Source organism: Natator depressus, chromosome 12, assembly GCF_965152275.1.
Source record: "Natator depressus isolate rNatDep1 chromosome 12, rNatDep2.hap1, whole genome shotgun sequence".
In the NCBI taxonomy this organism is placed as follows: domain Eukaryota; kingdom Metazoa; phylum Chordata; order Testudines; family Cheloniidae; genus Natator; species Natator depressus.
The window spans coordinates 719785-790589 of record NC_134245.1 but is presented as its reverse complement, the minus strand read 5'-3'; the positions used below and the strand labels follow the sequence as shown (position 1 = coordinate 790589).

Below are 70805 nucleotides of genomic sequence, written 5' to 3'. Positions count from 1 at the left end.
CTCCTCCCAGTTTAGTGTCATCTGCAAACTTGCTGAGGGTGCAATCCACACCATCCTCCAGATCCTTAATGACGATATTGAACAAAAGCGGCCCCAGGAGCCACCCTTGGGGCACTCCGCTTGATACCGGCTGCCAACTAGACAGTGTAAGAAAAAGGAGGCCCAGTGCTAGCAGAAGAGGGTTTTGATTAATTGAGCTCTGTGTTATGGGTGCAGCACTTAGAGGCCCTGGCTCCCGGCTAGCACTTTGCAAGCTCTGGCACTGGCAGGAAGCGGTGCAGGCTGCTGGGCAGCGGCCCTGCCAAACCAGCTGCTGGTAGGTGTCAGTGTGGCATCATAGGTCAGTGCGTTCAGCTGTTAATCGAAAGGAGGGTGGTTTATGCTCCCCCAGGGATGCTGCTGAAGGCATGCTCCTCGTGGGCTCCTCAAGGTCTGCTGGGAGCCATTAAGTCACCCTTTTGCTGCCTCGAAGCCATCCCTCTTGGACACAGTGACTTCAGCTGGTGGCCTGAAGCTTGCGCTGGATGCAACACAAAAATCCATCTCCCAGCAGCCACACCGGGGGCTCGGGTTTAATCCTCAAGGCTGAGCAAAAACCTTCAGCCAGGCATGTTTCGCTCCCTTCCCGCCTCTGCCCAAGCGGCAAGGGAAAAATGGACAAGAGGTGCAGGCTCTAAGACTTCCTCCCTCTCACTTCCCTTTTGGCTGCGCAAAGCTCTTGGCCTGCCTCATGCCTCATCAGGGAAGCACGGCCATGCTACCCAAGCCTGAGTCACATCCGCAGCCTGGCCCGCCCCGGCTGACTGAGCACAGAGCCGCGCGAGTCAATGGCAGGTCGAGTCAGGAGCCTCAGCTCTTTCCCCTTACAGCCATACAGAGCTGCCTAGCAACACAAGAGCCTCCCTCGTGCGCTCCTGCAGCAGCTGCCTGAAGGTGTGGGTGGGAAAAGGGGACGAGGAAGCCTCAGGACAGGACACAAAAAGCATACAGGGGGTGGAAGATGGGAGGGATCAGCAAGGAAAGCTATCTTTCTGAGGTCAGAACATGTAGGGATAAAGTGAGAAAGGCTAAAAGTCAAGTAGAGTTGGACCTTGCAAAGGGAATTAAAACCAATAGCAAAAGGTTCTATAGCCATATAAATAAGAAGAAAACAAAGAAAGAAGAAGTGGGATCGCTAAGCACTGAGGATGGAGTGGAGGTCAAGGATAATCTAGGCATGGCCCAATATCTAAACAAATACTTTGCCTCAGTCTTTAATGAGGCTAATGAGGATCTTAGGGATAATGGTAGCATGACAAATGGGAATGAGTATATGGAGGTAGATATTACCATATCTGAGGTAGAAGAGAAACTCAAACAGCTTAATGGGACTAAATCAGGGGGCCCAGATAATCTTCATCCAAGAATATTAAAGGAATCGGCACATGAAATTGCAAGCCCATTAGCAAGAATTTTTAATGAATCTGTAAATTCAGAGGTTGTACCATGTGATTGGAGAATTGCGAACATAGTTCCTGTTTTTAAGAAAGGAAAAAAACGTGATCTGGGTAACTACAGGCCTGTTAGTTTGACATCTGTAGTATGCAAGGTCTTGGAAAAAATTTTGAAGGAGAAAGTAGTTAAGGACATTGAGGTCAATGGTAAATGGGACAAAATACAACATGGTTTTACAACAGGTAGATCGTGCCAAACCAACCTGATCTCCTTCTTTGAGAAAGTAACAGATTTTTTAGACAAAAGGAAACACAGTGGATCTAATTTACCTAGATTTCAGTAAGGCGTTTGATACGGTGCCACGTGGGGAATTATTAGTTAAATTGGAAAAGATGGGGATCAATATGAAAATTGAAAGGTGGAGAAGGAAATGGTTAACAGGGAGACTACAGTGGGTCCTACTGAAAGGTGAACTGTCAGGCTGGAGGGAGGTTACCAGTGGAGTTCCTCAGGGATCGATTTTGGGACCAATCTTATTTAACCTTTTTATTACTGACCTCGGCACAAAAGGTGGGAGTGTGCTAATAAAGTTTGCGGATGATACAAAGCTGGGAGGTATTGCCAATTTAGAGAAGGACCGGGATATCATACTGGATGACCTTGTAAACTGGAGTAATAGTAATAGGATGAAATTTAATAGTGAGAAGTGTAAGGTCATTCATTTAGGGATTAATAACAAGAATTTTAGTTATAACCTGGGGACGCACCAATTAGAAGTAACAGAGGAGGAGAAGGACCTTGGAGTATTGGTTGACCACAGGATGACTATGAACCACCAATGTGATATGGCCATGAAAAAAGCTAATGCGGTCTTGGGATGAATCAGGCGAGGTATTTCCAGTGGAAAAAAATAGCCACTGGGCTTTTCCACTTGCCACAGGGACAGGAGCTCGGATGGACAAAATGAACCTATCGCCCAGCTCTCAGCAGATGGAGACCCTCAGTTCATCATACTAGTAAAGAGATTGGGCTCTGGGCCCCAGTGCAGCAGCATTTTCATATTGTGACCCCAAATGGGCAGCCCTTTCTTTCTGCCCCCTGTTCCAGCTGCCAATGCACAGCTGCTTCCTCCTCTGACCTTGGCTCAGGACTGCCTGGCTGGGGTGTGCTGCACCTTGTCCCCGGTATAGTGCTTGGAAATGTATAGTGATGTCACTGAGCTGGGGGAGGCCTTGGCCAGAACCAATCCAATGAGTGTCAGCCCTTGGAGCAGTGGGGAGAGTGGCAGGGTCCAGAGCTGCAGGAGCTGGCACCAGGAGGGCAGCAGACTGCGCAGCAGCCCAGTGGGGGACCCAGCCAACATGAAAGTGTAGCGAGCAAACTGCAGTGTTCGTAGGGGTGGTGGATTCTGGTGGGGTGGCCAGCGTTGAATGGAAGTGAGAAAGCTGGCATAGTGTGTATGGTGGGGAGGGCGGCTGGGGCAGGCTCTCCCCCAGCCATTGGAACTGCGGCAGGTGTGCTGCAGGTGGGGCCCTCTGCACTGCTGGCACTAAGTGAAGGATTTGCCCATTTAAAGTAGTTCTCTTCCTTGGTTTGTGTCCCATTGCTGTCTCCTGCCCCCATGGCACCCCTGAGAAGAGACTCAACACAGGCTCTGATTCAGGGAGTGATTTTTATTCATCCATATTTATGACAGTTGCACAGAGAGGTGCCAGAGTGCTCAGCTCTGCTTGATTCTTTCACACCTCCACGCTGGGTTCTCACCAGGGCAGGGTGTTTCCTTCCCAGCTCATCAGGACGCCATGGTGTTTCTCAGAGAGGTCACAAATCACCTTCATGAGCCCGCTCACGCTCTCGTCCACCGTCAGGTCTGCCTGCAACATTCATGCCAGAGTGTGAGACAGAATACAGCTGCACTTTCCTCTCCAAGCACTGAGTATCCAGGGCTGGCTGGGGGTTCTCAACCTCTTCCATATAGTGACCCCATGTTCCAACAGAAAGAAATCCAGGGTATCTGGCCATCTAGCAAGGAAGGCAGTTGTGACCCTCTGAAACTGGGTTGGATCCCACTTGCCTGAAGGGGGTCTGAGAACTCCTGGCCTAAAGAATCTTCTTTTGCATATAAAACTAGTGCAGCTCAATCAAGTGTCCCTTCCCCCTAACCTGGAGTCTTCTGTGGGGGCCTGTCTAGCCCCTAAAGGTTTCCATTCAACAGGCCACTTACCACACCCTGCTCCCAGCAGTGATTCACCTTGACGGGGGGGGCTTCCCACCAGTCTCCGTGCTCCTGGCAGCTCTCTACCCCAACTGAGCCTCTTGCTGGCTTTTCTAATCACCTGGTCCCTAGCTGATCAGTCTCAGCTGGGGAGTAACTGATCTGCCATGGGTGAGGCTGCGCCCAACTCCCCTTAAAGAGCCAGCCACCCTGCGACACCATGGTTAACATTTCCCAAATCCTAGTGGCTATACAGACAGGGGGAGCTCTGGACTTACATAGAAATGGAATGAGTACATCATTGGAAAACACTGATTTCAAGACTGAGGATGGCTCAGAGGCTGCATCTACACAAACCCATTTTGGGACATGCACCATTGCACTAGGACCAGTTCAGCTTCCCCAGTGCTAACAAAGGTGAGCGCACCAGCATGCGCTGACAATTGGCCTTTTTAGCTTCCTGTCCTCTAACCCTGCCCAGAGCAGGCCTGCATATACCACAGCCATAGAAACAGCAGCAGCTGGGATACACTGGCCCTCATGCTGTTGTTGCTTAGCTCTGGTGGAGATGCGCTGGTCCTGTATTTCCTAACTATCATTGGGGTAGATGAGGCTCAGTAGTGTGTGCTGCAGAAGGCTTTCTCCACAGCCCGCTCTGTAGCATCAGAAGCCTGTTTTTGCTGAAAGTCCTTCATTTTATTTCATGAATGATGTGGCCTGAAGGCTGGTGGATCCTCTGTGACTGTTCCATTTTTCTCCTGAGTAAATGATTTAATTATGGCTGTATTAAGTATCTGGCGCAAGTTCGTTTTCCCTGCCAACACACATATCACAGTAGAGGCAGCAGAAGGATCTCTGAGTAAAAGGAAATGCTGGTGCAACCCCACCTTTCCCCAGACAATCTCTCTGCTGAGAGCCATCACTACCTGCACGTTAGGTTGAAAGTTTCCCAGCTCGGTTTTCACCCAGCCCGGGTGCAGCGCAGTGCACAGGAGCCCGTCTTGCTTGTATCCCATCGACTGGCACTTTGTGAGCATATTCAGCGCCGCCTGGAGGCAAAGCACATGGTGAGCCAAAGCAGAGCCACAACACCCCCCAGGCACAACCCACCAAACCCGGCTCATTCGCACTTGTGGGACGCTGCATCTGGGACTGATGAACATTCACTGCCTGACTAGCCAGGAACTGAGGGATTCAGCCAGGGTGGGGGGAGGGGGGAAGTGCTGCAGTGGCAGGGGGAAGAAGATCCCGGGGCAAGGGAAAGGCAGCAAAGGGAAGAAGAGAAGAAGGAGCCTTCTGTGAAGGAACTGTTGGCCCCTCACTGATATTCAGTGGGGTTTTGTGGTTGGCCATCTCCCAATACCAAAAGAAGGGGGAAGGGCCGATGAGAGATCAGGACCCTGAGACTGACTGACTGAGGCCAAGGCTCCAGCTCAGCCTGATTGACAGGTCATCCAGGCCGCTGAGGGAGTCATGAGGCAGGGGGTCCTATCCTCTATGTGTGCTGAAGCTGCTGGGCCTGAGTGGGGCCAAGCTAAGGAGAGCTGGAATCAGAGCTGTGCTGGAGGCAGAGTGGAGCTGGAGCTGGAGCTGGGGCTGGGGCTGGAGCTGTCTGGAGCCAGGTGCAGGGAGCAGCTGGGCAGACGGGGTCCCTGGGCATAGGGCCCAGCACAGGGAGACCCCACCAGTCAAGAGGCCTTGCGGGTCGCACTGGGAGGGAGATCGTAACCACCATGGGGGGTGACGCTGGGGGGAGGGGCCCTCCCACCTAGAACCCGAGGGCATGTGGCAACCGCCAGAGTGACTGTCTGACCTGCGGCATCCCTGCAGCACAGCCAGGGCCTGGCCAGGGACCTGGGATGTGTGAGGAGCAGACTGTGCACTTCCCTTACATTCCAGGCATAGCTGCTTGGGATTTCCGCAAGCCATAGAGTGGGGTGACGGCTTTTCTTTTCACCTTTCCCAGTTTCAGCTTATTTTTAAGGACTTGCTGTTTAATAAATCGTGTTTGCTTTGAACTATATGCGATAATCAGTGGGTCAGAGAAGCGTCCGGAGCAGAAAGGGTACCCCGGAGTGGAGACACTCGAGCCCTGTCCTAAGTACGACAACCAGATTGGGAGTCGAGCCCCAAGAATCCTGGGCCCAGCCTTGTCAGGGTTACAAGGACTCTGCCACAGACGAGAGTAGAAAGGGAGTCCCCGAGATCAGGCAGGCCTCTGAAGAGAGTGAGAGCGAGGACTCAGATCCTTTGACTAGCGAATTCCAATGGCATAGTGTATAAGCCAGGAAAGTTCCCCATTTACACTTCGATGGGAGGTGGGTCAGAGCAGGGAGAGAGAGGCCACAGTGGTAAGAGGGGCATTTCCATGGGCACTTGGAGGGAGTGGAATTCTAGCCATCTTCAGCAGAGCAGTGGAAATAAAGATCCTTTTGGTCAGTGAAGATGACCCTTGAAGGATCTCACAGTGCTGTACACACCAGCCATCTGCAGGCACCTGCGCTGGGCTGTCCGGGTGCCTAAGTCAGGCGCCTCAGCTTTTGTGTGCACCACTGCATGATGCAGAATTTTGCAGAATTCCCTGTTTCCCTCGCAAAATTGGGGCTGCAGAGCAGTGAGAGGAGCTGGAGCGCTGAAGCTGGCTGGGCTGGAGGCTGCATGCTCTGCTTGCTACTCAGTCTCCTGAGGACGGGAGAGGGCCTGGGAGACCCAGCCAGCTCTGGAAAAGGTCAAGGAAGGTCAGGACTGCACCACACCACACCCTGGCAGAACAGTAAAGAAGCTGGGGGGAATAAAGGCTCTGGGGGTGCTGGTGACTGGGACAGGGAATGCCCCCTGGCTGGGCTCTAGCAGGACGGGGGTATCTGGGCTGGGGGAGTTCCCCACAGCTGGGCTCTGGGGGGGATGTGAGTGCAAGTGTCTGGGCTCTGGGGGCCCCACACAGGCCCCTCCAACAGCCCCCAACTGGAACTGGATTGTCATAGGGGTTTCTTTAACTCTCTACTCCTGGGGGACTCTTTTTTGCTGTTGTCTATATTGTTGACATACTTGTTGACAGGTATTTTTAAATAAATTACAAAAACAATTGAAACTGGAGAATCTCCTTCCTTAGCGGTTTTTAAGGTCAGGCTTGACAAAGCCCTGGCTGGGATGATTTAACTGGGAATTGGTCCTGCTTCGAGCAGGGGGTTGGACTAGATGACCTTCTGGGGTCCCTTCCAACCCTGATATTCTATGATTCTATGATTCTATGATTATATTGTGTTATTTTCACAAATAAAATGCAGCATTTTGCAGAACTGTAAAATATTTTGTGCAGAATTTTAAAATTTCTGGCATAGACTTTTTATGTTTTTGGCGCAGAATTCCCCCAGGAGTAATAGATACTAAGGTCAGAAGGGACCATTATGATCATTTAGTCTGACCTCCTGCACAACGCAGGCCACGGACTCTCACCCACCCACTCCTGCGAAAAACCACTCACCTATGTCTGAGCTATCGAAGTCCTCAAATCGTGGTTTAAAGACTTCAAGGAGCAGATAATCCTCCAGCAAGTGACCCGTGCCCCATGCTACAGAGGAAGGCGAAAAACCTCCAGGGCCTCTTCTAATCTGCCCTGGAGGAAAATTCCTTCCCGACCCCAAATATGGCGATCAGCTAAACCCTGAGCATATGGGCAAGATTCACCAGCCAGATACCCAGGAAAGAATCTTCTGTAGTAACTCAGATCCCATCCCATCTAACATCCCATCACAGGCCATTGGGCCTATTTACCATGAATAGTTAAAGATCAATTAATTACCAAAATCATGTTATCCCATCATACCATCTCCTCCATAAACTTATCGAGTTTAATCTTAAAGCCAGATAGGTCTTTTGCCCCCACTGCTTCCCTTGGAAGGCTATTCCAAAACTTCACTCCTCTGATGGTTAGAAACCTTCATCTAATTTCAAGTCTAAACTTCCCAATGACCAGTTTATATCCATTTGTTCTTGTGTCCACATTGGTACTGAGCTTAAATAATTCCTCTCCCTCTCTGGTATTTATCCCTCTGATGTAGTTATAGAGAGCAATCATATCTCCCCTCAACCTTCTTTTAGTTAGGCTAACCAAGCCAAGCTCCTTCAGTCTCCTTTCATAAGACAGGTTTTCCATTGCAGGGTTTGCTCAGCACCTTGGGACCCTTCAGGTGAGCAACAGGGTGTCTGAAAAATATTGGTCTTAAAACAAAGCTTGGGCTGTTGGAGAGAGCAGCAGCATGCACATGCAGGAAGAAATTCCAAGAAGATGGCCACGGGACGCGTGGTGAGACCATGCCCCTTGGGAGCTCAACGCACATGGGCATTTACAAGCTGTGGGGTGGAGGCAATAGGAGATTGTAAGATCAAAAGACTTAGCAGCATTGGAGCCAAGTGTGGTGGAATTTGTGAGGGCAGCAAACTTCCCAGGGAGAGAGTATGAAGCTTCCAACACCTTTGTAGCGCCACATACATCTCGCTTCAGAAGGAGTCTGGCCAGTATGGTGGATTATAACTGGCCGAGGATGGTTCCTGTTATGCCGCCAAGGAAAAGGGGGCAATACTTTACATCCTGTCCCAGAGTGAAATCAATAACTATGCACTCACAGTCAGTGCTTATAGCAGTCTGACAAAAGTGTGTGGGAGGGTTATCATCACCCCCATCTCTGTAAAGCAGTTAATTCTGCCCCCCCAAGCTTGACATCAGTTCTGTTCCCCATCTCACCACTGCTCCATCTGCAACCCCTGGGGTTCTTCATGCCCCTGTCCCAGCACTGGAGCGGGAGAAGGTCCAGGAGTTCTTTTCCCCCCCTGCCTCTTCCCTCACTGGGTGCTACAGGGAAGGTTATTCATAGAATCATAGAATATCAGGGTTGGAAGGGACCTCAGGAGGTCATCTAGTCCAACCCCCTGCTCAAAGCAGGATCAATCCCCAACTAAATCATCCCAGCCAGGGCTTTGTCAAGCCGGGCCTTAAAAACCACTAAGGAAGGAGATTCCACCACCTCTCTAGGTAACCCATTCCCGTGCTCCACCACCCTGCTGGTGAAAAAGTTTTTCCTAATATCCAACCTAAACCTCCCCCACTGCAACTTGAGACCATTACTCCTTGTTCTGTCGTCTGCTACCACTGAGAACAGTCTCTTTGGAACCCCCTTTCAGGTCTTTGAAAGCAGCTATCAAATCCCCCCTCATTCTTCTCTTCTGCAGACTAAATAATCCCAGTTCCCTCAGCCTCTCCTCACAAGTCATGTGCTCCAGCCCCCTAATAATTTTTGTTGCCCTCCACCGGACTCTTTCCAATTTTTCCACATCCTTCTTGTAGTGCGGGGCCCAAAACTGGACACAGTACTCCAGATGAGGCCTCACCAATGCCGAATAGAGGGGAATGATCACATCCCTCGATTGGCTGGCAATGCTCCAACTTAAACAGCCCAAAATGCCGTTAGCCTTCTTGGCAACAAGGGCACACTGTTGACTCATATCCAGCTTCTCGCCCACTGTAACCCCTAGGTCCTTTTCTGCAGAACTGTTGCCTAGCTGCTCCATCCCTAGTCTGTAGCAGTTCATGGGATTCTTCCGTCCTAAGTGCAGGACTCTGCACTTGTCCTTGTTGAACCTCATCAGACTTCTGTTGGCCCAATCCTCTAATTTGTCTAGGTCCCTCTGTATCCTATCCCTAACCTCTAGCGTATCTACTGTGACGGGGCAAGGCCTGATGGCTATAGAAAAGTTGTGGGAGATAGATATATTAGCTCCAGGCTAAACAAATCCCTGGTGCCAGGATAAGTGAAATGGCAGCTGCTCCAGGTCAATTAAGACACCTGGGGCCAATTAAGAACTTTCCAGAAGGCAGGGAGAAGGCTAGGTTGATTGGGACACCTGAAGCCAATCAAGGGCTGGCTGAAACTAGTTAAAAGCCTCCCAGTCAGTCAGGTGGGTGTGCATGTCAGGAGCTGTGGGAGGAAGTTGCGCTGTTGGAGAGACTCAGTAGTACACACCATATCAGGCACAAGGAAGGAGGCCCTGAGGTAAGGGTGAAGTGGAGCTTGAGGAAATGAGGGCTGCTGTGGGGGAAGTAGCCCAGGGAATTGTACATGTCATGTTTCTAAAAGGTCAGCTACCATAGGATCCCTGGGCTGGAGCCCGGAGTAGAGGGTGGGCCCGGGCTCCCCCCACCCGCCAACCTTTGCCCCCGGATTAATCACTGAGAGTGGGAGACAACAGAGACTGTGCAAGGAAGGATAACTTCTCCTCACCTCCCTCGCTGGCTTATGATGAAAATGGCTCAGTAGACTGTGACCCTTGTCTCCAGAGAGAGAAGGGTTACGTGGAGAGTCACAGTGAGCCTCTGAGGCTAGCAAAAATCTGCCAGGAAACACGGGAACCACGGAGGCAAGGACAGAGCTTTGTCACACTACCATTCCTCCCAGTTTAGTGTCATCTGCAAACTAGCTGAGGGTGCAATCCACACCATCTTCCAGATCATTAAAATTAACAGACTTAATTAATTCTGTTATATGGACCAGTCACAAGAGATGGACAAAGACCTACCTTTCCTATTGGGGGTTAAATATGCTCCATTTTGGGCATCGTGGATGTAACTATTTCAGAATGGTCATCACCTTCACTCATTATCTTCAGGCTGAGAAATATGAGATTCAGTGACTACCCCATGACTGGTTAGCCTGGGGGAGCCATACCTTACTGCAGCGGTAGGAGACTACTGGCACGAAGGAGAACGTTTCAGGAGTTTTCTCAATGGATCCCAGAACAGTGGAGATGTTGACAATGGCCGCCTTGCTGCAGCTCATCCCTTTCTGGTTGCTGCCCTGGGCAGCCTTCTTCAGCAAGGGCAGGAACGCCTGGGGAGACACTGGGTCACTTTGTCCTTGATAACAAACTTACCAGCTTCTCAGACCTAAATCTGCCTGCACCTGAGTCCCACTTCCTGGGCTCCCCACGACCGGTTCCCCCCTTTGCTTCCTCCTCCCACTCCCCATTTCCCACCTGCCTTCACGGCACCCCTTTTGCTAGAACAGCTTCCTAATTAGCTATCCCTGAGCATCTCCGCCTTCAAGCTACTCCTCAACCACCACCTGTTCTGTTCCTTCTACCACCTAGAATGTCCCTAGAATGCCACTGTCTGTCCTGAACCTGTTTGTGTCTTCAGACTATAAATTCTTTAGAGTGAGAGCTGGATTCTATTCTGCTCTGCATGTTGCCAGCTGTAAAATGCCGGGTCCAATTACAGTGCTGTGTAAGCAATAATAATACTAATTGATAAATAATAATAAGCATCTAGATGAGGTTTGCAATGTCTGGATCACCAATGGCATAAAAAGTGGGTGCACTAAATTCTCTTCTCTGTTAGGCCTGTGTCACCCCATTATAGCGAACGGAGCGTGTCAGTGTTACCAGGGCAGCTGCACCTTTGACCCCTTCTCTGGTCTCTGAGAGCCCCTGATCAGGTGTTACACCTCGTGCCGTTACCTCCCCAGGGTGGAATCCTGAGATTCCCCAGCTCTCAGAGCGGGTCTGGTTTGGCACCTGCAAGCAGAGCTGAGCAAAAGTTTTTGACCAAAACTTTTTTCAGTGAAAAATGCGGATTCAGTGACACCGCAATATTTCACAAATTCACGTCGATTTCACAGACTTGTTCTTTTGGGGAAAGTTTCTGAAAAAATTGAAACATTTTAATTTTTCATTTCAAAATGACATTTTGGTTCAAACTTCCTTTCATTTGCTCTTGAAGAAATCCAAAAATATTTTAAAATGTTCAAAATTGAACTGTTTTGTTTGACCAAATGATGAAGAAGTAATAATAATAATCATCATCATTAGTATTAGTTTTTACTCTGTGATTTGCCAAAAATTATCATTTTGTTCTGATCCAGAATGACTTTTTTTAACTTTTCAAAATTGCCAACAAACCAAGAAATCCATAATTCATGCAGCTGTATCTGCAAGTCTTCCCTTCGGGAAGCAGTGGTGAATACAGTGACCCAAACGAACCTTCGGAAAAGGAAGGAGAGTTTAACATTTGCAGCAGGAACATGGCAAAGCATAACAGAGAGGGTGTTTAACACAACAGGTCTATGTGCAGGTCTGTATTACCTAAACATTCAGGGGAAGCCTTAGGAAGGCTCAACTGCTTCGGACCCTTCTGCAGGGTCTGTATCTGTCTGCTCCTCTGAACAGCTCGCTGTGACAACCGCCCCCCGACCTCTGTGTTTGTACACCATGGAACACAACAGAGCTCTGACCCTGATTGGAACCTCTGGGCTTTACCAGAACACAGAAAAATCTATTCTAATGCTAACAAATGGGCCACTTCCTTTTAAAGCAGGGTGGGGTGAAATACTAGATCTCTTCAGCTAATTATCTTGCTTTAAACCAAAAATCCTAAGTATTCTCACCCGAAGGTGGACTCTTACCTGGGCCCAACAACGTTTGTGTTATAGACGCTTAACATATCTTCAGGAGTGGCTGACTCAAGTGTGCTTGGTGGCATAACGCCAGCATTATTTATCAGCAAATTTAGGCCAGTTCCTCCCAGACGGGCCTCAGCTTTCTTTGCAGCGCTCTTGATGCTCGCTGAATCTGTAGCTTCTGGAGAGAGAATACAGGACTGGTTATGAGCACGGTTTGGTTCCATTCCTGATACTACATGAAATAAATACAGCCACAGTTCTGGTAGCCTGGTTAAAAGCCCATCTCTAGAGACAGCTGATAGAGAATTCAGTTAATATGTTGAGCAGAGCACTCCTAACTCTGATGGGTCGTTCACAACCCGCAGCCCAATTTTAAACACATCACTGTTAGAATGTGCGCTCCATTCCTGAGATCACGGCAGGGAGCACAAATCCAGTCAGGGATTTCCTGTTTCAGGCAAAAAGTTCATAAAGTATTTCCAGGCACTTTTAATTGAGAACAAGCCAGCCCAGACCTGTGCCTTCCTGGCAACATCTCTAGGTTACTGAACTGGAGACTTCAGTGCAATAAGAGTTTATTGAGTAGATCTTAAGTGCAAAGTTAGACTTATATAATGCCACTTACACTTAGATGTGTGGGTTTGGATGCAAACTAAGGAAGGATCTTCTGGAAAGGAAAGGGAAATTTTGGAATGACCGCTTTCATGGCTGCACCTACCCTCGTTAACGTTGTACTACGTAACTTGAAGACGCGACGGTGATTTGTGCAGTAGAGAGGTGAAAACGGTGTCTAATGACTCTTTTGGCCAACTTAAAGCTGTTTTATCAAAACTAGCTTGGTGCTAATTTACAAATTTACTCTAAGTTAATGAATGTCAATCATGGACAACCTTAGCTGAGAACTTCCAAGTGTTTTTGTGTTTCAGTTTTATGATAGAAATGGTCAAACTTGAGTGCCTAAAGTTAGGCTTCTACAGCCATATTTTGGCACCTGAATATTAGTAGCCTGATCGACCACTGAAAGCCAGTAGTTCATGTCTATTCAGGTGCCTAAATATGGATTTAAGAGCTTAGACTTTATGTCCTGTGCTTAAAACATGGGGTTAGGAACCAGGTGATCAGGATCCCAACTCTGCCGTAGACTTCCTGTGTGATCTTGGCCAGAAGTGTCCACTAATTTTGCGTGCCTGTCTTGATACACCATTGGGCCTGGTTTTCAGAGATGCTGAGAAGTCCGGTTGAAGTCACTGATAGATGCATGTGCTTAGCTCCTTTCATAATCAGGCTCTCAGTGACTCTAAATGGCCTCTTTGAAATTCAGACCAATTTAAACCAAAGACATTTTCTCAACTGAATTTGTTAAAACCAGGGTCATAATCTAAAGAAGAATCTGCATGCGTGTGAGGGTGAACAACAGACTGAAAACAAAACAAAACACAACAAACCACTTCTGTCTGGAGAATAATTTTGTGAATTTTCAGGCTAAGGGAGATTTATTTTTGAGAAAGTTAGAAGGGAGGGGGAAAAACTGTACTAAGACTGGAATGGATCTGGAAACTGTAATCACCTAATCTCTTCTGAACGATTCATTCAGCACCTTGGTATATTGTATGGTCATGCATTAGTAGATGAGGTCTCGTGCTGTGACAGCCTCACCCCCCCTTAGGGCATGTTGTATAAGGACCAGTCAGGCATATTCTACCTATTATTGTCAATCGAGACTGCTCCCGCCGACACTAGGCCTGGCTGAGATTTAGTTTGTCATCTTCTCTCACTGCAGTTCTCACAAAGGTGAGCATGATCCAGTCCTGCTCCCATGCTGGAATCAGCGGCAGAACAGAACCCCTCTTTGATTTAAAGGGAGCAGAACCAGGTGCAGTGTTTGGCACGGATTACCAGACAAGGCAGGCAGCCTCTGTGACTGCGCTTTCTGCATTATTCAGCGATGAGGAACTACGATCCACTGACACTGGCAGCGTACTAACAAGTTGTGGCCCGTTTAGCTGCACTAGTGATTACGATCTAGTCAGGTGCTAGGAAGCTGGAAAAGAATGGACGTGGAAAGGGTCAGAGCAGAGACTGCGAATCAGAAAGCAGCTAAAGGACAGCTGGCCATGCAGTGTCTGCAGCATGCTGGTTGGCAGGAGAGATGTGCCGAGGACGTACCTAGCTGCAGAATCATAACGTTTGGGTGCTTGGAAGCCAATTTTTTTAATTCCTGGAAGGAAAAAAAGAAGAAGAAGAATTAAAAAAAAAAAAGCATTATGGAACCTAAGTGAAAACACAGGCACAAATGCTGCATCGCCCCGTCAGACAGAGCCCTGGCACCGAGAACACCCACAGCCCTATGGCACAGATTCTGCTGTCACCCACATGCAATCCCATTCATTTGAATGGGGGTATGTGAGTTTAACAGAGAGCAGAAGCTGACCCTGTGGCTGGCCTGGGAACACCAGGGCACTGCTCTGGGTGAAGACCATGGGAACAACCTGGGTCATCATGCAACCAAAAAATCAGAGTGGGTGCATATGAAGTCCCAGCTTCTCCCCTGCCTAGGGCCTTTACCCCATGCTGTTCCCCAACCAGTCTGTCCTTCAGCTGGCTTTCCCTTTCCACACACCTTGCATGTTGTTCACTCTCTTTTTCTGTCTGTCACTCCTCTTCCCCCAACCATCCTCTCTTTTAACCTGCCTCCTGGTTCTTCTTCCTTCCCCATCCCCTCAACCTCTCTCCATCAGTTCTCCTCTTTCCCCCATTCTCCCAACTCTGCCCCAGCCATCACTCACCTGCTCCCCCATACCCATCACTCACTCCTGTTGACACATTTTTCTCTTGTTCCAGTTGCTGGGCAGGGGCCTCCTCTCCAGAGCCCGCAGGAGCAGGCACTGGGGATCAGCTCATGTTTTAGTAATTGCCCTGAGAAACAGCTAAGGAACCTCCCAGATCTCCTATGGGCTGCTGTGAAGTAGTCAAGGTGCATCTTTTAGCACCAGTGATAAAGTAGCAAGGTAGAAACCGTTTTTGCCCCATTGCTGTCATATGGGGATTGGGGGTCTGGTTGGGGATATCAGCAGAGCTGGGTGAGTAATTTTGGCCAAAACTCCTTTGAGCAAAAGTTGCAGATTCGATAACACCAAAAGAGCTTGTGAATTTGTGTTGGTTTCTAGAGAAACCTGAAAAAATCAAAATGTTTCAATATTTCTGTTCGAAACAACTTTTGTTAGGAAATTTCCTATAATTTAAAAAAAAAAACAACCTTCCAAACCATTTAAAATTGCTCAGAATCAGAATATTTTGTTTCAGATCGAAGCAAACATTTCATTTGATCCAAAATAGATTTTTTTTTTAATTTCTTACATTTTTGTAAAAATTGTTTTTGGTTTGAGCCAAAACAATATTTTTGTTTGTCTGCTTTTTTGGAATTGCCAGCAAACCAAAATATCCATTATTCACCCAGCTCTAGATATCGGTTTCTGGCCTGCCTCTCCATGACAAGCCATGGGCAGATACGGAGAGGCAGGGGCCACTGGGATCCTCCCTGAAGACAGTTGCTGGAGAGCAGTAGCCATTTAGTATCAATGTTCCCTCTAATTTTTTACATCCATGTGCAGAATGAATTTTGTTGTGTGCATCAATATGGAGGTGATGTGTGGCAGGGGTGGGGGCCGAGGGGTTCGGAGAGCAGAAGGGGGCTCAGGGCTGGGGCAGAGGGTTGGAGTGTGTGCGGGGGGTGCGGGCTCCGGCTGCGTGTGCGGGATCTGGGTTGGGGCCGGGGATGAGGGGTTTGGGATGTGGGAGGGGCTTCAGGGCTAGGACAGAGGGTTGGGATGCGGGAGGGTGAGGGCTTGGCTGGGGGTGCGGGCTCTGGGGTGGGGCTGGGGATGAGGGGTTTGGGGTTCAGGGTGTCCCGGGCCTGCGTTAGGGAGAGAGGACTCCCCCCAGATCTCTCTCGCCCCAGCAGCTCCAGGGCCAGGGGAGAGGTGCCTATCCCCGCTGGGGCAGCTCCTGGGCTGGGGCTATCTCAGAGGGAACTTAGTTTATTACCCTCGCAGGGTATGTCTACACTGCAATTAGATACCTTTGCCTGGCCCATTCCAGCAGACTCAGGCTCGCAGGGCTCAGGCTAAGGGGCTGCTTAATTGCAGTGTGGATGTTCATGCTCGGACAGGAGCCTAGACTGTAGGATCCTGAGAGGTGGGAGGGCCCCTAGCTCAGGTTGCAGCACTATAGACATTTGGGCTCGGGCAAGGAGGGCAGAGAGGAAGAAGCATCACAGGGAGAGCTCCCACTATAGGAAGGATTATGGGACAACAGGCAAACCTCACTTCCTCCACGGCGACATCAAGGGCTAATGGGTGGTCCCAGCACTGCTGGGGAAGGAGGGCTGGGGTCTCAGAGGCGGTGAGGTGGTCGGGCAGAAATCATGCACTTTTGGATTCAGATGTCTGAGCGTTTATTGAATAGCAGCATCCTTCCCCACGCCAAGCATGAACATCAGCCAGGTCTGCTTTGGACCCCTGGCATCCAGGCCTATGGATCTGTAACAAATTGGGTACCTGACTGGGCAACGTGCCAGGCTCCCTGCCGTCATTACAGGGTAACATATCTGTGATGTTCTAGCTGTGGCTCTGCGAGGAGCCAATACTTTACATGGTAATGGGGACAAGTGAGTGATACAGCGTGCACGAGAGCTGCGTATAGTTAACGTGCAGCAGTAGAGTTTCATTAGTGTCAAGGGGAGTGGAGGAGCAGCGTCTGAGCAGCAATGACTGGGGGTGATCTGTGTGCAGAGGGAGGGCAGAGGCGGACAGAATGTCTGTGTGTGTGTTGGGGGGAACTAACAGAATGGCAGCACCTCACACCCGCTCTGCATAAGGTGCAGGGCAGTGGAGAATCAGGCCCAGTAGTGTTAGGGTTGGGTAAAATTGGGGTCAGTCCAAATCAGGCCTCCTACTGCAACTTGCAAGGTTCCCTGTTTTAGCAGGGCAGGAGATTTCAGGGGTGGAGGGGAACATTCAGCTGGGAAACCTGTTACCGACTCACTCAGTCCTCATCTAAACCCATGCCTTTATCGCATGCCTTTTGGGGGAACATTTTCTAAAACAAAGTTCAGCTAAGCAAAAAAGCTGCTTCTCACCTGCGCTCGCGCTCCCTCTGGGTCCCGGCAGGTGGCAAAGATCACTTCGGGTGGGTTCGGTTTCCCTATAAAATGCTTGATCAGCTCCAGACCAATTCCTCGATTGGATCCAGTCACTAGGACACTACGGACATGAAACCCTGCCATGGTCTCTTTGCAGCTGCCTCTAGTCTCTGTCTCCGTCTCTTTGCAAGTTCAGTTAAATACGGGCTGTGTCATTTCCCCTGAGCTGATTTCACTCAGTCGAGTCCCCGCCTACCTTTTTTGTTAGTTTCATTGGAGGCATAAGTTTGTTTGAAAAGCTTATGCTATGTTTGAGCAAATGACTCCATTGATGAATATCCGGAATAAACAAGAGCTGAGTCAGTGGACATGAGGGTGAAACACGAGTTTGCTGTTTGAACAGCTGCAAGTCATTGGGACTGAAAAGCCCTGTTATTTTTCTTATCATTCTTAAGATCTTAGGCTACCCCAAAGCCTTTTCTTTCATCACTAACTTCTTTGTGGGGTTCTCTCTTGCTTTAGCTATATGCTCAGTTGGGTACATAGACACAGGTTCCCTGAAACTGCAGCTCCAGTGTGCTACATAGCTCAGCGGACTTGCACAGATCTAGAAAGGGTAGGAAGGGAAATGGAGCAAAGTTTGTTAAACAAAACAGTGATCAGAAAACTGGAAAGGAGAGTCAGTGCAAAAAACTGCCCTAGGGTAGTGTTAACTACAGAAGGGGCTAAAACACAAGAGTCAGATCCATTCTGAGTGCCCCAGAGTACAGGTCATGGCTGTGGTTTGGCCCATCGATAATTGTGATTGAAATGTGTAAAAGTCATGAAGCTCAAAGAGACGGGGTCTGATTCTGCTGTTACTTGTGCAGGTGTAAATTAGGAGCAACTCCATTAGCTTTGGAGAAGTGGCACCAGTTTAAATCTGGCATGGGTCAGAATCCACACCAGGGGTTCCACAGCAGATAGAAAGCTACCCTCTTTGCTCTGCTTTGTGAAGGTTAAAGGGCTTGTGCTGATGATCAATTGCACATGCCTGATTTGTAGCCTTTCCTGCTCAGTATTAAGCACCAGTGTGCTCCTTGTGGGAGACCTTAATGGATTGCTCAGTGAACATAAGAATGGCCACACTGGGTCAGACCAATGGTCCATCTAGCCCAGTGTCCTGTCTTCCAACAGTGGCCACTGCCAGATGCTTCAGAGGGAATGAACAGAACAGGGCAATTGATCTTGTCATTCAGTCCCAGCTTCTGGCAGTCAGAGGTTTAGGGACACCCAGAGCATGGGGTTGCATCCCTGACCATCTGGACTAATAGCCATTGATGGACCAAAGCTCCATGAACTTATCTAATTCCGTTTTTGAATCCAATTATACTTTTGGCCTTCACAGCATCCCCTGGCAACGAGTTCTACAGGGTGACTGTGCACTGCATGAAGAAGTACTTCCTTTCATGTGTTTTAAACCTGCTCCCTATTAATTTCATTGAGTGACCCCTGGTTCTGGTGTTACATGAAGGGGTAAATAACTCTTCCCTATTCATGTCTCCACACCACTCATGATTTTATAGACCTCTATCATCTCCCCCCTTAGTCATCTCTTTTCTAAGATGAACAGTCCCAGTCTCTCTAATCTCTCCTCATATGGAAGCACTTATCATTTTTGTTGCCCTTCTCTGTACCTTTTCCAATTCTAATATATCTCTTTTTGAGATGGGGCGACCAGAAGTGCACGCAGTACTCACAGTGTGGGCATACTAGGGTATAGCAGTACAGTGACAGTCTGAGCTCAGAAGAAAATTGGCTTTGTTAGAACATTCGTTTGTTTTCTCTACAATCCATTGTCCTGCAAGTCAGATCCTCTGCCAAGAATCTGCCACCCACTGCTATGTTTGTTTGGTGTGTTTCTACAGATTCCTAGAGTGTGCCTTTCTGTAGGATTAATCCAGAGGTGGGCAAACTACGGCCCGCGGGCCACATCCGTCCCGCGGGACCGTCCTGCCCAGTCCCTGAGTTCCCGGCCGGGAGAGCTAGCCCCCGGTCCCTCCCCCACTGTCCCTCTTCCCCTGCAGCCGCGCGGCTTGCGCCCACCCACCTCCCAGGCTTTCCAATAAGCCTGTTCTGCCGCTCTGAGCAGCATGGTAAGGGGGCGGGGGGAAGAGGGGTTGCATAAGGGGGTAGTCAGGGGGAGGTTGGATGGGGCGGAGGTTCGGGGGGGGGAGTCAGGAGACAGAGAGCAGGGGGGGTTGGATAGGGGGTGGGGTCCGGGGGGGCAGTTAGGGGCGGTCAGGGGACAAGGAGCAGGGGGGGTTGGAAGGGTTGGGGGTTCTGAGGGGGGCAGTCAGGGGGTGCGAAGTGGGAGGGGGCAGATAGGGGGCAGGGGCCAGGCTGTTTGCGGAGGCACAGCCTTCCTTACCCAGCCCTCCATACCGTTTCGCAACCCCGATGTAGCCCTGGGGCCAAAAAGTTTGCCCACCCCTGGATTAATCCCAATCCACAAAGTGCATGGGAAGGCTCTAACTGAGTCTAGTGGCCTTTGGATGAAGTCCAATACCTCTTCAGTCACATCTAGACTATGAACCTCCAACAGTACTCAGAGTGACAACCTGTCAAAAAGAATTGAAAGAGGATGCCCTAAAAGGCCTCTTGAATCCCAACTTCTTTCCCAGCCACCCACCGCCCCTAGGAGAAGAGCTGAGCAAGCCCTGACAGCTTCCTTCTCAACTCCCTGCACACCTGTCCCATTCCCATTCACAAATCTGGACGCTGATGGACCAGCTGGGGAAACTATGTCCAAAGCTGGGATCTCCCACTGAAGATTCCCTGTCCCCAGCCCCAGCCCTTTTAAAACAGGGTGTCTCCAGGACAGGTGTCTCTGATGACCACAACTGCAGCAGTAGGGCATGTGGAGAGAGGGGCTTCTACAGTAGGCAGGGCCCAAATGACTTAGGGCTTTAGGGGTTTATGACACAGAGGCTCCCTGGCGAAGGGTCCCCTGTTCTTTGCAAACAGCTCTCTCCTCAGACCTGACAAACTCACTGCTCCAAACACGGATTTGTCTTATTTCTCCATAAACAGTGTCATGTAATCTGTCTACAGAAAGCTTGTAACTTGTCAAGATTCATAATCATTGTGAGCTGTATGTAGGGGTAATATCTCAGGAATGATGTATTTATATTAAAAGTCTGCTTTCTGGGCTTGGAGTCAAAGTTAGTCACCCAGGGACGATGTGTCTCAGTGACGGCCCGTTCAGGCAGGAGGGAGTTGATGTGGACACAGCAGCAAAATGAAGACACATGCACTGAATTGAGCAGCAGGCTGCAACTTACACTGAACTTTAACACGGGGGCGGGGTGCTACCTGCCCATCTCCCATTCCAGGCATTGAATTAGTTCCAGTGGCGGGTTTACAGGGCTCCTTACCATATTTACCATAATTAGGGCCAGGATTAAAGGGCTCTGTAACACATAACCCATAACATGGGGTAGGCGCTCCTCAGCCTACCCCCCGCCACCCTCCCCCAGGACTCAGCTCTTTGAGTCCAACACCCTTCCCCCCCATGAGGGGGACAGAGAGTACAGCTGGGTGGGGACCTTGGCATCACCCAGGTTTGACCTTGGCCCATGAAGGCCACAAGGTCTCATCCTATCACATGAGCCCAAGGCCCATCAGAAGAAGTCCCCTTGCTGGATCACTGAATATCTTGGTGACCTACTTTCCTTCTAGCCCTGTCCATGCAGATTGAGTCTTCTCCCAGCCCTGGCCTGTCAGCAAGAGCAGAAGTGCAATGAGTTGATCCCACTGCATGCCTCTTCTGGATGTGAGATACTTCGGCCCTGAAGCCCAGCTGAGATCCAGCTGCCATCCTGCCTGCCCTCTTGTGGGCCCAGTGCACTATGGAGTGCCCACAAATCCACATGGTCCAGACGCTATGGGTAGCTCCTGAAACAAACAAGCGCACTGCATTAGTTACATTCTGGCATTCCCTGCCCTCTTTTCCTCGGTGCAGATGTGAGCCCTGTAACACCTTGATTGCTAGTGCCCTATGGCCTGCACTGCCATGGGCCAAACCCTCCTGCAGCTGCTCCAACCCTGAAAGAGTAAGTACCAAAGGCCCCAGTAGTGCACTAAATTGGTACCTCGTCACGAAGCTGCCATCGCCCTGTATGAACAGCAGGTCTGGCTGCAGGTCCCAGATTTTTAGTAAGGCTCTTATTGTCTTTACAGGGCACAATCACTCATCTGCGCATTCCTTCCACACCACCTCAGCCCCCTTTCCCTTCTGGTCAGCTTTCGAGTACTTCACGTGCAAGGACACTGCCCCTGCAGATAGTTGCACGTCTGCTAGGTTGAGTGCCCGCTGAGGCCTGTCCGCAGCTGCCTTAGGCACCAGCTCGCTGATTCTAAAAGCTCCAAAGATGGCAACAACAAATGCCACCTTAAATAAAATGGCCTCCCTCCCACAGCTGCAGACTGAGCCCTTGATACCTCTGTCAGGGTTTCCAGTGTTACGGGTAACCTGTCATGCCTCTGGTGCCCACCCCCTCTGGTCGCTTAGGAGCGGGCTTTTTAAAGCCCTGGTCTCCCTGAGTAGCCCCGTCCCCTCGTTAAGGGTTGATGGGTGCTAAAAGGCTTAGGGATCACAGCCTCGTTAAGAAGCTCTCAGCTCTCAGCCTTGCCTAGCAGGCCGCTACATAGCTATGAAGAAATACATAACTCAGAGTAAATGGAATAAGTGAAATTGCTATAAAGGTTAGGCATGTCTTTCATTAGGGTCTGTCTACCATTTTTTAAAGATGAATGCTAAAGGCATTATGTAGAAAGAAATGAGGAACACGTGTGAAAGCTTTATTTAATCATATTGTTCTAAGGCACACAATAGATATCAATGAAACCATTTAAAAATCTTTTTTTCCAAAATGGCCAACAGCACCAAAAATGCACATATCCAAAAATGAGACCTGGAGGTGAGCCATAAAGCAAAAAGGGGGCGTGGAAACATGTCAACACTTACATGAGAAAAGGTATAGAGATACAACTACTCTGGAGGGCCCTAATGGGCAGAAGCTGCTCTATTTGCTCTCTCTTCTGCCATTTTTCATCTATTTAAGATGATGGAAGCTCCTGCTGGATCAGTTGGACGGTGGGGGGACCCTGCATTCTTGAACACAGATGGTCCACAAGTTGTGGTGCAATCTAAGAAAGGCTTTAATATGAATACATAGTTTTTAGATAGCCAAGATTCGAACTGTATGTAACTGCTGTTCTGAACACCAGGTAGCTTGTTACTAAATAGTGGAACGTCTAAATGTATCCTACATGTGTTATGCTGCATCCACAGGGCTGCCATTATTATCCCTGCTCCCCTCTCTACTGGTGGCTCAGGCATGGATTATCTTGGCCACTACAGACTCCTTACCAAGAGTCTGAAGGGAAGAAAAGCAGTCTTAAATGAGCTATGTATAGTAACATAAGAAGAGCCATACTGGGTCAGACCAGTGATCCATCTAGCCCAGTATCCTGTCTTCTGGCAGTGGCCAATGCCAGGTGCCCAAAGGGACTGAACAGGACATTCATCAAGTGATCCAAGTGATTCATTCAAGTGATCCATCCCCTGTCACCCATTCCCAACTTCTGGCAAACAGAGGCTGGGGACACCATCCCTGTCCATCCTGGCTAATAGCCATTGATGGACCTATCCTCCATGAACGTATCTAGTTCTTTTTTGAACCCTGTTATAGTCTTGGCCTTCACAACATCCTCTGGCAGAATTCCACAGCGTGACTGTGCGTTGTGTGAAGAAATACTTCCTTTTGTTTGTTTTAAACCTGCTGCCTGTTAATTTCATTGGGTGACCCCTAGTTCTTGTGTTATGAGAAGGAGTAAATAACACTTCCTTGTTCACTTTCTCCACACCAGTCATGATTTTATAGACCTCTATCATATCCCCCCTTAGTCGTCTCTTTTCCAAGCTGAATAGTCCGAGTCTTATTAATCGCTCCTCGTTTGGAAGCTGTTCCATACCCCTAATAATTTTTGTTGCCCTTTTCTGAACCTTTTCCAACTCTAATATATCTTTTTTGAGATGGGCGACCACATCTGCAAGCTGTATTCAAGATGTGAGCGTACCATGGCTTTATTTAGAGGCAATATGATATTTTCTGTCATCTTATCTATCCCTTTCCTAATGATTTCCAACATTCTGTTAGCTTTTTTGACCGCCACTGCACATTGAGTGGCTGTTTTCAGAGAACTATGCACAGTGACTCCAAGAGCTCTTTCTTGAGTGGGAACAGCTCATTTAGACCCAATCATTTTATATGTATATTTGGGATTATGTTTTCCAATGTGCATCACTTTGCCTTTATCAACATTGAATTTCATCTGCCATTTTGTTGCCCAGGCACCCAATTTTGTGGGATCCCTTTGTAACACTTTGCAGTCTGCTTTGGACTTAACTATCTTGTAGCCACTCCCCAATCCCACTTATCTCCAATATCTGAACGGCACAGCCCATGTCCAAAACATGACTTGCTTGCATAGTTGATCTTGGATTTTGTGGGGTACAAAATTCCTTTGTCTAAAAAAGTCACTTGAGCCATGGGGCTTGGGTCAAGTACACTCAATATCTTTTCTTTATGGGGGTTCCTAGAAACTGGCATTCCAGACATCTGTGGTGCCCCCTGTGCTTGTGTTCCCACTCCTGTGTTTGGATTCCCTCACGACCAAGGATCATGCCCTGATGGGAGGGCTTAACAGAAAAGGCACCATGATATCCTGACATGAAAGAGCCGAGAATCTGCAGGTCTCACAGGAGGATAATCCAGAGGGGATATATGAAGCTGGAGAGCAGGTGCCCTCACCTATGCAGCAGGTTTTGTTGAACCAGAAGTCCCCAAATCCAGAGGGGTTGGAGAGGAAACTTTATTGTTCTGCTGCTCACTCTTCCTGTAGGGATGTGAAGGAAGCATGTGGGGGTGGGGGATGGGGGGGGAGATAGGAGATGGAGCCGAAAAGTTATAAAAGAGATCTTGGCTGACAGGTAGCACAGTGCTGCTTTCCATTGCCAGGAAATCTCTGTGCTTTTGACTGTTAATAATTGCTGTGGTTTGAACATGAATGAAACAAACTCTTAGTTAAGGGCTAGAACAAACATGAAGATAAAAGGGCTTAGAGCAACTGGAGGAGCTGGAAAACCTATGTTCTGCCTATTTAAGCTCTTCAAGTACCATTTTTTGTCTGTTTAGCTTGAATGGTTTGAATATGCATTTTCCGTATGGGTTGGGTGTTGAACGATTGTTATAGGTAGTATTTATCTGAATTTGCTCGGGCACTGAAGTTTTCAGGGAGCGGTCTTAGCATATAAAGGTGACCAGTCAGATACAAGCCTGATCAAATACTGAGTCCCATGGACAAGGCTGTTCATATCATGTTGGTGATAGAGCATTCGTATAGTTTCCCGCTGTCTTCAGTGTTCTCAGACCTTGTTCTCCACACCCTGTTGAAACAGGGGAGACACCATTCTATCGCTCCTCTCCCACATACTAAACCCAACCCAAAAGGAGCAGCTTTGAGCTGATGTAACAAATCCTTTATTAAAAACAATTTCTCTTTCTTGCTCTGTCTTTTCCCTCCCCACCCCCATCAAATCTGCTTACTCAGCTGCTTCTTAATGTCCCTTTAAAGTAACCTAAACCAGTAGAAGACTCTCACAGTTAATCTTCAGCTGGTGCAAACGGTCATAGTGTCATTGAAATGAATCATGCTAAGCTAATTTACACCATCTGAGAATTTGGCCCTCAGCCAGTATATAAAAACATTGGTGGTGGGCATGGAGATGGAGGGAGGCGGTGAGAGAGAGACGGAACTAATGGACCTAAACTCATGAGCAGCTGAGCCCCTGAACGCTTGACACCTTGCAGTATGCGACTCCATGTTTGCCAAGGCTCCAGGGGGTCTCACTGCCTTCCCTAGTTTGCTTCTGATTAATTTTTAAAAGGTTCCCAAGAGCCAGCGAAGACAGTGCAAGAACAGGTCATGCCTAGGAGAAAGTAGCTCGTTGTCACCAACCTTTTATCACAGGTCTGTGCAGCTGTTGCATGGGGCTGTTAAAATGGCACATGCTTGTTTTGGTGCAGTGCAATTCCCACTGCATCATGGGGCAAAATGACCAAAAACGTGAGAGGACAGGTGCCATCGACTGACTGTTGAGGGTGCATTTCACCCTAGTCCAGAGTACCTAATCAAAGGCCTAGGTGGAGCCTGGCAAAGAGCCTGGCAAGAGGCCTTCTTGCACTGGAGTTATTTCATGTCTGGAGCAGAGTTTCATGGTCCTGCTGTCCATGTATGTGCACATACTCTGTGCTGGTCTGATTCAAATCAGCCTCCCTTTGTATTTCACTAATTACTAGAGTCAATATGACAGGTTTCAGAGTAACAGCCGTGTTAGTCTGTATTCGTAAAAAGAAAAAAGAAAAGGAGTACTTGTGGCACCTTAGAGACTAACCAGTTTATTTGAGCATGAGCTTTCGTGAGCTACAGCTCACTTCATCAGATGCTTGTATAACGGACAACAATAATGTAAAGGTACATTTTATTTTTCTACCGACACTGCTAATGCTGGTGTTGCTGTTTACCAATAAACTCCTTAACGATCGCTGTGAAACAGCCTGTGTACATCCTCTTTGTGGAGGGATAGGAGGGTGGATACTGGTGCTTCACATTCGTGTGTTTCATGTTCCTTTTGTTTTCTTAGTGAGCTAATACAGATAGAGACTTAGACTAATTTCCTTGTTAAAGCCCAATTTCTGTTGTCTTGGAAAATCCACGCGACCTACTCCGTGCCTGGAGTCTGTTATTCAAGCAAGCTCAGCTGGATCATGCACAGTGAATTTGGTGTCTGTAACAGCTATTGTAATACTTTGCTTTTAATATGTCTCATCAGAGGCTCTCCAACCGCTACACAAGGGTCAGGCAGCATTAGGGGAAACTAAAACTAAGTGATGTGCCCAAGGGCCCAGCAAGACAGTGGCACAGCTGTCTGCCCTCTAACTACGAGGCAGTGCTTTCCTTTAAGGGAGGTGTCCTGAATCCATTACCCAAAAGAGTCCTGTGAGGAGGAAGACTCAATAACAGAGATGTTTATTCATGAGATGCAGATGGGTGCTGGGGTGTCCTGTGTACACTGCTGGTGAAATCATTCCTGTAGGCCAGGCTCTCACCAGGGCACAGTTCTTCCTGTCCAGTCCACTATGATCCCACTATGATCTCAGAGAAGGTGGAGAGCACCTTCAGAATCCCCCGCATGCTGTTCTCCACCATCAGCTCTGCCTGCAGCATGCACACGAAATGGGGAGAATGAAACTCCACTCATGTTTGAAGCACCCGCCCCAGGGAAGTGGGCTCCCAGCCTCGTTGGCAGCTGGCCCACACCTTCCTGTGCTCCCTTCTGGAACACAGCTAGCAAATCCAGGTTGTTGATGGGGGGGAGAGGGGGTTGGGCAGTAGTTGTCTTTCTGGAAAGAATCGGGAGCGCAGACCTTGTGAACCTGTGGGTGTGGGGGGGGGGGGGGGGGGAGATAGGGACTGGAGGAGAAGCTGCTGCTTCCCAAGGTTGGAAGCAGATTATGTTCTCCTGTCCAGATGGAGCCACAAATAAGAACAGCAGCTAGGTGGTGCAGGAATATCGGGGAGGGAAAGGGGGGAACAATAGGACCTGAGGTCGCAGATGGGGTGGGAGGTGAGATGCAGCTGGAGGACATGGGACCCAAGGCCACACGTGGGATAAGATAGAGAGGGTATATCTACCCTGCATTAGAACCCGCGGCTGGCTCGTGCCAGCAGACTCAAGCTAAGGGGCTCTGGCTAAGGGGCTGTTTAATTGTGGAGTAGACATTCAGGCTTGCGCTAGAGCCCGGGTTCTAGGACCCTGTGAAGTAGGAGGGTCCCAGAGCTTGAGTCCAAATGCCTACACTGCGATTAAACCACCCCTTAACCCAAGCTCTGTGAGCCTGAATCGGCTGGCGCGGCCAGCCGTGGGTGTCTAAATTGCAGTGTAGACATACCCAGACAGGGACACCGGAAGATGAGGAGAAAAGTAACAGGAGTGGGAGGAAGATTTAACCCCGTCCTACACAAACATACAAACAAACAAACCATATCCTCAGGTTGTCCCCCATCCCTCTGCAAGAGTGTGGGCTGGACCAGAGACAGGCCAGAGCGGGAGGTTGGGCACAATGGTCTGATGCCCACATGATCCTGGGGCCTACCAGGGAAGTGACTACAAATGCTGGTTTTACTGAGACACTTTCACAGTGTCCTGCAGCCCCGCGAACCTCTCAGGACTCCGGAAACATCCTGGCTTCTCACTTCATTCATCAAACCGTGTTTATTTTACAACTGCAAAATGTTTACTCAAAAGAGGGGCGTTTACTCTGTGTTTAGCAGGAGCAAACAGTGCAGTGGGTGCAGGAAGTGTTCAGCGCCAGCAGTGGCTGGAGTGCAGAGAAAAGCCAAATGAGCGGAGACGTTATCAGAGCTGTTCATGTGAGCAACACTTGGCCAAGGGGATTTGATCTGGATCATAATAAATGTCCGAGTCAATCCTGCTTTTAACTCGAGCAAACTTGTCTCGGTAGCAGCAGCAAAGCAATGACACTCTGGTCTGAGCGAATGGCAGTAGATGCAATGAGTGATAGTCCCTAACCCCAACCACCATCTCACCCTCTCGCCGCTGGGAGATGGAGCTCTGGGCACGTCTCCGGAAAGTCATTAGCTGCTGTACCTTGGCAGTTCCCACCCAACCTGGATCCAGTCTTCCTTGTATCTCACCGACTGGCACCTCGTGAGCATGTTCAGAGCAGTCTGGAGGTGAAGCACGTCCAGAGCAGAGGCAGAGTCACGGGGGAAGACAATTAACATGAATTTATGGCACTTTGACGCTCCTTCCAACTGCACATAACTGACTTGTGCTGCTGAGAAACCTGCATAACTTGTAGGCTGCACAGGCCAACTAGCTCTGCCCCTTTCCCTTTTTCCTCCCTTCATAAAACAGGGAAATTAAATGCAAACTAAGGTGAATTAAAGCACTAGATAAGGCACTGTACAGTGGGGACAGTCCCAAAGCTACAGGTTACTGCTACATTAACTCAGCTGGGTCTCCTCTGGGTTATAGTTTTTATTCCTCTCCTCCTTGTTAACTGTGATCATGTGCATATTCCACTCCTACGGGAAGCAATCTGTTTGATTCCTAAATTTTGGAGCCAGAGGCCTGAGGTCCCTGAAAGCCACATCCGTCTTCCCCCAGGGTCTGGTGCCAACGCTAGGCTTGTCTTCACTGCAGACTTAACTCGACACACTCACAGGCCCTTCACTCATGTGTGGGGGTGCTGTTAATGCTGGATGCCTGGCCCCTCATGAGGCACAGACCAAACCTCAAGTGAACACGACTCGCCAGCTGTTAACATGCCAGTAACTGCCACTCGAGTGCTGCTAAGCCACCAGTGCCTTCCCATAGTTTCCCCAGTGTGCCCAGCAAGGACAGACACCATCTCCCACAATCCCCTGGGCAAGTGCATAGTGCAGCATGTCTTACAGTAGCACAAGAACGCATGGGCTACGCCCTCAGACATCTTAGAGCAGAGGTCCCCAAACTGTGGGGAATGCCCCCCTAGGGAGGCATGGGGAAATGGCCCAGAGAATGTGGCGGAGCCCGGGCCAGCCACCCAGCCCTGCCCAGCCCCCAGTTCTGTTCCTGCCCCGCCCCCGCCCTGGGGAGGTGGTGACCTCACAGACAGATGCTGACATCACCCAGGCAGGTTGGGGAGGGGCCAGGGAAGTCTCCTTCTCGAGGTCTCTCTGTGAGGACTAAGAGGGGATCAGGGGTCACGTCCAGGAGCACCAGGAGGAACCTCTGTCGACTTTTCTCCTTCACTGTCAAGGTTCCTCCCCCACTCTGAACTCTAGGGTACAGGTGTGGGGACCTGCATGAAAAACCTCCTAAGCTTATCTTTACCAGCTTAGGTCAAAATTTCGCCAAGGTACAAAATATTCCACCCTTTGTCCTTGGATTGGCCGCTACCACCACCAAACTAATACTGGTTACTGGGGAAGAGCTGTTTGGACACGTCTTTCCCCCCAAAATACTTCCCAAAACCTTGCACCCCACTTCTTGGACAAGGTTTGGTAAAAAGCCTCACCAATTTGCCTAGTTTACTACAGACCCAGACCCTTGGATCTTAAGAACAATGAACAATCCTCCCAACACTTGCACCCCCCCTTTCCTGGGAAATGTTGGATAAAAAGCCTCACCAATTTGCATAGGTGACCACAGACCCAAACCCTTGGATCTGAGAACAATGAAAAAGCATTCAGTTTTCTTACAAGAAGACTTTTTAATAAAAATAGAAGTAAATAGAAATAAAGAAATCCCCCCTGTAAAATCAGGATGGTAGATACCTTACAGGGTAATTAGATTCAAAACATAGAGAACCCCTGTAGGCAAAACCTTAAGTTACAAAAAAGATACACAGACAGAAATAGTTATTCTATTCAGCACAGTTCTTTTCTCAGCCATTTAAAGAAATCATAATCTAACACATACCTAGCTAGATTACTTACTAAAAGTTCTAAGACTCCATTCCTGGTCTATCCCCGGCAAAGACAGAATATAGACAGACACACAGACCCTTTGTTTCTCTCCCTCCTCCCAGCTTTTGAAAGTATCTTGTCTCCTCATTGGTCATTTTGGTCAGGTGCCAGCGAGGTTACCTTTAGCTTCTTAACCCTTTACAGGTGAGAGGAGCTTTCCCCTGGCCAGGAGGGATTTCAAAGGGGTTTACCCTTCCCTTTATATTTATGACATTTCCTTTCATTGATTTGACGAGAAAACAGATGTCCCTGTTGAGAAGGTAAGAGCCTGCTCAGGGCTGAAACCTCTTCAGTCGGATCCGTCTGGTGACAGTTGAATTCTAGGCGTGGAAAACACAAGCTTAAGGAGGCAGAATTTTATTCCGCACCTAGAATTTTGTCCCTTAGAATCACTGGGGACATGAGGGTTTGTCTGTTTTATTTCACCTTTTCCTCCATCCCTCCCTCCTTTCTCTTCTTCTCTTGCATCTTTTGTCCTTTCTCCTCTTCCCCTCCCAACACCAGGAGGGGTGTGTGTGTGACGGGAGAGTGCTCTGCAGCTCATGTCGTGGGAGGTCCGCCCAAAAATGTGGGGCTGAAATAGTGCTCGGGCAGTGATCCCCACCAGTGACCTGGGCCATCCTTTGGGCTCTCTGGTGAGAACTCTCAGCCTCCAGTCCTCAGCCTCTACCCTGATTGGCTGAGCAGGGGGTTGTTGACAGGGAGGAGACTCAGGTCCTTGTTGTTCTCTTTTAAGACCAAGTAGGTTAGTAAGTCACAACCAGTCATATGGTTGACGAATTTTGCTGCTTCTCTGCATTAATTGTCTCTGAGCAGTTCATGATTCTCTTGAACATTCCAGTTCTCCTCAAATACTTGCTGAATAATTCCTGTGCACTCTTGTTGGTCTGGAGCTCATTTGAGAGCACTTTATTCAGGTCATTCAGTGTATGAAATTGAAGATCAGATGGTTAGTTTGAAAATCAGGGCTCTTTGGTCCTATTCCCAACTCTGCCACTGACTGGCTGTATAACCTAAGACAAGTCAATTCTCCTTTCTCAGTCTTAACTTCTCCCTCTTCCAAGTAGGGATAATAACGGTCCACTCCTACCTACCTCACGGTGGGTGGAGGATGCGGATCCATTGGAGAGTGTCATTAGGAGTAGTGCATAATATGATGTGTCCTATCACGTTTACTCAGATCAGATTATGACATAATAGAATAGCTGAAATAGTCTATTTTATTTGTATTTTCTTATCTAATTGTTGAGATCTAAGTATCTCCTCTTTGTGTGCGATGAGACAATTTAACACACTGTGACAAAGAGGAGATGCTTTTGTTTGGCAACAAAATCTTTTTGCAAAGAATCTCATCCCTCTTGTTATGATTTCCAGGAACAAACTGGTTTAGTCTGAATGGGATTTTCTGACAGAAACGGTTTCAATGAAATTTCCCACCATCTCGATTCCTGGGCTCTATCCCTGCCTCTTGGGGGTTTGTTGTCCGTTAGGAGTCAGGACTGGTGGCTTCTCTTTCTGGCTCTGCCACCGCCTTGCTGTGTAGGCCCTTGGGTAGGTCACTTCCCTTCTCTGTACCTCAAGCTCCTCCCCATCTGTTCAATGAGAACAGGGACAATTCTCCAACTCTGGTCAGTCGTGATCCTGAGTGAGCTAAAGGGTGTTAAAGCCCTCTGGGAAGGAGAAAGGGGAGTTTCACGGTGTTTAGCACCAAGGAATTCTAAAGTTTGCTAAAATGTCTAGTCTGTGGAAACAAGAAATGGTCAGGACCAAATTTTTTAACCACTGCCTTTTTTAAAGCCCATTCAGGGATGTGAGTCCCTGCCTTTTAGGTACCTGGGGTTCTTTGCCAGCAGGAGAGAAAAGGTTCCTGCCTCTAGTTTTGTGGCCTTAACGAACCAGGTGCTGTGCCCCAGTTCTCGTCTGAGATCCCTGAAAAAGAACATCTTCCCGTCCAGTAACAGGATAGGACCTATCTTTAAAAGGGGAACAAAGAGAACCCTGGGACTTACAGACTAGCTAGCTTCACTTCCATAGCTGGAAAGATCCTGGAATACATTCTTAAACAATCAGTTTGTCAGCACCTACTGGATAATTCGGTTCTTAGGACTAGTGAGCATAGATTTGTCAAGAACACATCATTCCAAACCAATCCTATTTCCTTCTTTAGTAGGGTTATGGGCCTAGTGGAGGTGGGTAAACCGTAGATGTGATCGATCTTGGTGTTACTAAGGCTTTTGACACAGTCCCATAGGACATTCTCACAAGCAAACTAGGGAAATGTGGTCTAGATGCAATTAGTGTAATGTGGGTGCAGAGCTGGTTGAAAGCCCATCCTCCAAGAGCCCTTCTCCATGTTTGGCTGTCCAACAGAGAAGGTGCACCTAGTGGGTCTGGCAGGGATCAGTCCTGGGTCTGGTACTATTCAATACTTTCATTAATGATTTGGAAAATGGAGTGGAAAGTATGCTTCTAAAATATGGAAATGACACCAAGCACTTTGGAGCACAGGACTGGAATTCAAAAAGCCCTTAGGAAATTGGAGACTTGGTCTTCTTGAGCCAAACTCCATGACTGGGCCCCTCTCTATAGACTGGGCTGAAGTGAAACCCCAGAGCCGAACACTCCTCCTCCTGGGCAGTGCGCTCCGACCTTTAATGGGCAGATGCTGCTTGGCACTGTCAGAGCAGCTTTTGCTGGGGGATTCTCCAGCACTGTCCAGTCGTGGAAAGTATTCAATCCCCATTTGACTGCTGGGGACAGAGCCATAGAGGGGGAGCAACTTGCCCAAAGTCCCACAGGAAAAGGAAAACAACCAGCAATGGAAGCAATAGGGAACCCAGCAATGGAACTCAGGAGTCCTGGCTCCCAATCCCTGGTCCAGTCACTCCCGCAGAGCACAGTCCCTCTCAAAGGCGGGGGAGCGGACACGAGGGCCTGGTTGTAATTGCCAGCTGTGGGAGGGAGTGTGCAGCAGTGGTTAGTGAAGGGGCCTGGAAATAAGGACTGCTGGGTCCCATCCCAGGCTCTGACACTTGGTGTGACCCTGAGCCAGTAGCTTCCCCTCCCCAGGCCTGTTTCTCATCAGTCGGGTTGGGGTCGCAGTCCCTACAGCCCGGGGGGGCTGGGAGGCTCCAGGAAGGTGTGTAAAGTGCTGGGATGTCAGGATCCGGGGGGCTCTGTTACCTCCACACTAGCGTGGTGTACTGCACCCCCTGCTGCAGGCCGAGTTTCTCTGTCCCTTGGCAATAAGACAGACTCTTGTTTTCACAGCCAGTCGATGGCCCAGTGTCATCACCCTGCCTGCTGGCTGGGCGGGGTAACTCCTCAGGTCACCACCACCCTCTCCAGCCTGCCTCGGGCTTGGAGAGTGAGGAGATGGGTGAGGGACGACACTGAACATCCTCCATCCATCGCTCCATCACCAGAGCAAGTGAGTGGCATTAGGGTTCCTCTGTGGCGTTCCCTGTCTGTCTGGGGAGAGGCAGAAAGAGGGGGAGAGAATCTCTCCCAAAGGATTTGCAAACAGCCCCCAGGAGTCCCTGGCTCTCAGACCAGGGAGGGAATTCTCCAGAGCCATCTCCAGTGTGTTTGGAAAGGTCCCAGCAATGGGGCTCCCAGCCCTTCCCTTGTGGGAGACTGTTCCCCAGGCTGAGAGTCTCTGAGCTGGGCCAGACCCTGTGAGCTGCTGAGCATGGAAATCAATGGGGGGAAACAACGAGACCCTGACCTTGCTATGCCGAGGGAAGTGGGGAATGGTTTGAAGTGGGGAATGGTTTCCCAGGAGAAGTCCGGACTCCTGGGTTCTGTTCCTGCTCTAGCCTGGGTGGGGCAGAGGGGGGAGATGGGAGTGTGGCCTGTGATGGCAGGAGGGAGCTGCTTGTCCAAAGTAACTGATGGTCTTTGTGACTGACCCCAGTGCTCGAGAGGAGGAGACTCCCCAGTTCTTGCAGCACCAGGGATGACGAGGGGGAAAGTTGGGAGCAGATCATGCAATGAACTGAACTTCTGCCAGTGTGTGTAGCTTGCACTCCCTGTATCCTTTTGGGGGGAGGGGGAGAAGGAGCTGCTCTGGCTGGGGCAGGGATAGGGAGGGACCAAAAAGGCTGGTTAGTGAGAGGCTGCCTTGAGCCCAGACTCACGACTGCTCCCCGCTCGGGTCCAGGGTGGCCCGGCTCCTGAGGGTGCTCAGGAAGAAGGCTCTGCAGGTGGCCCCAGAGCCTGAGGGAAGCAGCTGCCATCTTCCCCAGGAGCAGAGCGGCCCCTCCGTCCCCGCTGGCGGGGAACGAGCTCCCGGCCGGGCCAGGAGGTGGAAGTGCCCAGCCTTCTGGCAGAGGAAACCCGCTCCCGGCGCAGATGCTGAGGTGGGAGAGGCAGTGGCCAGGCCAAAATGGAGCTGGCCCAGGATGCGGCTGGGCAGGCAGGACCCAGCCCAGGAGCGGAGCCGGGCAGGGTGGCTCTGGGGCTTGTTGTGTGGGCAGCATCGGCCCCAGGAGCCCAGCCCTGATTTCCAGCACGAGGCATCGCCCTGCCCGGTCACTGAGGACCTTCCAGCCTCCCCAGGGCAGGAGGTGGAGGATCCCAGTCCCAGCACCAGCAGCTCGGCCCGCTCCCCATGGGACAGCAGCAGCGCCTGGGACTCGAGCAGCAGCCAGGCCGATGGACGCTTCTGCTTTGTTCCAGGTGAGGAGCCAGGCTGGGTGAAGAGGGGGCTGTGAACACTCTGGGCCCTGGCCCTTGACCAATGCTATGGGGGGCAGGTCCCCAGCCCAGGTGTCTGGTCTGAGCCACGTGAACCCCACTGACACAAGATGCTGCCACTTGGGTCCATGGTGCTCCATTGGGCGGGGCGGGGGGGGAGGCACCTCCCAGGGAGCCCAAGACAGTGGTTGGGGGGGGTCTCTTTGCTATGGAGTCTAGAAGGAGTTGGGGGCTGAAGGCATCATTGAGAAGGGGGAGTGTGGGCAGGGAGGTCCCTGGCTAACTGGCTCTCTCCTGCCTAACCCCACTCCTGGCGGGAGCAGGATGAGGCCCAGCAGCTCGCGTTCCTGCATGCCATCTGCCCCACGTGTCTCGCTGCACACCAGAGAGGGCAGGACACACTGGAGCCGCACTGCTGCAAGGTGGCTGTGGTGGAGAGGATTGTGGTGAGCGAGACACGGCGCCCGGCAGCTGGAGCCAGCTGGGGGATGGCTGGTGCTGGAGGGGCAGCGGAGGGCAGGGATTGCTGGGGTGAAGATAGGGGAGAAGAGAGGGGACAAATAGTGGGCAGGAATTGGAGGAATGGGAGGCAGGTGGGGGGATCCTGCTGGCTGGGTGGGGTGCTGGCTGTGTAATCTTCTCATTGGAAAGTGTCAGTGAGGCCCGAATCTCACACGCTCCTTTGTCTCCTTTGGGTTTCACAGGAGCTCATTGAGGAGCTTCCTGATGACTCTCCACCCGGCACCATCCTGGCCAACTGCCTGATTGCTGTGGGCAACCTCAGGTACCGAGACTCTGTTGCCAAGTTCCCCTCACCCCAGTGCTGCTCAGGTCCATGGCTGGGAGTCACTGTCCCTCCCACTCCCAGGTCACCTCCAGAGGGTGAGTCCTCTGGCAGAGGTGACAGGAAGGTTCACACGCTCCTGGCTGGGCTGTTCTTTTCATTCCAGTAACAGTGCAATGGCTTTTGGGAGAGGCTGACTCCCAGGATCAGATACAGGAGGGGCAGCAGGTCCAGGGAACAGGCGCTATTCCTGCCCTGCCACTGTCTGTCTGGGAAACCTTGGCCTTATCATTCCCTGGCTTGGTGCCTCAGTTTCCATTCTCGCCAGCCTCTGCCTATTTCCCTGCAGTTTCACGTCCGCGTTGGTGCCAGTCCCACCCCTGCACTACACAGTCTAATCCCGGCTCCTCTCTCTCTTGCCAGCACCATGACACCCGCCCTGGAGCCAGAGCTGGAGACCCACCTCCTTCGTGCTGCCCTTCATGCCGTGTTCACCCTGAGCATGGAGAAGGACCCCACCCAAGTCCAGGTAGATCATGCTAAAGTCATGGCTTGAAGAGCTAGTTGTCATCCTGCCACGAATCCTTGCTAATTGCCTGCAGTGGGATGTGAATGAGAGAGGCCAGGATATGTGTTTGGGGGTCTCACCACTGCTTCCCACAGACCCCTCTTCCTATCCTGTGGCAGGTGTAGCCCCAGTTTCCCTAACTCTGACCCATGACTCTCCCTTGCTTTGCAGGATCTGCATAGGGTCTTGCCAGACATCCTGGATGCCATGCTGGGGAATCTGCTGGCAGAGTCCCCAGGCACCAACAGGCTCCACTACATCTTGGAGGTGAGTGTGATGAGAGGGGTGGGGGCAATTTTACCTTAACTCTTAGATCCATTTTCCAGTCTGTCCTCCTAGCTGGGCCCGCAGTGGGCCATCCTTGGTCAGGGCAGTTAGTGCAATGCAGTGTCAGGCCCTTCCTCCTGGAAGGACAGAGGAAGGAGCTGGGACTTCAAGCCAGAGGTCTGCCTGGTTCTGTTCAGCACTAACCAAAGGGTCCCTGGCTGGCTTGGGGAGCGAGAGTCTGAACCCCTCCTGTGAGGTCCAGAAGACGGTCCTCAGAGAAGAGTCACAGGCTCGTTCCTAGAGAAACAGGAGGACCCCACACAATCAGCCCTTGTCTCCGAGGGGCCCTGAGATTCCTGGGGGGATTGTGCTCACACTCAGTCCCTTCACCCAACCAAGGACTTGAGAGCCAGGGAGGGGGAAGGGGTCTGTCTCTTTCCTGGTAAGCTGTTCAGGAATCAGGAGTTCAGGGAGGATGGGAGCAGCCCCAACACCGAGCATTGTCCCAATCTAGAGAGACAGTGACAAGTTGTGACCTGCAGGATACAACCATCATCCTGGGGCAACAATCCCCTTCGGAAGCTCTGCAATCAATGAATTAGATATTCCACCCCACACACAATGTCTCAGCCCCCTGGGGATGGGGAAGGGCTCATTAGCACAACACATGCACCTACCCATTGATCCTGAGCTGCCTCCTTTCCCCACAGCACATTAACTACTGGATCGTGTCCAGGGTGTCGCGAGAGAGAGCCAGGGCCATTAGGAGCAGCATGGCCCTGCTCAGATCCACCATCACCCTCCCTGCATTCGACGACAGTGGCCACTGACCCCAGGCTCCTGGCTCCAGGCGCAGGTGGGCTGGAGCAAGTCTGGCGAGTGAGGCAGCGGCACAGGAGCTAGCGAACAGAGCTGTAGACGAGGGGTTTGAGGGGGGGTTTGTCAGGGGAGTTTGTCTTGTGGTGCTTGTGTTTTGCTGTGGGGGGTGGGGTTTGTGTTTCCCAGATTAACAGGACTTAGGTGGGAAGGGTATGACTGATACAGAGGCAGCAGTGGGAGTGACCCATGTAGCGGAAGACACAAGGAGGATGACTGGATGTGGAAGCTGTGGTATGTCCATGATCCTGGAGGGGGGATCTGGTAAGAGTTTTGTCTGCGTGAAACGCTGTCTGCTCGAGCTGATGGAGGAAAAGATCCGAGGTTTGGAGATGCAGGTGGAAAGTCTGGTAGAGTTTAGGAAGGGGTTTGAGCAGATTATGGAGCAAAGACATGAGGTATCTGAAGGGAAAAGCTCAGACTTGCAGATGGAAGCAGGACTGGGGAATTCTGAGGGGAGACTTCTGGGTGAGGAAAGTGGTCAGTGGAAGCATGTGACTAAAAGAACCAGGCAGAGGAAAAGACGGGCTAGTGAAGGAGAAATAGAGCTTAAGAATAGGCATGCGAGTTGGAAAATGAAGAAGGGGCTCAGCAGGTAGTCACTGAAGGTGGAAGGGCAAGGAAGAAGAGAAGAGCGGCTAGTCCTATAGGAAAAGGGGAAGAGTTAATGGAGATTACACCAAATATGAGCCCCAGGAGGATACAGGGTGGGTTAAAGAGGATTACAAGGGAGAATAGGAATGGAAAGAACTTGCAGCCAGAGGGAACAGGAGATAGACTGGAGAATAGCACCGTCACTAGGAAAAGACAGGTCTATGTGATTGGGGACTCTTTACTGAGAAGAATAGATAGGCCTGTAACCAGAGCTGATCTGGAGAATAGGAGAGTGTGCTGTCTTCCAGGTGCTAAGATACGGGATGTAGACCTGAGGTTGAAAAGGATTCTAAAGGGAGCGGGAATGAATCCTCTAATTATCCTTCATGTGGGAACAAACGATACGGCTAGATTCTCGCTGGAAAGTATTAAAGGAGACTATGCTAGGCTGGGGAGGACGCTTAAGGAAATTGAGGCTCAGGTGATCTTTAGTGGGATTCTGCCTGTTCCTAGAGAAGGGCAACAAAGGTGTGACAAGATTATGACTATCAACAGATGGCTCAGGCAGTGGTGCTATAAGGAGGGCTTTGGGATGTATGGCCACTGGGAGGCATTCATGGATAGAGGACAGTTCTCTCAGGATGGACTTCATCTGAGTAGGGAAGGAAATAGACTTCTAGGATGGAGGCTGGCACAACTGATTAAGAGAGCTTTAAACTAGGAATTAGGGGGAGATGGTTGGGAGATGTCCAGGTAATCTCCACGCCAGAATTCAGCATTGAGAGGAAAGAAAATGAAGTAAGAGTGGATACAGCCATGGGTAGGAGGAAGGGCAGTGTAGATACAAGTCTTAAAGGTTATACTGGCTGTAGAATGACCGTGCCTCATTGGGTAAAGAACGTGAGCGAGGCCAAACAGCAAAAATGAAGATGTTTGTACACTAATGCGAGGAGCCTAGGTAACAAAATGGAGGAACTGGAGCTACTGGTGCAGGAAGTGAAACCAGATATTGTAGTGATAACAGAAACATGGTGGAATAGTAGTCATGACTGGACTACGGGTATTGAAGGGTATGTGCTGTTTAGGAAAGACCGAAATAAAGGTAAAGGTGGTGGAGTAGCACTGTATATCAATGATGAGATAGAAAGTAAAGAAATAAGAAGTGATGAAATGGATATGACAGAGTCTGTCTGGGCAAAAATTAAATTGGGGAAGAAAACTATTAGAGCCTCCCCTGGGATAGTGCTTGGGGTGTGCTATAGACCGCCGGGGTCTAATTTGGATATGGATAGAGCCCTTTTTAATGTTTTTAATAAAGTAAATACTCATGGAAACTGTGTGATCATGGGAGACTTTAACTTCCCAGATATAGACTGGAGGACGAGTGGTAGTAATAATAATAGGGCTCAGATGTTCCTAGATGCGATAGCTGATGGATTCCTTCATCAAGTAGTTGCTGAACCGACTAGAGGGGATGCCATTTTAGATTTGGTTTTGGTGAGTAGTGAGGACCTCATAGAAGAAATGGTTGTATGGGATAATCTTGGCTCAAGTGATCATGAGCTAATTCAATTCAAACTTAATGGAAGGATTAATAAAAATAAATCTGCAGCTAGGGTTTTTGATTTCAAAAGGGCTGACTTTCAAAAATTAAGGAAATTAGTTAGGGAAGTGGATTGGACTGAAGAATTTATGGATCTAAAGGTAGAAGAGGCCTGGGATTATTTTAAATCAAAGCTGCAGAAACTATCGGAAGCCTGCATCCCAAGTAAGGGGAAAAAAATCATAGGCAGGAGTTGTAGACCAAGCTGGATGAGCAAGCATCTCAGAGAGGTGATGAAGAAAAAGCAGAAAACATATAGGGAGTGGAAGAAGGGAGGGATCAGCAAAGAAAGCTACTTTATTGAGGTCAGAACATGTAGGGATAAAGTGAGACAGGCTAAAAGTCAAGTAGAGTTGGACCTTGCAAAGTGAATTAAAACCAATAGTAAAAGGGTCTATAGTCATATAAATAAGAAGAAAACAAAGAAAGAAGAAGTGGGACCGCTAAACACTGAGGATGGAGTGGAGGTCAAGGATAATCTAGGCATGGCTCAATATCTAAACAAATACTTTGCCTCCGTCTTTAATAAGACTAAAGACGATCTTAGGGACAATGGTAACATGACAAATGGGAATGAGGATATGGAGGTAGATATTACCATATCTGAGGTAGAAGCAAAACTCAAACAGCTTAATGGGACTAAATCGGGGGGCCCAGATAATCTTCATCCAAGAATATTAAAGGAATTGGCACAAGAAATTGCAAGCCCATTAGCAAATATTTTTAATGAATCTGTAAACTAAGGGGTTGTACCGTATGATTGGAGAATTGCTAACATAGTTCCTATTTTTAAGAAAGGGAAAAAAAGTGATCCGGGTAACTACAGGCCTGTTAGTTTGACATAGGTGGTATGCAAGGTCTTGGAAAAAATTTTGAAGGAGAAAGTAGTTAAGGACATTGAGGTCAATGGTAAATGGGACAAAATACAACATGGTTTTACAAAAGGTAGATCGTGCCAAACCAACCTGATCTCCTTCTTTGAGAAAGTAACAGATTTTTTAGACAAAGAAAACACAGTGGATCTAATTTACCTAGATTGTAGTAAAGCATTTGATGCTGTGCCACATGGGGAATTATTAATTAAATTGGATAAGATGGATTGGTGGCTAAGGAATTGGTTAAAGGGGAGACTACAACGGGTCCTACTGAAAGGTGAACTGTGAGGCTGGAGGGAGGTTACCAGTGGAGTTCCTCAAGGATCGGTTTTGGGACCAATTTTATTTAATCTTTTTATTACTGACCTTGGCACAAAAAGTGGGAGTGTGCTAATAAAGTTTGCGGATGATACAAAGCTGGGAGGTATTGCCAATTTAGAGAAGGACAGGGATACCCTACAGGAGGATCTGGATGACCTTGTAAACTGAAGTAATAGTAATAGGATGAAATTTAATAGTGAGAAGTGAAAGGTCATGCATTTAGGGATTAATAACAAGAATTTTAGCTATAAGCTAGGGACGCATCAATTAGACGTAACGGAGGAGGAAAAGGACCTTGGAGTATTGGTTGATCATAGGATGACTATGAGCTGCCAATGTGATATGGCTGTGAAAAAAGCTAATGCGGTCTTGGGATGCATCAGGAGAGGTATTTCCAGTAGGGATAAGGAGGTTTTAGTACCGTTATACAAGGCGCTGGTGAGACCTCACCTGGAATACTGTGTGCAGTTCTGGTCTCCCATGTTTAAGAAGGGTGAATTCAAACTGGAACAGGTACAGAGAAGGGCTACTAGGATGATCCGAGGAATGGAAAACTTGTCTTATGAAAGGAGACTCAGGGAGCTTGGCTTGTTTAGCCTAACTAAAAGAAGGTTGAGGGGAGATAGGATTGCTCTCTATAACTATATCAGAGGGATAAATACCAGAGAGGGAGAGGAATTATTTAAGCTCAGTACCAATGTGGACACAAGAACAAATGGATATAAACTGGCCACTAGGAAATTTAGACTAGAAATTAGACGATGGTTTTTAACCATCAGAGGAGTGAAGTTTTGGAATAGCCTTCCAAGGGAAGCAGTGGGGGTAACAGATCTATCTGGCTTTAAGATTAAACTCGATAAATTTATGGAGGAGATAGTATGATGGGATAACATGGTTTTGGTAATTAAATATTCATGGTAAATAGGCCCAATGGCCTGTGATGGGTTATTAGATGGGGTGAGATCCGAATTACTCAGGAAAGAATTTTCTGTAGAATCTGGCTGATGAATCTTGCCTAGAATTCAACTGTCACCAGATAGATCCGACTGAAGAGGTTTCAGACCTGAGGAGACTCTTACCTTCTCAAAAGGGACGTCTGTTTTCTATCAATAAATCTATGAAAGGAAAGGAGAAAACTCTACAGAGGTTCTCCCTGGTGCTCACGTACGTGACCCCTGATCCCCTCTCAGTCCTCATGGAGAGACTTCGAGAAGGAGACTCGCTGAAGTGAAGCCACAGGGGTCGCCGAGGTTTCCCTGGCCCCTCCCCGTCCTGCCTGGCTGATGTCAGCATCTGTCTGTGAGGTCACCACCTCCCCACCACCTTTGACCAATTGGCTGAGCTCCTGCAAAAGGCCTGTGTGATGTCACTGCCACCCCCCTCCCTTGCCGTGCTCATGTCCTGCCCCTGGCCAGGCACGCTGGAGGTTGGAGCTACTCCCTGGGGATCGCCCCACTCAATGGGTGTTCGTTCTAGGAACAGGGCAGGATTGACTTTTTGTGGGCCTGGCACCAAACATATTTGTGGGCCCCCCTGGGGAATGAAGAGGCCGGGGCAAGAGTACAGCGGGCAGGGTGGATTTGATTTAAATCACTCGTCAGGAAGATTCCATTTAATCATGGTTTTCTACATAAAAGTGCATTCTTGTTGGTTGTTATAACCTTAATACACATTCTTCACAACTCAGAGTTCGATGTAGGTTTCACTTTTAGAAGGGAAACACTGTACATTTTTAAACTGTGATTTATTTTGAAAACTTTTCAGATGAGTTTTACAGCTATATCACAACATGAATGCATGGGTTATTTCATTTACCAAAGGTAACTGACGCAGATATTTATGAAGTGATTGGGAGGTGAGCTCTCTCCAATTCAACAGGTTAATCATTAATATTTGGAGGATTTTCTTGCCAGGCTGTATTAGGAAGAGAACATCCCCAGATAGATATTTAAATTGCTTTATTTAACTAAAACAACAACGTGAAGTATTCTGGATATTATTCTTCAACAGCAAACATAATAGTTTAACAAAAAGCATATGTCCCTCTCTTCTCACATTTATCTCCAGACTTCTTTTCCTTGTCCAGATCTATTCTGCCCCCAACAATCTTCTATTCATTGAACTTTTTGAAACTTTTCACTTTTAAAGAGAGGTAAGGGGTTGACCCTGTGTCCACATATTTGCAGAGGGACAATAGAGTTGAGGTCTGTTATTTCTCACCTCTCTATATTATTTATTTATTTAAAACATTTTTGCTGTTAACAAGCACATTACCTCTGGAGACACAAATCCACAGTCTGAGAACTGCAAAACTAAGCATCTCTGATGTACCTTAATTAAAACAATCTTTAGATATTTTTTCCTCAAAAATCCAATTTAAATAAAAAAAATCAGATTATTTGATTTTTTTTAAAAAGTCATTGATTTTCATCCACCCTCAAAGTTGGGCATGGGGGGCGGGGGGAAGGATTGGTCCCCAGCTGGAGTGAGGCAGGGGACAGGGGCAAGATGAGCACAGTGGGACATGGGGGGAGGATTAGTCCCTGTTGACTGGAGCAAGGCAGGGGCTGAGGGCAAAAGCACAGTGGGGCAGGAGCTAGGATTGGTCCTTGAAGCAAGAAAGGGGCCAGGGGTAAACTGCAAGCACAGCAGGTCTGGGGAGGGGGTAAACAGGATCCCCCCCACTCCTGCCCACATAGAGTGTGTACCTACCTTCTCCCTGGTTCTAGCCCATTCTCTTCGTCTCACTCTGCACTGAGCTGAGGGTGGGGGTGCACTGAGCACAGGGCTGGGTGTGAAGGAGAAGGCTGGGGGTTGGGGTGCAGGGTCTGAACAGGAGGTAGAATGAAGGTTGGGGCAGGAGGTTGGGGGTGTGGAGCGCTTAAGTGGGGCAGCTCCCATTCGGTGCCAGGGGTGCGGGTTGGTATGTGAGGGGGAGGGTGCAAGAGCTCCAGTTTGGTGCTCAGGGTGGGGGTGGGGATGTGTGGGGGGTGCAGGAGTCTGAACTGGGGACTGGGTGTGTGTGAAGGCGGTGCAGGAATCAGGGCAGGGTGTGTGGGGGGGTGCAGGAGTCAGGGCAGAGGGCTGCGTGTGTGGGAGAGGGCTGCAGGGTCAGGGCTGGGGAGGTGCACTGGAGTTGTGGGGGTGCTCCCAGGCCCCTGCCCTGAGCAGTTCACAGGAGGGGGCTGGAGGGGTGCTGGAGGGGGGCTGGAGGGGGTATACCCCGATTCCACCCCCTACCTCAAGGCCCTGTCCCTGCCTCTTCTCCACGTCCCCCTCTCTCTGCCCGGCACACCGCGGACCGGGGGCAGGGGGCGGAGGTGGGGCGAGTCCGCAGCGAGCTGTGGGGCGAGGCGGGAGCTTGGCTGCCAGCGGCCTCGGAGCAGCAGGACTGAGCCCGGGGCGCAGCCCCACCAAGCTTCTCCCCTCCAGGGTAGAGTGGGGGTGGAGAAGAGTGGCTGGGCTGGGGCCCCCCTACCCCAGACTCCCCCGCCCCCCATCTCCAGCAGTCCGGCCGCCCCCCCCCCCTTTTTGGGGGGCTTGGGGCGACCCTGATTCGGGTGTGCCTGGGCCCACCCCATGCACACGCCTCTGAAGCTAGCATTAGTGTGTGATCCTTGAGAACCCCGGAGCTGTGCTGTCCCTGAGCAGTGTGAGCGGGAATTGTGCTTTTTCACACTGCTTGTGAACACACGGGGGTCCAGCTAGCCGGCTTTCAGCTCCCCCACTATAAAAAATGATCAAGCCCTTCCTGTACCACAAACCCAGGGCCTTGAAGGGACGGGTCAGCGCGGAGAATTCAGGGCTTGCCAACAGGGGGACACTCAGCAAAATGAATTTTGGTTAGTAGAAGGTGTGACTTGAAAGTGGATTAGTTAAATGGCATCGAACCCCTCACTAACCCCATCAAAGAACTGACCTTACATAGCGCATCAGAGCTCAAAGCTATTTCTTTATGTTTTTTGGGAGAAAGCTACATATTCCACAGTCCACACCCCTCTTCAAATGAGAGTTTTGGGGAGGTTGCAGAGAGGTTCCCTGTGCCTCTCTGGTGACTTGGCTTCTGGATTCTCCTGGTCTTTACCTTCTCCTGCTCCTGCAGTGTTGATTTTCTCTCCTTCACCATCCTGCAGCCTCCTCCTTCTCTTCCTGTTGAAATAGCAGCAGCAGTTGCTCTGGTACCTTAGACCTTGTCTACTTCCTGGAACAGTGGGGGCCGATCCCCATTGGCCTATATACAGCCCCACTGTGTAACCCAGATGTGGCTGCATCTTAGTACCAAGACACCAGGGGTCACGGCGCCAGTGGAGATGGTACACACAGGCCACTGCCCTATGTGGCCACCAGACGTCAGACTGTGCCCTGTTTAGCTGGCTACCACACTTTACTGCTCCAAGACGTGAGGTACACACAGGCTACACATGAGGTACACAAAACCTGTTCTCAAACTGGGCCCCAGGGGTCACTGCAGCACTGGCCGGGGGGACACATGCAGGGCACTGTCTCACGTGGCCACCAGGAGTCACTGCTGCAATGGTTGGGGGGGGATGATAAACAAGCCACGGCCTGAAGTGGCCACTACCACAACGGTGTGTGTCTGTCTGTTGTGGGAGGGAGATACCAAGAGGGCACTGCCACACCAGGCCACCACGGGGAGGTCACTGCTCCAATTAGTAGTGCCTCAATTGGCCAACAGGGGGCACTACCTCAGATGTGGGAGTGCAGGGAGAAGAGAAAATCAAAGACCTTTGCCTCACTTAGCCACCAGCAGTCACTACCCAAATAGGAGATGTCATAAAAATAAAGGGAAGGGTAAAATTCCTTTAAAATCCCTCCTGGCCAGAGGAAAAATCCTCTCACCTGTAAAGGGTTAAGAAGTTAAAGGTAACCTCACTGGCACCTGACCAAAATGACCAATGAGGAGACAAGAGACTCAAAAGCTGGGAGGAGGGGGAAAAAACAAAGGGTCTGTGTCTGTCTGTATGCTGCTTTTGCCAGGGACAGAACAGGAATGGAGTCTTAGAACTTTTAGTAAGTAATCTAGCTAGGTATGTGTTAGATTATGATTTCTTTAAATGACTGAGACAAGAACTGTTCTGAATAGAATGACTATTCCTGTCTGTGTGTCTTTTTTGTAACTTAAGCTTTTGCCTAGAGGGATTCTCTATGTTTTGAATCTAATTACCCTGTAAGGTACCTACCATCCTGATTTTAGAGAGGTGATTCCTTTACTTCTATTAAAAGTCTTCATGTAAGAAAACTGAATGCTTTTTCATTGCTCTAAGATCCAAGGGTTTGGGTCTGTGGTAACCTATGCAAATTGGTGAGGATTTTTACCAAATTTTCCCCAGGAAGTGTGGTGCAAGGGTTGGGAGGATTTTGGAGGAAAGACGTGTCCAAGCTATATTTACCAGTAAACACAGTTTAAGTTTGGTGGTGGCAGTGGAAATTCCAAGGGCAAAGGGTAAAATTAATTTGTACCTTGGGGAAGTTTTAACCTAAGCTAGTAAAAGTAAGCTTAGGAGGTTTTCATGCAGGTCCCCACATCCGTACCCTAGAGTTCAGAGTGGGGAAGGAACCTTGACATGGTGGCAGAGTGGTGGGATTAACCTGAAATCCTTTTGAGATCAATTTGAGATTTTTTGAACCAGAAAAAAAGATGTTAAAAAAGGAAATATTTTTTTTCCTTTGGGGCTGCTGGAAAGGAGGTCCAACTGAAAGCAGCTAGTTTTTTCTCTGCTTTGGGGACAGAGCAGAGACAAAACGGGATTATCTTTGTGAATTGCAGGTTTTCTTCGCCTCGAGGCAGAGTATTTAATCTCCTGCACGGAAATTCACAGTCTTCGCAAACCGGAGTTATTCTTTTCCCCCTAAAAGTAAACAGGGGGGTGTTCTACCCATTTGCCTGGAGACAAAAGTGGTAGGGGTTTTTTTTTAGGATTTTGATTTTTTTTTTACAAGGTGCACAGGTTTAAAAAGGAATTTTTGGGGGGGGGGGCTGCTGGTAAGCAGGTTTCCACGTAGTTGGAGGTTTTTTGCTTTGATTTGTGGAACAGAGCAGAGACAAAGGGAATTGTCTTTTTCTGTAGGCTGACAATCACTATCAGAGAATAGGTATCCTATTCCAGAACAGCAAAATTTTACAGCCAAGTTTTGTTTGTTTATTTCTAAACCTCGGGTGTAAAGTTAGTTAAAAACAGAGAGGTTAGGATGACAGAATCCACGGCTCAACAAAAGCTGGAATTAGCCAAATTTCAGGCTGAGGAAAAACAAAAAGAACATGAAAGACAAATAGAACTCATGCGGCTGGAGAAGGAGGTACAGGAGGCTGCCCACAGGAGAGAAATGGAGGCAAGGAAGCATGTGGAGGAGGAGAAGGAAAAAGAGAGGAAGCATGAACTGGAGATGGAGACGGTAAAGGCTCAGCAGAATATACCAACAAACCATAGCAATCCTTCCCCAGGTACCACTTCCCATCCCAGAAAGTTCCCCACCTACGAGGCAGGTGATGATACTGAGGCCTTCTTAGAAAATTTTGAAAGGGCATGCCTTGGGTACAGCATCTCTATCGACCAATACATGGTAGAGTTGAGGCCGAAGCTCAGGGGACCCTTAGCTCAGGTGGCGGCTGAGATGCCTAAAGAACACATGAAGAAGTATGAACTGTTTAAATCCAAGGCGAGAGTCAGAATGGGGACAACACCCGAGCATTCTCGCTGGAGGTTCAGAGCCCTAAGGTGGAAACCAGATGTGTCATTTACCCGACATGCCTACCACCTTGTGAAACATTGGGATGCCTGGATATCAGGAGCAAGTGTTGAATCTCCAGTAAATTTGCCCTTCCTAATGCAAATGGAACAATTCTTAGAGGGGGTTCCTGAGGAAATAAAAAGATACATCCTATATTGGGAAGCCCAAAACTGTAATCGAGGCAGGAGAGATTGGAGCCAGATGGGTGGAGGTGGCAGAGAAGAAGAAAACTGGTCGCAGTTGGAGCGGAGACCAGAAGGGAAAACCCCAGACCACCATATGAAAATTGTATCTGAAAATTACTCAATATGAGAAAGTCATTCGTAATCATGTATTCTGATCTATTTCTCATGGAACCATCCACCAAAACCCAAGTCTATTATCTCTTCGGCATTTATTAGAGATTTATCGTGAAAACTGCTAAAAATGAGAAAGTTATAACTGATCAATGCTAGAAATCAATGACAAATGGAATCATCCTCCAAAAGCCTTTCAGATTCGCTCCTTGGCATTTGGTAGATCTCAGTTCATGATTTGGTGGAAATTACTAAAAATGAGACAGTTCTTACTGATCAATGTTAGTAATTAATTACACATGGAATCATCCTCCGAAATCCCTTGATAATGAGCTCCTGATTTCGAATAAAATCGGTTAGTGAAAATTACTAGGAATGAGAAAATTCATTCCTCATCTGTCTTCTGATAAATTTCCCATGGAATCATCCACCAGAAAAGCAATTGCATTCTCTCTTGGTGCGTTGGAAGAGATTAGTTCATGCAAATTACTCAAAGTAAGAAAATCCTTATTTACAAGTACCTAGTGGTAAAGACTCCAGCAATCCAGATTCTCTCCTGGTGAGTTTGTAGAGATTGGTTCATGACAATTACTAAAAAATCAAACATTTATTACTGATCACTGCTAGTAATTAGTACCTTATGGAATCAATCTTGGAAGACCTTTTAGATCCTCTCCTGGTCATTTGGTAGAGATGGGTCGTGTAAATTGCTAAAAATGAGACATTCATTACTAATCAGAGGTAGCCCTTGATGTCTCATGCACTCTTCCTCGAAAAGTCATTCGGTTTCTCGTCTGATCATTTGGTAGAGATCTGTTCAAGGAAATTACTCATAATGAGACATACATTATTGACAAGTACTAGCGATCAATTTCTCCTCGAATGATTTGCCAAAATGCTTTTCGATTCTCTGCTGGTGATTTGGAAGAAATCGGTTCTTGAAATATACTAAAAATGAGAAGTTCATCTTTGAGCTGTGCAACGGATAAATTTGAGAGGGAATCTTCCTGAAAGCCCCGAGGATTCACTTCTCACGCTATGTTACAGATCAGTTCGTGAAAATTAATATCAGAAAGTTATTCCTCCTCAGGTCTCCTGATAGATTTCTCATGCAATCATGCACCAAAAAACAATTGTATTCTCTCTTCCTGATTTGATAAAGCTCGCTTCGTGAAAATTACTAAAAATGAGGAAATCATTCTTTACAAGTACTAGTGATAAAGACTCCAGCAATCATCTTCCAGCTGTCAAAGTCAGATTCAAGACTCACTGAATTTGTCAGACCACTCTGTTGATTAGCAAAACGCTTTGCCAATGCACCCAGATAGATGTGAGCCTCCTGCAAAAGCTCAAGCTAACTTATTTATATAGAGAAGCCAAAGCCCCTTTAACACAGGAGACAAAAGGAAGCTGAAACTGACAAATATACATACATATCATATTTGCATACTAAAGTTTACCAATCTCCTAGCTCAGTAGGAGCTCTAAGTTAATGGCTGCCTCTGTTGCTTAGCCAAAGGCCTTAGGCTAAGAACAGGGCCTCAGAGTGTCACAGTAAGAGAAGGCCCTTACACCGGCAGACAGTTATTTTGATTCTCTTTTGTACCTCTATTATTAGCCAAGTGATAAGAATACACCTAAATTCTTAGAGTATAGGCCTTTACAGACAGGCCTGAATATCTATATCCTAACACTCCATCCCTTTTTGAGTTTTGGTGGATGGTTCCATGAGAAATAGATCAGGATACCTGATTACGAATGACTTTCTCATCTGGAGTAATTTTCACGAACTGCTCTGTACCATATGACTAGAAGTGAATCCTCAGGGCTTTCAGAAAGATTCCTTCTCAAATTTATCTGTCACACACATCAAAGATGAATTTCTCATTTTTAGTACATTTCAGGAACTGATTTCTTCCTAGTCAACAGGAGCGAATTGAAATGTACTAAGGAGGATCATTATGTGAGGAATGAATGACTACCGCTAAGCCATTCAGAATTTCTCTTTTTTCGGAATTTTCGAGCCTCGATCTTTAACAAATCACCAGAAGCAAATCTGAAAGGATTTTGGAGGATAATTCCATATGGAGTTAATGACCAGCAGTGATCAGTAATAACTGTCCCAATTCTAGTAATTTTCATGAACCGATCTCTACCAAAGGATCAGGAGAGAATCTGAATGGCTTTTCGATGAAGAGTGCATGAGACCTCTATGGCTAGAGCTGATTAGTAATGAATGTCTCATTTTTAGTAATTTACACAAACTATTTCAACCAAACGACCAGGAGAGTATCTAAAAGATCTTTGGAGGATGATGCCATGAGGTACTAATTACTAGCAGTCATCCGTAATAAATGTTTGATTTTTTAGTAATTTTCATGAACCAATCTCTACAAACTCACCAGGAGAGAATCTGGATTGCTGGAGTCTTTACCACTAGGTACTTGTAAATCATGATTTTCTTACTTTGAGTAATTTCCACAAACCGATCTGTTCCAACGCACCGAGAGAGAATGCAATTGCTTTTCATAGAATCATAGAATCATAGAATATCAGGGTTGGAAGGGACCTCAGGAGGTCATCTAGTCCAACCCCCTGCTCAAAGCAGGACCAATCCCCAATCAAATCATCCCAGCCAAGGCTTTGTCAAGCCTGACCTTAAAAACTTCCAAGGAAGGAGATTCTACCACCTCCCTAGGTAACGCATTCCAGTGTTTCACCACCCTCCTGGTGAAAAAGTTTTTCCTAATATCCAACCGAAATCTCCCCAACTGCAACTTGAGACCATTACTCCTTGTCCTGTCATCTTCTACCACTGAGAATAGTCTAGAACCATCCTCTCTGGAACCACCTCTCAGGTAGTTGAAAGCAGCTATCAAATCCCCCCTCATTCTTCTCTTCTGCAGACTAAACAATCCCAGTTCCCTCAGCCTCTCCTCAGAAGTCATGTGTTCCAGACCCCTAATCATTTTTGTTGCCCTTCGCTGGACTCTCTCCAATTTATCCACATCCTTCTTGTAGTGTGGGGCCCAAAACTGGACACAGTACTCCAGATGAGGCCTCACCAATGTCAAATAGAGGGGAACGATCACGTCCCGCGATCTGCTCGCTATGCCCCTACTTATACATCCCAAAATGCCATTGGCCTTCTTGGCAACAAGGGCACACTGCTGACTCATATCCAGCTTCTCGTCCACTGTAACCCCTAGGTCCTTTTCCGCAGAACTGCTGACTAGCCATTCGGTCCCTAGTCTGTAGCTGTGCATTGGGTTCTTCCGTCCTAAGTGCAGGACCCTGCACTTATCCTTATTGAACCTCATCAGGTTTCTTTTGGCCCAATCCTCCAATTTTTCTAGGTCCCTCTGTATCCTATCTCTGCCCTCCAGCGTATCTACCACTCCTCCCAGTTTAGTATCATCCGCAAATTTGCTGAGAGTGCAATCCACACCATCCTCCAGATCATTTATGAAGATATTGAACAAAACTGGCCCCAGGACCGACCCCTGGGGCACTCCACTTGACACCGGCTGCCAACTAGACATGGAGCCATTGATCACTACCCGTTGAGCCTGACACTCTAGCCAACTTTCTACCCACCTTATAGTACATTCATCCAGCCCATACTTCTTTAACTTGCTGACAAGAATAGTGTGGGAGACCGTGTCAAAAGCTTTGCTAAAGTCAAGAAACAATACATCCACTGCTTTCCCTTCATCCACAGAATCAGTCATCTCATCATAGAAGGCAATCTGGTGGATGATTGCATGGAAAATTTATCAGAAGACAGATGAGGAATGAATTTTCTCATTCCTAGTAATTTTCACGAACCGATTTTATTCGAAATCACCAGGAGCTAATTATCAAAGGATTTCGGAGGATGATTCCATGTGTAATTAATTACTAACATTGATCAGTAAGAACTGTCTCATTTTGAGTAATTTCCACCAAATCATGAACTGAGATCTACCAAATGACAAGGAGCGAATGTGAAAGGCTTTTGGAGGATGATTCCATTTGTCATTGATTTCTAGCATTGATCAGTTATCACTTTCTCATTTTTAGCAATTTTCACCATAAATCTCTTCCAAATGCCGAAGAGATAAGAGACTTGGTTTTTGGTGGATGGTTCCATGAGAAATAGATCAGGATACCTGATTACGAATGACTTTCTCATCTGGAGTAATTTTCACGAACTGCTCTGTACCATATGACTAGAAGTGAATCCTCGGGGCTTTCATGAAGATTCCCTCTCAAATTTATCTGTCGCACACATCAAAGATGAATTTCTCATTTTTCGTACATTTCAGGAACTGATTTCTTCCTAGTCAACAGGAGCGAATTGGAAAGTACTAAGGAGGATCATTATGTGAGGAATGAATGACTACCACTAAGCCGTTAAGAATTTCTCTTTTTTCGGAATTTTTGAGCCTCGATCTCTAACAAATCACCAGAAGCAAATCTGAAAGGATTTTGGAGGATAATTCCATATGGAGTTAATGACTAGCAGTGATCAGTAATAACTGTCTCAATTTTAGTAATTTTCATGAACCGATCTCTACCAAAGGATCAGGAGAGAATCTGAATGGCTTTTCGATGAAGAGTGCATGAGACCTCTATGGCTAGAGCTGATTAGTAATGAATGTCTCATTTTTAGTAATTTACACAAACTATTTCAACCAAATGACGAGGAGAGTATCTTAAAGGTCTTTGGAGGATGATGCCATGAGGTACTAATTACTAGCAGTCATCAGTAATAAATGTTTGATTTTTTAGTAATTTTCATGAACCAGTCTCTACAAACTCACCAGGAGAACATCTGGATTGCTGGAGTCTTTACCACTAGGTACCTGTAAATCATGAGTTTCTTACTTTGAGTAATTTGCACGAACCGATCTGTTCCAACGCACCGAGAGAAAATGCAATTCCTTTTCTTGTGGATGATTCCATGGGAAATTTATCAGAAGACGGGTGAGGAATGAATTTTCTCATTCCTAGTAATTTTCACGAACCGATTTTATTCGAAATCACCAGGAGCTAATTATCAAAGGATTTCGGAGGATGATTCCATGTGTAATTAATTCCTAACATTGATCAGTAAGAACTGTCTCCTTTTTTGTAATTTCCACCAAATCATGAACTGAGATCTACCAAATGACAAGGAGCGAATGTGAAAGGCTTTTGGAGGATGATTCCATTTGTAATTGATTTATAGCATTGATCAGTTATCACTTTCTCATTTTTAGCAGTTTTCACCATAATTATCTACCACATGCCGAAGAGATAAGAGACTTGGGTTTTGGTGGATGGTTCCATGAGAAATAGATCAGGATACCTGATTACGAATGACTTTCTCATCTGGAGTAATTTTCACGAACTGCTCTGTACCATATGACGAGAAGTGAATCCTCGGGGCTTTCAGGAAGATTCCTTCTCAAATTTATCTGTCGCACACATCAAAGGTGAATTTCTCATTTTGAGTATATTTCAGGAACCGATTTCTTCCAAGTCAACAGGAGCGAATTGGAATGGACTAAGGAGGATCATTATGTGAGGAATGAATGACTACCACTAAGCTGTTAAGAATTTCTCTTTTTTCGGAATTTTTGAGCCTCGATCTTTAACAAATCACCAGAAGCAAATCTGAAAGGATTTTGGAGGATAATTCCATATGGAGTTAATGACCAGCAGTGATCAGTAATAACTGTCCCAATTCTAGTAATCTTCATGAACCGATCTCTACCAAAGGATCAGGAGAGAATCCGAATGGCTTTTCAATGAAGAGTGCATGAGACATCTATGGCTACAGCTGATTAGTAATGAATGTCTCATTTTTAGTAATTTACACAAACTATTTCAACCAAATGACCAGGAGAGTATCTAAAAGATCTTTGGAGGATGATGCCATGAGGTACAAATTACTAGCAGTCATCAGTAATAAATGTTTGATTTTTTAATAATTTTCATGAACTAATCTCTACAAACTCACCAGGAGAGATCTGGATTGCTGGAGTCTTTACCACTGGGTACTTCTAAATAATGATTTTCTTACTTTGAGTAATTTGCATGAACCGATCTGTTCCAACGCACCGAGAGAGAATTCAATTGCTTTCTGGTGGATGATTGCATGGGAAATTTATCAGAAGACGGATGAGGAATGAATTTTCTCATTCCTAGTCATTTTCACGAACCGATTTTATTCGAAATCACCAGGAGCTAATTATCAAAGGATTTCGGAGGATGATTCCATGTGTAATTGATTACTACCATGGATCAGTAATAAAAGTCTTATTTTTAGTAATTTCCACCAAATCATGAACTCATAGCTACCAAAACACAAGGAGCAAATCTGAAAGGCTTTTGGAGGATGATTCCATTTGTGATTCATTTATAGCAAGGATCAGTTATAACTTTCTCATTTTTAGGAATTTTCACAATAAATCTCTACCAAATGCCGAAGAGATAAGAGACTTGGTTTTTGGTGGATGGTTCCATGAGACATAGATCAGGATACCTGATTATGAATGACTTTCTAATCTGGAGTAATTTTCACGTACTGCTCTGCACCGTATGACGAGAAGTGAATCCTCGGGGCTTTCAGGAAGATTCCCTCTCAAATTTATCTGTCGCACAGCTCAAAGATGAATTTCTCATTTTTAGTATATTTCAAGAACCGATTTCTTCCAAATCACCAGCAGAGAATCAAAAAGCATTTTGGCGAATCATTCGGGGAGAAATTGATCACTAGTACTTGTCAATAATGTATGTCTCATTAGGAGTAATTTTCTTGAACAGATCTCTTCCAAATGATCAGGTGAGAATCCGACTGGCTTTTCGAGGAAGAGTGCATGAGACATCAACGGCTATATCTGATTAGTAATGAATGTCTCATTTTTAGCAATTTACACTACCCATCTCTACCAAATGACCAGGAGAGTATCTAAAAGATCTTTGGAGGATGATTCCATGAGGTACTAATTACTTGCACTTTTCAGGTATAACTGGCTCCTCTGTAGTGAGTTTCACTGACCGATATTCACCAAATCCTCAGGCGAGAATCCTTATGGCTTTCTCGGATGACTCCATGAGAAATTTATTAGAAGCCCTGAGAACGCATTACTTTCTCATTGTTCAGTAAATTTCAGGAATGGAGCTGCAGCTTTGACTGGAAGTGAATCCTATGGGCTCTCTAGACGATTCCTTGAGAAAGTTATTGGTCGCACACATCGATGATAATTTCTCATATTTAGAAATTTTCACGAACGGATTACTTCCACATCATCCTCAGAGACTGGAAAAGAGTGTTGTGTGAAAGGAGAATAAATTGCATTGAAATTATAATTCATTAAAGAAATGCTGTTTGAAGGGTTTGTTGAAATATAGCTGTCAGGAAGAGAAACATTAAGGAGTGTGAATCAATGGGTCCTCAACCTAATTAACTTAGAGCTCCTACTGAGCTAGGAGATTGGTAAACGTTCGTGTGCAAATAAGATATGTATGTATATTTCTCAGTTTCCGCGTCCTTTTGTCTCCTATGTTAAACTGAGGAAGTATCCGAGCGTGTGTTTGCCTGGAGGGCAGTGAGAGAGCCTGAGTGAGTGTCTGATTGGCTGCTAGCCTGCAGGGGGCGGGCATTAGGGTGTCTGTCTGTTTGCGTCAGGGAAGCCTGGCTGTTTAAAAATAGCCAGAGCCTCGCGAACCAGCTGAGCGGCAGCGAACCAGCTGAGCAGCGGGGACAGCAGAGCAGCTCACAGCAGGAGTTTGCCTGGGAGTTCGCCTGGAGTGAGCCCAGTGAGGCTTACATCTTGCAAACGTCTCTGAGGAAGCTCATAGTAGGTAGGTGATATGGAAGGGGGGGGGTTCAGCTGTTGTGACCTGCACTGGATGTGCCATGTTTGTCTTTCTTCCACAGGACAGAAGCGGCTTTGTCTGTACAAAGTGCAAGCTGGTCTCCATATTGGAAGAGAAGATTGAAGGTCTGGAACAACAGATAACGACCCTGCGTTGTATACGAGAAACTGAGGATTTTCTGGACAAAACACAGGATAGGCTTCTAGGGGCACAAAGCTCTAAAGATATAGAGCAGGTTGCACAGAGGAGCCAAGAGGCCAGTGAAGAAGCTTTGCAACATGTGACCTCCAGAAGAGGTAAGCGGAATGTCCGGGTTCCAGTAACACAGACACAGGTAACCAACCGCTTTCATGTTCTCTCCACAGGTATCATTGCGGAGAGTGGACCAGATGATATGTCTGGGGGGAGAAAGCAGAAGGAGACTCCGCTGGTTGGAAGGCATGAGATGCGATGTCCTGAGGTTGGGGGTTCCACGACCACCACTCCCAAGAGGAGAAGGCGGGTGGTGGTGGTCGGGGACTCTCTCCTCCGGGGGACTGAGTCATCTATCTGCCGCCCTGACCGGGAAAACCGAGAAGTCTGCTGCTTGCCAGGGGCTAAGATTCGCGATGTGACGGAGAGACTGCCGAGACTCATCAAGCCCTCGGATCGCTACCCCTTCCTGCTTCTCCACGTGGGCACCAATGATACTGCCAAGAATGACCTTGAGCGGATCACTGCGGACTACGTGGGTCTGGGAAGAAGGATAAAGGAGTTTGAGGCGCAAGTGGTGTTCTCGTCCATCCTCCCCGTGGAAGGAAAAGGCCTGGGTAGGGACCGTCGAATCGTGGAAGTCAACGAATGGCTACGCAGGTGGTCTCGGAGAGAAGGCTTTGGATTCTTTGACCATGGGATGGTGTTCCATGAAGGAGGAGTGCTGGGCAGAGACGGGCTCCATCTTACGAAGAGAGGGAAGAGCATCTTTGCCAGCAGGCTGGCTAACCTAGTGAGGAGGGCTTTAAACTAGGTTCACCGGGGGAAGGAGACCAAAGCCCTGAGGTAAGTGGGAAAGCGGGATACCGGGAGGAAGCACAGGCAGGAATGTCTGCGAGGGGAGGGCTCCTGCCTCATACTGGGAATGAGGGGCGATCAACAGGTTATCTCAAGTGCTTATATACAAATGCACAAAGCCTTGGAAACAAGCAGGGAGAACTGGAGGTCCTGGTGATGTCAAGGAACTATGACGTGATTGGAATAACAGAGACTTGGTGGGATAACTCACATGACTGGAGTACAGTCATGGATGGTTATAAACTGTTCAGGAAGGACAGGCAGGGCAGAAAAGGTGGGGGAGTAGCACTGTATGTAAGGGAGCAGTATGACTGTTCAGAGCTCCGGTACGAAACTGTGGAAAAACCTGAGTGTCTCTGGATTAAGTTTAGAAGTGTGTGCAACAAGAGTGATGTAGTGGTGGGAGTCTGCTATAGACCACCGGACCAGGGGGATGAGGTGGATGAGGCTTTCTTCCGGCAACTCACGGAAGCTACTAGATCGCATGCCCTGATTCTCATGGGTGACTTTAATTTTCCTGATATCTGCTGGGAGAGCAATACAGCGGTGCATAGACAATCCAGGAAGTTTTTGGAAAGGGTAGGGGACAATTTCCTGGCGCAAGTGCTAGGGGAGCCAACTAGGGGGGGTGCTTTTCTTGACCTGCTGCTCACAAACCGGGTAGAATTAGTGGGGGAAGCAAAAGTGGATGGGAATCTGGGAGGCAGTGACCATGAGTTGGTTGAGTTCAGGATCCTGACGCAGGGAAGAAAGGTAAGCAGCAGGATACGGACCCTGGACTTCAGGAAAGCAGACTTCGACTCCCTCAGGGAACAGATGGCCAGGATCCCCTGGGGGACTAACATGAAGGGGAAGGGAGTCCAGGAGAGCTGGCTGTATTTCAAGGAATCCCTGTTGAGGTTACAGGGACAAACCATCCCGATGAGTCGAAAGAATAGTAAATATGGCAGGCGACCAGCTTGGCTTAATGGTGAAATCCTAGCGGATCTTAAACATAAAAAAGAAGCTTACAAGAAGTGGAAGGTTGGACATATGACCAGGGAAGAGTATAAAAATATTGCTCGGGCATGTAGGAAAGATATCAGGAAGGCCAAATCGCACCTGGAGCTGCAGCTAGCAAGAGATGTCAAGAGTAACAAGAAGGGTTTCTTCAGGTATGTTGGCAACAAGGAGAAAGCCAAGGAAAGTGTGGGCCCCTTACTGAATGAGGGAGGCAACCTAGTGACAGAGGATGTGGAAAAAGCTAATGTACTCAATGCTTTTTTTGCCTCTGTTTTCACTAACAAGGTCAGCTCCCAGACTGCTGCGCTGGGCATCACAGAATGGGGAAGAGATGGCCAGCCCTCTGTGGAGATAGAGGTGGTTAGGGACTATTTAGAAAAGCTGGACGTGCACAAGTCCATGGGGCCGGACGAGTTGCATCCGAGAGTGCTGAAGGAATTGGCGGCTGTGATTGCAGAGCCCTTGGCCATTATCTTTGAAAACTCGTGGCGAACGGGGGAAAAAGGCTAATGTAGTGCCAATCTTTAAAAAAGGGAAGAAGGAGGATCCTGGGAACTACAGGCCAGTCAGCCTCACCTCAGTCCCTGGAAAAATCATGGAGCAGGTCCTCAAAGAATCAATCCTGAAGCACTTACATGAGAGGAAAGTGATCAGGAACAGTCAGCATGGATTCACCAAGGGAAGGTCATGCCTGACTAATCTAATCGCCTTTGATGATGAGATTACTGGTTCTGTGGATGAAGGGAAAGCAGTGGATGTATTGTTTCTTGACTTTAGCAAAGCTTTTGACACGGTCTCCCACAGTATTCTTGTCAGCAAGTTAAGGAAGTATGGGCTGGATGAATGCACTATAAGGTGGGTAGAAAGCTGGCTAGATTGTCGGGCTCAACGGGTAGTGATTAATGGCTCCATGTCTAGTTGGCAGCCGGTGTCAAGTGGAGTGCCCCAGGGGTCGGTCCTGGGGCCGGTTTTGTTCAATATCTTCATAAATGATCTGGAGGATGGTGTGGATTGCACTCTCAGCAAATTTGCAGATGATACTAAACTGGGAGGAGTGGTAGATACGCTGGAGGGGAGGGATAGGATACAGAAGGACCTAGACAAATTGGAGGATTGGGCCAAAAGAAATCTGATGAGGTTCAATAAGGATAAGTGCAGGGTCCTGCACTTAGGATGGAAGAATCCAATGCACCGCTACAGACTAGGGACCGAATGGCTAGGCAGCAGTTCTGCGGAAAAGGACCTAGGGGTGACAGTGGACGAGAAGCTGGATATGAGTCAACAGTGTGCCCTTGTTGCCAAGAAGGCCAATGGCATTTTGGGATTTATAAGTAGGGGCATAGCGAGCAGATCGAGGGACGTGATCGTTCCCCTCTATTCAACACTGGTGAGGCCTCATCTGGAGTATTGTGTCCAGTTTTGGGCCCCACACTACAAGAATGATGTGGATAAATTGGAGAGAGTCCAGCGAAGGGCAACAAAAATGATTAGGGGTCTAGAGCACATGACTTATGAAGAGAGGCTGAGGGAGCTGGGATTGTTTAGTCTGCAGAAGAGAAGAATGAGGGGGGATTTGATAGCTGCTTTCAACTACCTGAAAGGGGGTTCCAAAGAGGATGGCTCTAGACTGTTCTCAATGGTAGCAGATGACAGAACGAGGAGTAATGGTCTCAAGTTGCAATGGGGGAGGTTTAGATTGGATATTAGGAAAAACTTTTTCACTAAGAGGGTGGTGAAACACTGGAATGCGTTACCTAGGGAGGTGGTAGAATCTCCTTCCTTAGAGGTTTTTAAGGTCAGGCTTGACAAAGCCCTGGCTGGGATGATTTAACTGGGAATTGGTCCTGCTTCAAGCAGGGGGTTGGACTAGATGACCTTCTGGGGTCCCTTCCAACCCTGATATTCTATGATTCTATGATTCTATGATTGGCTTTGGCTTATCTATATAAATAAGTTAGCTTGAGTTTTGCAGGAGGCTCACATCTGTCTGGGTGCATTGGCAATGCGTTTTGCTAATAAACAGAGTGGTCTGACAAATTCAGTGAGTCTTGAATCTGACTTTGACAACTGGAAGATGATTGCTGGAGTCTTTATCACTAGTACTTGTTAAGAATGATTTCCTCATTTTTAGTAATTTTCACAAAGCGAGCTTTACCAAATCCTGAAGAGAGAATACAATTGTTTTTTGGTGCATGATTGCATGAGAAATCTATCAGGAGACCTGAGGAGGAATAACTTTCTGATATTAATTTTCACGAACTGATCTGTAACATAGCGTGAGAAGTGAATCCTCGGGGCTTTCAGGAAGATTCCCTCTCATATTTATCTATGACACAGCTCAAAGATGAATTTCTCTATTTTAGTATATTTCAAGAACCGATTTCTTCCAAATCACCAGCAGGGAATCGAAAAGCGTTTTGGCGAATCATTCAAGGAGAAATTGATCACTAGTACTTTCAATAATGTATGTCTCATTAGGAGTAATTTTCTTGAACAGAAATCTACCAAATGATCAGGCGAGAATCCGAATGGCTTTTCGAGGAAGAGTGCATGAGACATCAACGGCTACATCTGATTAGTAATGAATGTCTCATTTTACACTACCCATCTATCTGTGTGTCGTGTTCTGTGTGTGTGTGTCGGTGTCATGTTGTGTGTGTGTGTGTGTCAGTGTCGTCTGTCGTGTTTTGTGTGTGTGATGTTTTGTGTGTGTTGTCTTGGGTGGCCACACAGGGTAATGCACAAAGCATTCCCCTCATGGAGGAAGAGTGACACGACGTGGCCACTCAGGGTAATGCACAAATCATTTCCCTCCTGGACCAACAGTGACAGTGGGTGGCCAATTCAGGTCGTGCTCAAATCATTTCCCTCATGGAGCAACAGTGACACCGGGCGGCCCCTTGGAGTAATACACAAAGCATTTCCTCACGGAGCACCCGTTGCACAAACTGAGTTTAATAATAATAATAAACAAAAAATAGTTTCACTAGAAAAGGTAGATTTTCAGTGATTATAAGGGATAGCAAACAGAAGAAGGCAGATTACTCAGCAAATACAAATACACACGCATACTAAGCCTAAGATCTTAAAGAGACTGGATTCAAGAAGTAATTTCCCATCCTAAATGTCTTTCGGCAACTTGAAGAGTTTCTGTAGCTTAGACTTCCCGTTGTTTCTCTTTACAGACTAGACTCCTGTCTTAGTCTGGACTTCCCCCTTCTCATTTCCTTTGTCTCTTCAGGTACTTTCAGCAGCCTTTCTACTGCCCTGCATGACTTTCGTCCGCTCCGACTTCTCCATGGCTCCCGAGACCTCACCTGTGGGAATGCACACCTACCCGTGTCCTGTGAAGGGACACGGCACGAGGAGAGCAGAGGAGAGAAGAGAAAGAGAGAGTTGGCGAACACACGAGAGAAGACAGAGAAACATGAGAGCAGGGCGAGCAACTCACCACCTGGAGTCATCCTCTTGGATCCAACCTTCAGCTGCGGAGAAGACACCGTTCCTGACCAGAGAAACGAGCAGCCTCTGAAAATGGGACCTTTTCTCCCTCGTAACCACAACTGATCAGGAACCTTTTCCTACAAACCGAACCCTAATTTACGGGGCTTCCCTACCTGGACTCAGGTGGGGTGTGAGCAGAGTCCTCACCAAACCAGACACTTACCTCATCGAGACTGGCGATTGCTCGGCTCCCAGATGGAGGCCTCTTGCCTGGCATCACCAACGGTCACAGGCTCGCTGCTCTCACTCACTTTCCATCGCAAGAGGGCAGTAGACTCTGAGGCTTGACTTCTTTTTCCTTGGTACTAAACCCAGCACAAGGGGAAAAAAACAAGTAAGTTACCATCTCAGTCGGCAACGTCTCGTAGGCTCCTCTGTTTGCCTCTCCCACACGGCGGGGATCCGCCCTCCACTCTCCTCCCATTACACCTTGAGCATCACAACCAAAAAGCCCCTTTTCTAACGGCACCCCACAGAGTCACTCTGCTCAGGAGACTCTGGCCCCTCCCCAGGCTTAACCCCCCCGAGCCCCGTCCCCGGCGAGGACGCCCACGGCCGGTGAGGAGGACGACAGCGAGTGCGGAGGAGGAACTGGAAGCACTGACCTCGCAGCCAGGTCTGCAGAGGGCAGAGAGCGGAGGCCTGGTTCTGCCTCCTTGGAAAGAGGCCCAAGCGGCTCAGGCCCCCTCCTGCCGTGTTCCCCTCCGGCGAGAGCTCCGGCACCATTCCTCGCCAGAGCCGCTGCGAGAGCCGAGCCGGAGCCCTCGCTCCCCAGCGCTCGACGGGGGCTGGGAATCTCGCCCTCGGCCCTGCCGCCCTCTTCCCTCCCGTCCACACCGGCCCCACGCGCCGCCCAGAGACCGACTTCACCCCGCCCGTCCCCGCTCCGCTCTCGCACCCGCTGGGGGTTGTCTCGAGGGTTGTGATTTCGGTGTCGTGTCGTCTGCCGTCTTGTGTGTGTGTCGGTGTCGTGTGTGATGTCAGTGTTGTGTTGTGTGCCGTTTTGTGTGTCGTGTGACATGTAGTATGTCATGTCGTGGGCGTGTGAGACGTCGTGTGTCTTGTGTGTGTGTGTCAGTCGTCGTCTGTGGTGTGCGTCGGTGTTGTGTGTGTCAGTGTCGTGTGTTGGTGTGTGTGTGGTCTGTGTGTGTCGGTGTGTGTGCGTGTGACGTCATGTGTGAGAGACGTGTGTTGGCGTGTGTGTTTGTGACGGCATGTGTGAGAGACGTGTGTCAGCATGTGTGTGTGGTCTGTGTGTGTCGGCGTGTGTGTGTGTGACGTCGTGTGTGAGAGACATCGTGTGTAGGCGTGTGTGTGTGTGTCGGCATGTGTGTGTGTGTCGGCATGTGAGAGACGTCGTGTGTGTGTGTGTTGGCGTGTGAGAGACGTCATGTGTTGGCGTGTGTGTGTGTTGGCATGTGTGCGATATCATGTGTCGTGTGAGTGTGTGTGGGCGTGTGTTGTGTGTGTGTGTCGGCGTATATGAGAGCCGTCGTGTGCCGTGCGTGTGTGCGTGAGTGTGTGTCGGCGTGTGTGAGAGACATGTTTCTGTGTGTGGGACGTTGTGTGTCATGTGGTGTTGTGTGTGTGTGAGACGTGGTTGTGTGTGTGTTGTCTTGAGTGTTTTGTTGAGTGTGTGATGTGTTGTGTGTCAGTGTTGTGTGTGATTTTTGTGTGTGTGACGGGTTGTGTGTAGTGTTGTGCGTGCGTGCGACGTGTTTGCGTGTGCGCGTGCGACGTGCAGTGTACGCGTGACGTGCTGTTTACGTGCAACGCGCGATGCGCAACGTGCCTGCGACGCGCAATGTGTTGTGTGTGCGACATGTGACGTGCTGTCTACAACGTGCGACAGGCTGTGTGCGATGTGTTGTGTGTATAACATGCAACATGTGGTCTACAACATGCGACGTGCGATGCACGAGCAACACTCGACGTGCTGTGTGCTACGTGTTGTGCGCGTGACATGTAAAGTGTGACGCGTTGTGCGTGATGTGCGACGTGCTGTGTGTGCGACGTGCTATGTGTTCCACGTGCAACGTGTCAGTGTCGTGTGTGTGTGTCTCAGTGTCATGTGTGTCTCAATGTCATGTGTGCCATTTTGTGTCGTGTGCCATTTTGTGTCATGTGTCGTGTTGTGTGCATCGTATGTCTGTGACATGTAGTGTGTGCGTGCGCGCGACGTGTTGTGCGTGTGCATGTGCGTAGTGTGACATGTGTGTGACGTGATATGTGCAACATGCGACAAACTGTGTGCGACGTTGTGTGTGTGCGACGTACGTGCAACGTGCTGTGTGTCGTTGAGTGTGAGTGAGACGTGTTGTAGGTCGTGTTGAGTGTGAGACGTGTTGTGGGTCGTGTTGAGTGTGTGAGTGTGACATATTGTGGGTTGTGTTGTGTTGAGTGTGACATGTTGTGGGTCATTTTGTGTTGAGTGTGTGTGAGATGTTGTGGGTCGTGTGTGTGATGTTTTGTGTGTGATGCTTTCCGTGTCGCGGTGTGTGTGTGTCAGTGTCGTGTGTTATTTTTGTGTGTCATGTTGTGTGACGTTTTGTGTCATCGTGTGTGTGTGACGTGCGTGCGTCTGCGCGTTTGACGTATTGTGCGTGTCCATGTGGGAAGTGCGAAGTGGGATGGGTCAACTTGCCACCCCCTTCCCCAACACTTTAGCCCCCTGTCGTAAACATGACCCTACCCCCTCCCTAGGGTGCTACGGACACTAAAACCACCTAAAAGACCCCCGACTTACCACTATTGGCTGGCACCCCATTGCCACCCGCACTTCTATGCTGCTGCTGGCCAAACCCTCCCCCCAAATCTAAACCCCACCCCCTACCCGGAACCCAACTGGAACCCTGACCCCATAACCTGCCCCCCAACTCGAAACCCCTGAACCAAAACTGGAGCCCAACCCTCACCCCAACCCCAACCTCCAGCTCTGAACCCAGCCCCTCGAAGCCCGACACCGCTTTAAGCCAGAGCCCAGTTCCCCATTCCCACCCTGGGCAACAACAGTGCAAACCACACCCTCCTGCCCCCCGCCCAGGAATCCTGCTTCTTACCACCCCTTCTTTGGAAACGAACCTTTTCTTCACTTGCATTCCACACACCTTCCTTCTCGTTTGAGGGGTGATTTAGTGACAGGGGTCTACACAAGGCAACTCTTTGCTATTACAGCATAACAGGACACAGATACGTGAAAACAGTGCAAACAACATTCCACGAGTTTTCAGGAGGTTTAAACACCCAATACATTTGAACATTGAACAGTCGCTTTGATCTCTACTAACACACACATCCGTTGGCCTGAACACACTCTGACACAAGCTGCTCTGCCAGCGTCACACCTTGTACAAACATTACTGCAACAGCGTGTAGGGCAGCGTGACCCCGGGGGGGTCTGTGAGCTGGTTTCAGGGCGTCCGCAGGACCCCGCAGCTTCGCCTCCCCGCCTGTTCCACCCACCGCCTGTGCTTCCCCAGAGGGATCTCCAGACTGTCAGTGCTGCCCGGAGCTTCCCTTCCCTGCCAGGCCTGAGCAACCAGCGCTTGTAACCAGACCACTCACAGCCTCCTCGCAGGGAGCGTATGGACACAAACCGGCTGGAGAGCAGTTAGGGCAGGAATCCCTGGAGACTCGGGGAGCATCTTCAGCGGATGAGGGTGACACACCCCACAGGGCTGAATTTCCCACTCGGGTCTAAGTCGTGCAGCGTGGATGGGGCAGCACGGTCGGGAGGCTCTGTTTGCTGCGGTGGATCCACTGGGGGTTGATGTCGTGGGGGTCTAGTGAAGACCCACTAAATTGACAGCAGAGCGCTCTCCGGTCGCCTTTCAGACTGCGCCGGGAACGGCAGGAGGAAGGGAAGTCGACCGAAGAGCGTCTCCCGTCGACGCAGCCCAGTGTAGACACAGCAGTAAGTCGACCGAAGCAACGTCAAATCCAGCTCTGTTATTCACGCAGCGGGAGCAGCGTAACTTAGGACGACTTACTGCGGTAGGATAGAGTCATAAATAGAAAGGGAAGGCTAACCACCTTGAAATCCCTCCTGGCCAGAGGAAAAACCCTCTCACCTGTAAAGGGTTAAGAAGCTAGGATAACCTCGCTGGCACCTGACCAAAATGACCAATGAGGAAACAAGATACTTTCAAAAGCTGGGGGGAGGGAGAAACAAAGGGTCTGGATCTGTCTGTGTGATGCTTTTGCTGGGGACAGAACAGGAATGGCGTCTTAGAACTTAGTAAGTAATCTAGCTAGAAATGCGTTAGATTCTGATTCCTTTAAATGGGTGAGAAAATAAGCTGTGCTGAATGGAATGGATATTCCTGTCTGTGTGTCTTTTTGTAACTTAAGGTTTTGCCTAGAGGGATTCTCTATATTTTGAATCTAATTACCCTGTAAGGTATTTACCATCCTGAGTTTACAGAGGTGATTCTTTTTACTTTTTCTTCTATTAAAATTCTACTTTTAAGAAACTGAATGCTTTTTTATTGTTCTTAAGATCCAAGGGTCTGGGTCTGTGGTCACCTATGCACATTGGTGAGGTTTTTTACCAAACCTTCCCCAGGAAGGGGAGTGCAATGTTTTGGTGAGGATTTTTGCGGGAAAGACGTTTCCAAACGGCTCTTTCCTAATAAAAAACCAGGTTAGACTTTTGGTGGTAACAGCGAAAGTCCAAGGGCAAAAGGTAAAATAGTTTGTACCTTGGGGAAGTTTTAACCTAAGCTGGTAAAAGTAAGCTTAGGAGGTTTTCATGCAGGTCCCCACATGTGTACCCTAGCGTTCAGAGTGGGGAAGGAACCTTGACAGACACAGTGTGAGGCCTGAGTTTCCCCTGCAGTCTGGATGCTCAAACACCGGCTTGGCAACACAAGTCAGCAAGCCCAGGCCACATAGAGACAGGCTCAGTGTGCAGTGTGGACAGACCCTCCGACAACCCCAGTATTGTCAAATGAGGAAATCCTTCCTGTGTTTTGACTTGCTGGTAGAAGAGCCGAGTGACATTGGAGCTCACTGAGCTTCACTGACAAACGCAGCGCTCCAGCACCTGAGCTCTTGGGCTCCCTGTTGAAAGAAAAGCTGAATGAGTGACAAAGGTCAAAGAGAGGTGCTTGTCTTTGGCCAAGGGCAGGGAGTCCCACCCTCAAAGCGAGAACATTTCTCTCTTTGTCTGTCCGTGTTGGGGCAGGAGCGATAACACGTCCCAGACTGCTGCGCTGGGCATCGCAACATGGGGAGTAGATGGCCAGCCCTCTGTGGAGAAAGAGGTGGTTAGGGACTATTTAGAAAAGCTGGACGTGCACAAGTCCATGGGGCCGGACGAGTTGCATCCGAGAGTGCTAAAGGAATTGGCGGATGTGATTGCAGAGCCATTGGCCATTATCTTTGAAAACTCGTGGCGAACGGGGGAAGTCCCAGATGACTGGAAAAAGGCTAATGTAGTGCCAATCTTTAAAAAAGGGAAGAAGGAGGATCCTGGGAACTACAGGCCGGTCAGCCTCACCTCAGTCCCCGGAAAAATCATGGAGCAGGTCCTCAAGGAATCAATCCTGAAGCACTTACATGAGAGGAAAGTGATCAGGAACAGTCAGCATGGATTCACCAAGGGAAGGTCATGCCTGACTAATCTAATCGTTTTCTATGATGAGATTACTGATTCTGTGGATGAAGGGAAAGCAGTGGATGTATTGTTTCTTGACTTTAGCAAAGCTTTTGACACGGTCTCCCACAGTATTCTTGTCAGCAAGTTAAAGAAGTATGGGCTAGATGAATGTACTATAAGGTGGGTAGAAAGTTGGCTAGATTGTCAGGCTCAACGGGTAGTGATCAATGGCTCCATGTCTAGCTGGCAGCCGGTATCAAGTGGAGTGCCCCAGGGGTCGGTCCTGGGGCCGGTTTTGTTCAATATCTTCATAAATGATCTGGAGGATGGTGTGGATTGCACTCTCAGCAAATTTGCGGATGATACTAAACTGGGAGGAGTGGTAGATACGTTGGAGGGCAGAGATAGGATACAGAGGGACCTGGACAAATTGGAGGATTGGGCCAAAAGAAACCTGATGAGGTTCAATAAGGATAAATGCAGGGTCCTGCACTTAGGACGGAAGAACCCAATGCACAGCTACAGACTAGGGACCGAATGGCTAGGCAGCAGTTCTGCGGAAAAGGAACTAGGGGTGACAGTGGACGAGAAGCTGGATATGAGTCAGCAGTGTGCCCTTGTTGCCAAGAAGGCCAATGGCATTTTGGGATGTATAAGTAGGGGCATAGCGAGCAGATCGAGGGACGTGATCGTTCCCCTCTATTCGACATTGGTGAGGCCTCATCTGGAGTACTGTGTCCAGTTTTGGGCCCCACACTACAAGAAGGATGTGGATAAATTGGAGAGAGTCCAGCGAAGGGCAACAAAAATGATTAGGGGTCTGGAACACATGACTTATGAGGAGAGGCTGAGGGAACTGGGATTGTTTAGTCTGCGGAAGAGAAGAATGAGGGGGGATTTGATAGCTGCTTTCAACTACCTGAGAGGTGGTTCCAAAGAGGATGGTTCTAGACTATTCTCAGTGGTAGAAGATGACAGGACAAGGAGTAATGGTCTCAAGTTGCAGTTGGGGAGATTTCGGTTGGATATTAGGAAAAACTTTTTCACTAGGAGGGTGGTGAAACACTGGAATGCGTTACCTAGGGAGGTGGTAGAATCTCCTTCCTTAGAAGTTTTTAAGGTCAGGCTTGACAAAGCCCTGTCTGGGATGATTTGATTGGGGATTGGTCCTGCTTTGAGCAGGGGGTTGGACTAGATGACCTCCTGAGGTCCCTTCCAACCCTGATATTCTATGATTCTATGATTCTATGATTCCTGCATTTGCTATTTCAGAGAGTAGTTTCTGACTGTCTTCTCAAAGACAGGGTGCAAAACAGGCCTCAAACCTGACTGAGAGGAAACAAGAACGATGCAGCTCGACTGAGCTAGCTGAGAATTGAGATGTGCCCCTTTGCTCGAGTGAGGGAATGACCTGTGAGGGGACTGGAAACCTGACCGGCCAATTTTTAACTCAATCAGCATCTTTCCTCTGAGTGCCGTCACTGTAGCTTCAATACTCCAGCACCGGACGCCCTGCCAGCTCTGGGCCCGACAAGCTTTCCTTGTGATTGGATTCTGGAGAGCAGGGGTGCAGGGAAGCAACAGGTGCATGTGACTCCGTGGTGAGGTTTTCCTTGCAAGATGTGTGTGTGAGTCTGTGTGTGTAGGAAGCACTGAGGGTGGCACTCTCACTGAACCCACAGAGGGTGACGGTGGTGGGAGTGAGACAGTAGAAGTATAAAGGGGAAAGGACGGTCATAACGATGATGACTGTGTTGTGTTTCATTCCTTAGATGTGGGGCCACCACCTTTCTCTTTAGCCTTGTAGTTTCCCAGGGGTAAAACTAACCATCTGTCCAGCTACAAGGGTGTGTTTGTGTTCATTCCTGCGAGCTACACAGGGGTTTGATGTTGCTGCTTCCAATCCTCTGGCTCTGCCGGGAGAAGGGGCAATTCAGGCCATCACTGAGCGGAGGGAGGGAGATGAAATAAGATTGGTCCCAAAGATTGATCCCTGAGGAACTCCGCTGGTAAGCTCCCTCCAACCTGACAGTTCACCTTTCAGCAGGACCCGCTATAATCTCCCTGTTAACCATTTCCCTATCCATCTTTCAATTTTCATATTGATCCCCATCTTTTCCAGTTTAACTAATAATTCCCCATGTGGCACCGTATCAAACGCCTTACTGAAATCTAGGTCAATTAGATCCACTGCGTTTCCTTTGTCTAAAAAATCTGTTACTTTCTCAAAGAAGGAGATCAGGTTGGTTTGCCATGATGTACTTTTTGTAAAACCAGCTTGTATTTTGTCCCATTTACCATTGACCTCAATGTCCTTAACTACTTTCTCCTTCAAAATTTTTTCCAAGACCTTGCATACTACAGATGTCGAACTAACAGGCCTGTAGTTACCCGGATCACTTTTTTTCCCCCTTTCTTAAAAATAGCAACTATGTTAGCAATTCTCCTATCATACGCTACAACCCCTGAGTTTACAGATTCATTAAAAATTCTTGCTAATGGGCTTGCAATTTCATGTGCCAGTTCCTTTAATATTCTTGGATGAAGATTATCTGGGCCCCCCGATTTAGTCCCATTAAGCTGTTGGAGTTTCGCTTCTACCTCAGATATGGTAATATCTACCTCCATCTCCTCCTTCCCATTTGTCATGCTACCATTATCCCTAAGATCGTCTTTAGTCTTATTAAAGACTGAGGCAAATATTTGTTTAGATATTGGGCCATGCCTAGATTATCCTTGACCTCCACTCCATCCTCAGTGCTTAGCAGTCCCACTTCTTCTTTCTTGGTTTTCTTCTTATTGACATGGCGATATAACCTTTTACTATTGGTTTTAATTCTCTTTGCAAGGTCCTTCTCACTTTATCCCTTCATGTTCTGACCTCAAGAAGGTAGCTTTCCTTGCTGATCCCTCCCATCTTCCACTCCCTGTATGCTTTCTCCTTTTTCTTAATCACCTCTCCGAGATGCTTGCTCATCCAGCTTGGTCTACAACTCCTGCCTATGAATTTTTCCCCCTTTCTTGGGATGCAGGCTTCTGATAGCTTCTGCAGCTTTGATTTAAAGTAATCCCAGGCCTCCTCTGCCTTTAGATCCCTAAAGTTCTTCAGTCCAATCCACTTGCCTAACTCATTTCCTTAATTTTTGAAAGTCAGCCCTTTTGAAATCAAAAACCCTAGTTGCAGATTTATTTTTTGTTGATCCTTCCGTTCAGTTTGAACTGAATTAGCTCATGATCGCTCAAACTAAGATTGTCCCCTACAATCATTTCTTCTAGGAGGTCCTCACTTCTCACCAAAACGAAATCTAGAATGGCATCCCCTCTTGTCGGTTCAGCAACTACTTGATGAAAGAATCCATCAGCTATCGCATCTAGGAACATCTGAGCCCGATTATTATTACTAGCACTCGTCCTCCAGTCTATATCTGGGAAGTTAACGTCTCCCATGATCAGGTAGTTTCCATGAGTATTTACTTCATTAAAAACATTAAAGAGGGCTCGATCCATATCCACATTAGATCCCGGCGGTCTCTAGCACACTCCAAGCACTATCCCATGGGAGGCTCGAGTAGTTTTCTTCCCCAATGTCATTTTTCCCCAGACGGACTCTGTCTTATCCATTCCATCGCTGATTTCTTTACATTCTACCTCCTCACTGATAGACAATGCTACTCCACCACCTTTACTTTATTTCAGTCTTTCCTAAACAGCACATACCCTTCAATACCTGTAGTCCAGTCATGACGACTATTCCACCCTGTTTCTGTTATCCCTAGAATACCTGGTTTCACTTCCTGCACCAGTAGCTCTAGTTCCTCCATTTTGTTACCTAGGCTCCTCGCATTAGTGTACAAACATCTTCATTTTTGCTGTTTGGCCTCGCTCACGTTCTTTAGCCAATGAGGCACGGTCATTCTACAGCCAGTAGAAAATATTAGACTAGTGTCCACACTGCCCTTCCTCCTTATAGCCATTCTCCTACCCACGGCTGTATCCTTTCTTACTTTGTTTTCTTCCCTCTCAAGGCTAAAATCCGGCGTGGACATTACCTGGACATCCCCCAACCAACCATCTCCCCCAGATTCCTAGTTGAAAGCTCTCTTAATCAGTTGTGCCAGCCTCCATCCTAGAAGTCTGTTTCCTTCCCTACTCAGATGAAGTGCATCCCGAGAGAACTGTCCTCTGTCCAGGAATGCCTCCCAGTGGCCAGACATCCCAAAGCCCTCCTTCTAGCACCACGGCCTGAGCCATCTGTTGACAGTCATAATCTTGTCACGCCTTTGTTG

General features: G+C 48.2%; 2 protein-coding genes across 2 annotated transcripts; one reads left to right on the top strand and one right to left on the bottom strand.

Moving 5' to 3' along the window:
* Window positions 1-3194: 3194 nt before the first annotated feature.
* Window positions 3195-17386, bottom strand: LOC141996753 (C-signal-like). Its single transcript, XM_074969048.1, has 6 exons — window positions 17240-17386; window positions 14269-14320; window positions 12106-12280; window positions 10372-10552; window positions 4576-4698; window positions 3195-3308 (listed from the first exon to the last, which is right to left on the bottom strand). Exons 1-6 carry the CDS (start codon window positions 17384-17386, stop codon window positions 3195-3197), a joined length of 792 nt encoding a protein of 263 aa, XP_074825149.1.
* Window positions 17387-34540: 17154 nt separating this feature from the next.
* Window positions 34541-61438, top strand: LOC141996379 (maestro heat-like repeat-containing protein family member 7). Its single transcript, XM_074968303.1, has 7 exons — window positions 34541-34564; window positions 34906-35028; window positions 35287-35366; window positions 35790-35895; window positions 36106-36201; window positions 36912-37057; window positions 60658-61438. The coding sequence occupies exons 1-6, from the start codon at window positions 34541-34543 to the stop codon at window positions 37029-37031; spliced, it is 549 nt and encodes a 182-aa protein (XP_074824404.1). The 3' UTR covers window positions 37032-37057; window positions 60658-61438.
* The last annotated feature ends 9367 nt before the right edge of the window (window positions 61439-70805 follow it).

What these genes read in the sequence shown, in the direction of transcription:
- LOC141996753 (XM_074969048.1), bottom strand. Translation starts at nt 17,386, where the DNA reads ATGGCAGGGTTTCATGTCCGTAGTGTCCTAGTGACTGGATCCAATCGA. An exon ending in ACAAACGTTGTTGGGCCCAG is followed by an intron (nt 10,553 to 12,105) that starts GTAAGAGTCCAC and finishes TCAAGGACAAAG; the next exon opens with TGACCCAGTGTCTCCCCAGG. An exon ending in ACTTTCAACCTAACGTGCAG is followed by an intron (nt 3,309 to 4,575) that starts GTAGTGATGGCT and finishes TGAATGTTGCAG; the next exon opens with GCAGACCTGACGGTGGACGA.
- LOC141996379 (XM_074968303.1), top strand. Translation starts at nt 34,541, where the DNA reads ATGGACGCTTCTGCTTTGTTCCAG. An exon ending in ATTGCTGTGGGCAACCTCAG is followed by an intron (nt 35,367 to 35,789) that starts GTACCGAGACTC and finishes CTCTCTTGCCAG; the next exon opens with CACCATGACACCCGCCCTGG. An exon ending in AGGACCCCACCCAAGTCCAG is followed by an intron (nt 35,896 to 36,105) that starts GTAGATCATGCT and finishes CTTGCTTTGCAG; the next exon opens with GATCTGCATAGGGTCTTGCC.